The sequence below is a fragment of the Glycine max genome, chromosome 6 (genome assembly GCF_000004515.6).
Source record: "Glycine max cultivar Williams 82 chromosome 6, Glycine_max_v4.0, whole genome shotgun sequence".
NCBI lineage: Eukaryota > Viridiplantae > Streptophyta > Magnoliopsida > Fabales > Fabaceae > Glycine > Glycine max.
Genome location: NC_038242.2, coordinates 30,404,303 through 30,476,391, shown reverse-complemented (window position 1 = coordinate 30,476,391; position 72,089 = coordinate 30,404,303). Strand labels below are relative to the sequence as shown.

Genomic DNA, 72,089 nt, shown 5'->3' with positions numbered 1-72,089 from the left:
TGTTAGGGATTTCTAAGGAACAGCTGATGTAATTACTTTAATATCTAATTAATTGTGTTTTATGTGTTCAATGCTTCTTTCAATGCTTAATTTCTGCATGCTCTTGGTCTGATCACCCAGTTGTGTGTACAATTAGGTGACCTTAGCATTGGGAAATGTACTGTTGCCTTAGAACTTGATGGAAGCGAGACTGAATAACCACATTACCAGGAATGGATTGTGGGATTTTGGTTTTCTGAATATGCTGTGATGATAATGCTGTTTAAGTTAAGCCTAGTCTTACAAGAGGGATCTATGGACGAAGCTTAGGTTAAATTAGTCTAAACTTACGAGGGATCGAGGTTTAGTATTTTAGGCTACAACATAGAACACAAAAGCATGATTGATTAGAGAAATATCTTCATATGCATCAGCTTGTTTGTTAGAAAGACCCAATGCTTTTTACCTATTATTGTCAATTTTACTTATTTGCATTTACTGTTTTTACCATACAAGTAGTTTATTTTTGTTTTTAACCATCGTTTATCAATGTTATTCCAACAATGCCTGATTTCTAAATAAAACTCTGTCTAATAAGCAAGTTCCCTGAGTTCGATACTCGGATCACTCCATTTTAATTTTAAATACTTGACAACCCGGTGCGCTTTCCGGCAAATCAGATTTCCCTTGAACATATTTGCATAAAGGAAAATGGACCAAAAAGTAACTGCAGGGGAAATCCAACACCTTTCTCAATACATTTGAAGCACTTGATGTTACTAGTTATATCTTGTGAACTAGCCTTTGGAGTGATTTCCTCTATGTTTTTACCCTTATCATCCTTTGGCTTCGAAGGTGTTACTCCTAACACACTTGGAGCTTGGTCCTTTTTTGTATAAGAGTAAGAGCTACAGTTTTTAGAAGATGACTTTCTCTTTAATTGCTTCTCTACCCTTATACAAAGTTGAACTAGCTCATCTAGGTCCCTGTATGGAAAGGATTCAACCTTGTCTCTTACTTCCATATTTAAACTCCTTAGGAACCTAGCAATGTTTGTTCCTTCCTCCTCCCTAAGTCCACCTATCAAAAGGAGTAGTTTCATTTGTTGCCTGTATTCTTTGACACTCATACTCCCTTGTCTAAGCCTTTGGAGCTTTTCCATAAGCTCCCTTTCATAGTAGGAGGGAATGTGTCATTTCCTAAGGGCACTCTTAATATCATTCCAATACTCTACTGGAGGATCCCCATGAATCTTTATTTCCCTAACAAGGGAAGTCCACAAATAGAGGGCATACCCTTGGAAGCTAAGGGTAGCCAATGGAACTTTTCTCTCTTCACTAATATGATGGCAAACAAAGAGTTGTTCAACCTTCATTTCCCAATCCAGGTAGGCCTCAACATTATCTTTTCCATTCAAATATAGGAGGCTAATGTTAATCTCTTGAGGCCTTCTATCCTTTTCTCTTCTTTAGGAGTGATGTTTAGTATGTGACCTATGCCGCCCTCCATAATAGTCGTTAAGTTCTTCACTTAAACTCTTGCAAGAGTCATGACTACTATAGGAGGTATGTTCTTCTCTTTTCATTTCTTTCATTATTTTTATTCTTTCATCCTCTCTTATTTTCTCTCTGATCGAGGCCGTACCCAAATCAAATAAACATGAAAATGCAGTAACTAGGAAGTGATCCTAGGTCGTTTCCCAACGAGCAATGATAAACCAAATGTTCATAATATACTTGCAGTAACAATTATGATTGGGGGGGGGGGGGGGTTTGTTTGTTTTGTGATTTAAAGAACAGAACAAGTAAACAGGAATGCGAAACTAATAATATTGAAAATGGGTTGTTTCTTCTGATTTAGAAGCCATTCTCTTGTCCTGGGTTATGGAGAATTCGTCCCTAACAGTTAACCACTTAATCCAACCCTATTTCAATTTACTAAGCGAAAATCAACTTAGGGTTGTCAATACGTGATTAGGCAACACATACACCAGTTAACCCTTCGTCCATTAAGCATGAACGCAAGTTAGGCTCAGAGGCAATTAATCGAACACGAAGCGTGCACAGATTAGTATTAACGAATGTGGGTTAACTGGTGAAGGGAAAACTGCCAGGAAGTCACATTATAAACAAAACCTCGAAGGGAGTTGGGCTTCGTCCTCAAAAGGAACAACACCAAAATATTTAGTCTTCCATAGATTCAAACAGAAAACGTAAATGAAACTAAAAGCAGAAACGTAAATGAAGCAGAAACGTAAATGAAATAGAAATGTAAATGAAACAGAAAGGTAAATGAAAGCAGAAGAAGAAACAAGAACGAAATTGTAATTAGAAGCAGAAAATAGAAAATTGCATTACGTGAACAATAGCATTAGAACATAAAAACTTTAAACCCTAAACAATGCTCTGAATACTGAATAGCCTAACAGAATCACTTTGCACGAATCCCAAGGTTGCTATTTAAAAAGAGTCACTCAAAGTAACTGGGCCCTATTACATTATTCTAGCCCAAAACGAAATAAATACTGAACCTCATAAAATAAAATTGCAATCTCCTAATTAGAAATTAACTAAAGTAAGCGCTGCTTTATTTGCCCTCTTCAAGTCCACAACCAAAATCCGGATTAAGCCCAATGTTTCATTAATTCCTGAAATTAGATTAAAAACATCAAATTATTTGAATGAGCCCAAATAATAAAACTGCCTAATTAATTTGACAATTAAGACTAATCAATAATTAAAATGGTGCAAAAAGGGTTTAAGAAATAGAAGAAAATGATGGCACATCACTCTCTTTCATCTTGACTTATTTCTTCCACTATTTTTTTCCTTTTTCTTTTCTCTCTTGTTTTCTTTCCACAATTTAAGGGATCTCAACTCATCTAATATCTTATACAAGGGGTTTTATTAGTAGAACCCTCACCATTAACACTAGATGAAGAATGAAGACTCGTGTTGGTTCCTAAGTTGTGGTTCTTTCTTGTTGGGGGTTTGAAAACAAAAGGTAAAAGAAACTATAGTTGAAACTAGCCAAAATAAACACTAAAAGAGGTGTGAAAGGTAAGGTAACAACTAATTGGTAAAAAGCAAGCTATCTAGGCGGTTTGACAACAGAAGGTAAAGGAAAATTAAAGCAAGCTAGACAATTTTCCTATAGGCTTGGATGACCATTTGGAGGTCCCAACTGGCTCTTCACTTAGTCTACATTGATGAAATCCTATCCCCTAAAGGCATTGGATAGAAGACTCCAAGAAGATTGGGCCACAAATGCAGGAAAAGGCCCTAGGGTTCTCAAGAGCCTTAGGGTAGATATTTGGCCCATGGGGTAAGCATGAGCCCACATATCTTTGCACATTAGATTAAGGTTTCATTATTTTTTATCCTTGTATTTAGGGCTCCATAGTGTAGGGAAGGGATTAGTGGGCTGAACCATAGCTGAAATTCACTAATCATAATTAGTGAAATTTTGACTCCAAATTTGGCTCCACAAATTCAAATTCAAGTGAAATTTGAATAGAAATTCAAATTTCCCTCCAATTTTGTGTGACACTTAGGCTATAAATAGAGGCCTTGTGTATGCATTTTTTCAAATTTGATCATTTGAGAAATTACACTTCAAAGTTCAAAACTCATTTGAGGCATAAATTTCGTGACCTTTCTCTCTCCCTCCCTCCACTCATCTTCTCCTACCTTCAAGCTCTTATTTGTGGCTTCCTATGGTGGTGAGCTTGTTCTTGACTCATCTTCTCCTTGAAGTGGGATCTCCAATCACATTTCATCCTTCTCGATTCTGCATCCATTGATCTTCAAGAAGCAAAAAACTCCATTGATGAAGAAGATCCAAGGCCTACAAGCTCTACATGGAGCTACATCATGTGGTATCAGAGCATCTTCCTCTAGGTGATGTTTTGTTGCTTGCTCTACCATTTTGTTCAGTCAATTCACTTTAATTCCTTATTCTTCATCTTCTTCTCCATGTATCTCCTCCATTGTCTTGTGTTTTGGTTTTGTTTAAAGTAGATTAAAAAAAATAAACTGATTTAATCTTAGATCTACACTTGTTCTTGCATTTCTATGGTTCAAATTTTATAGATCTACTCTTGAATCATGTTTTTGTGTTGATTTTAGGTTCTATCTTTTTTCAGTGATAATCTTCTTGTGCTGAACCTTTAGATCTCAATTTCCTTGTAAAATATTGATTAGAAAAGGAAACACAAAGATCTAAGTGTAAATCACTTCATTCATGTTGTCTTAGACTCGTGTTTAGTCATAATAATTGTCACATTATGTTCTAAGTTTGTGTTGAATTTTGATTTTGTTGATTGAATTCTAGATACATTTGTTCATGTATTCTTGCAATTCTTAGCCTATCATCTGAATTTTGAGTCTAATGTTGGACAAGTGACCTCAATAACTTAAAAGGGGGGGTGAATTAAGTTTTAAAAATTTTCCATTAACAAATTTTCACCCCCTTTTAAATGATATATGATAGGCTCAAAATGCAGAAGAAGAAGAAGCAATCAATTTTATAATGTTCTTATACATGTGCAAGACAAAGTAAACTGCAATAAAATAACTGAGATAAGGGAAGAGAGAAATGCCAACTCAATTTATACAGGTTTGGCCACTTCCTGTGCCTACATTTAGTCCTCAAGCAACCCACTTGAGATTTTCCACTATCTCTGTAAATCCTTTACAGTCTTTGTACTCACCTTGGGATCCCTCACCCTTGTGTTCAAGATTCTCACAAGCCAAGAGACAAATAGTCTCTTGATTACAACTGAGTTTATGAGATGTATAGATTGATTTCTCTCATTTAGAGTAGATGATACAAATTGAAGATCTTAGATGAATTCCCAATAGATTTGCAAGTTTTTGGCCAATAGTTGTTTAGAGAGCATTTGACAATTAAGTTCTCTTAGAACATCTCTCTCTTACTTTTTGAAGTTAGATACACATATATATAGGCTCATTGTGCCTTTTCAAAATGGTTTGAAAAGATGTGTCTTTTCAAAAAGTTTTTCTGAAGTTTTCTCACTGGTAATCGATTACACAGTTATACTTCTGAAGAGTCATGTCTTTTCAAAGCTTTTCTGAAATCTCTTCTCTATTAACCAATTACAAGATTATGGTAATCGATTACACATATCAAAATGCAAATAGTTTTGTGTCGTTAGTCAAAAATATCTTCACAAACTCTCTAGTAATCGATTACACAATCTGGTAATCGATTACCAGTTCAAAAATATATTTTTGAATTGATTTAGCCTTTGATAGAAGCGTGTTTGATGCTAAAGATGTTGAGGCCAAACTAAAGCAATCAAATTGAGATTCTTTAAAAAAATTTACTAAGTTCTTATCTTAGATTTACTTGATCTTGTTCTTTTGACTTGATTCAATACATGCTCATTAAATAACCTTTTTGGCATCATCAAAACCTGCATGATATTCATTCACATCTAATTCATGCATGTTATTTAGTTCATAACATGTTCTAAATAAATTCCTAGAAGTAGTCTTGTTGTGGAACTTTTTTTTTTTTTGTTTTCTAAGTTTCCTATATGATGCCTATGAAGAAATTGAGTTGTGGTGTTGAGTTGTGGATGGATTTGGGAATCAAAATAAGTCTTAACCTGTTGAATTGTGTTATCCAAGACAATTGAGCATAAGAAAACACAAATTGTAACTATCTAGGCATTAAGCAATATAAACACTACTCTTGATTTCTAGGTTGAAATTCTGGTTGCTGTCAGTTTTGGCACACTGTCTTCTTAACATAACTAGAACTTTTCTTTGAATCTTGTTTTTAATTTGTCAATCTAATCTAGTGTCATTCTAGGACTTCCTTTGTGTTCCACCTTGGCTTGTGGTGTTGTCCTTTTGATTTATTTTTCCTTGGATCTCATTGAATTAATGTCATGTTAAATTTCATTTTGGTTTAGCTTTCATTTCATATTTTGGTTTCTTGCTTGTCTTCTTCTTTTTTGTGTGTGTGTTGCCTATAATAAGGATTGGAAGAGGAAATTGGTGCATTGCATGAAGGAAGATTTTTGAGTCTTGGAGGTTAACCATCCTAGGAGCACCATTGGATTTGAATCAACCAAAGCCTCACCAAATTTTGAGTGAAACACTTGACAAAACAAACAAGCATTGAAGACCTTAATTGCTTTGTTAAATTTGTTGTAATAGAACAATTGAGTGCTGAATTTTTTCTATTGTAATTCCTTGTATTTGGACATTCTTCAGGGGTGTATTGGGAGTCTCCAAGAGACCACCCAAACCTCTATTTGTGTGTAATAGCTTAGTGTAAACCGTGTAGACTAAATGAAGAGCCAGTTGGGACCTCCAAAGGGTCATCCAAGCCTTCACATAGGAAACCGTCTAGCTTGCTTCAAATTTCCTTTACCTTCCATTGTCAAATCGCCTAGATAGCTTGCTTTTTACCGATTAGTTTTTACCTTATCTTTCACACCTCTTTTAGTGTTTATTTTGGCTAGTTTCAACCATAGTTTATTTTACCTTTTGTTTTCGAACCCTCAACAAGAAAGAACCACAACTTAGGAACCAACATGAGTCTTCATTCTTCATCTAGTGTTAATGGTGAGGATTCTACTCCTAAGGACCCCTTTTATAAGATATTAGATGAGTTGAGATCCCTTAAATTTTGGAAAGAAAAACAAGAGAGAAAAGAAAAAGAAAAAAAAAGAGTGGAAGAAATAAGTCAAGATGAAAGAGAGAAAATAAGAGAGGAAGAAAGAAGAAAAATAATAAAAGAAATGAAAAGAGAAGAACATGTATCCTATAGTAGTCATGACTCTTGCAAGAGTTTAAGTGAAGAACTTAGTGACTATTATGGAGGGCGGCATAGGTCACATACTAAACATCACTCCTAAAGAAGAGAAAAGGATAGAAGGCCTCAAGAGATTAACATTAGCCTCTCATATTTCCATGGAGCAGATAATTTTGAGGCCTACCTAGATTGGGAAATGAAGGTAGAACAACTTTTTGCTTGCCATCATATTAGTGAAGAGAGAAAAGTTCCATTGGCTACCCTTAGCTTTCAAGGGTATGTGATGTGCCATTATTTTCTCCTATTTCTTAACCCTTTTTGCACCATTTTAAATACTGATTAGTCTTAATTGTCAAATTTATTAGGCAGTTTTATTATTTGGACCCATTCAGCTAATTTGATGTTTTTAATCTAATTTCAGGAATTAATGAAGCATTGGGCTTGAATCTAGAATTGGGCTTCGGCTTGAATCCAGCATTGGGCTTGGACTTGAAGAGGACAGACTAATTTATTCTACAAAATTAGATCTTATCTTATCTTTATCTTATCTAGATATTATTTAGATTTGATCTCATCTAGATATTATTTAGATTTGATCTCATCTAGATATTATTTAATCTAGATCTTATCTTATCTTATCTAGATTTGAATTTAATTTATTTATGGGCTTGGATTTAAAAGATATTTGTAAGCTTTGGGGCTGAAAAACTAGATAATAGCACCAAGGTTCTAGTTTATCTCTCTCTCTCTCTCTCTCTCTCTTCTATTTTTCATTTTTTTACAATTCCAGTTTAGACTTTTATTTTATCAATAAAATTTCGTTCTCTATCTGATTAATGGAAGGCTAAGTCCCCAGCATTGTTTTCTCTTGAGGATCAAGCACAGTTCTCTTTGAGGTTTTATTATTATTGTTAAATTATGTTCAATTCTTTTTCCTCTTCACTAATTACTCTGAATTTGTTGTTATTAATTCATGCATGCTTAGTGCTTAATTAATTGTCTCTGCGCTTAATTTACGTTCATGCTTAATGATCGTTTATGAGTAATTGGTGTATGTGATGCTTAATCACATAATGAATGCCTTATGTTGAATTTCACTTAGTAATTTAATTTAGGGTTGGATTAAGTGGTTGAACTGAATAAGGATAAATTCTTGCAACCTAGGTTAAGAGACTTGCTTGTGAATCAAGGGGAAGCAACGTATTTTAATTCTGATATTTTCTAATTAAATTTTACTCGCTGTTTAATTTACAAAAGCAAACAACCCCCCTCCCCCCAATTTGTTACTATTTCCTACTATCTGTTATGAACATTTGGTTTATCATTGCTCGTTGGAAAACGACCTAGGATCACTTCCTAGTTACTACATTTTAATATTTATTTGATTCGGGTACGGCCTCGATCAAATTTGGCGCCGTTGCCTGGGAGCAGTGTCCAAAGGTTCATAATAGCTAGTGTAGTGTTAGTGTTTAATTCTTGTGTTAGTGTGTGTGTTAGTTAGTGTTATTTAGTGTCTTGGTATTTTGTTTAGTGTGTATTCTGTTTTAGTTTTTCTGTTAAGCGCTTCCCCTATTTCAGTTTTGGGTGTTTTGCTGTGAATGGTATTTTGCGACAGATTTAGCGACCACTTTTGCTTGCGGCAAAACAGAGTAGTGGTGGAAATCATGTAGCGACGGATTTTAGCGACCACCCTTGCTAAATTATTTGGGATTTTTTGTTTTAGTAGCTAGAGTTGTTATTTTTGGCTGATTTTTTTGTGGTAATTTCTTTTAATCTATATTTTGTGGGAAAAATAGCTAGAGCCTTTAGTTTGGTCAGATTTGAAAGTTCCAAAAAAGTAGCAAATTTGATTTTTGTCAAAACTTCAAACGGCCATAACTTTTGCTCCGGTTATCAGAATCGCAATTATTATATATGTATTTGGGGTAGAAAAAACTTTCCTACGCCATGGCAGCCTACTATAGGCTGGCTGGGGTCTCCATCGTCCAAAAAAAGTGATTCTGTCAAAAGTTTTTTATTTTTCAAGTATTATTCTCTTATTTTTCTTAACTTATCATTTTTAGCTTATATAGTTAGACTTCAAATTTTCATTTGAAATTTTTTTTGCTATCTTCTCATCATTTTATAAGGTTGCTTACAAAATTTCAAGTCATTTGGATATCATTTAATGGTAGCTGTAGTTCAAACCTACATTGTTACTTGCATAAGAAGGCAACTAGTTGTGCATGCTGAATATAGTCTATGACTATAGACAATCCATCTGACTTACAACCCTTTGATCCTGAGATAGATAGGACATTTCATAGATTAGTTAGACAACATTTAGTACCTTTTGAGCATCCTGAGCATTCTGTTATTGGTGATTTTGAGCATTATAGTTTTGAGCATTCTGATTTTGAATATTCTGAGAACATGGCACACCCTCCACCCCGTGAGAGGACTCTAAGGGAATTGGTTGCACCTGATTTCACCTACGAAAGCTTGTGCATCCAATACCCTGATGAGGATGTCCCATATGTTCTTAAAACTGGACTGATCCATTTGCTTCCAAAGTTTCATGGCCTTGCAGGTGAAGACCCACACAAGCATCTGAAAGAATTCCATATTGTCTGCTCCACCATGAAACCACCAGATGTCTAGGAGGATCGCATATTTCTGAAGGCGTTTCCTCATTCTTTAGAGGGAGTGGCAAAGGATTGGCTATATTACCTTGCTCCAAGGTCCATCATGAGCTGGGATGACCTCAAGAGAGTATTCTTAGAAAAAAAATTTCCCTGCTTCCAGGACCACAGCCATCAGAAAGGATATTTCAGGTATTAGACAACTCAGTGGAGAGAGCCTATATGAATACTGGGAGAGATTTAAAAAATTATGTGCCAATTGCCCTCACCACCAGATTTCAAAGCAGCTTCTTCTCCAATATTTTTATGAAGGACTCAGCAACATGGAGAGAAGTATGATAGATGCTGCTAGTGGTGGAGCCCTTGGAGACATGACCCCTGCTGAAGCAAGAAATTTAATTAAGAAGATGGCTTCAAACTCCCACACATTTAGTGCCAGAAGTGATGCTATTGTCATTAGAGGAGTGCATGAAGTAGCCACGAATTCATCAGGTGAGACTAAGAAGCTTGAAGGTAAACTAGATGCATTGGTTAACCTGGTAACCCAACTGGCCATGAATAAAAAATCTGCACCTGTCGCCAGACTCTGTGGTTTGTGCTCCTCTGCCGACCACCACACAGACCTTTGCCCTTCTATGCAACAATTTAAAGCAATTGAACAGCCTGAAGCTTATGCTGCAAACATCTACAATAGACCTCCTCAACCTTAACAGCAAAATCGGCCACAACAGAATAATTATGACCTCTCCAGCAACAGGTACAATCCCGGATGGAGGAATCATCCCAACCTTAGATGGTCGAATCCTTCACAACAGCAGCAGCAACAACAACAACAGACTTATTTTAAAAATGTTGTTGGCCCAAGCAGACCATACGTTCCTCCACCAATCCAGCAGCAACAACAGCAACAGCCCCAGAAACAACAAACAGTTAAGGCCCCTCCGCAACCTTCCCTTGAAGAACTTGTGAGGAAAATGACTATGCAAAACATGCAGTTTCAACAAGAGACCAAAGCCTCCATTTAGAGCTTAACTAATTAGATGGGATAGTTGGCTACACAGTTAAATCAACAACAGTCCCAGAATTCTGATAGATTACCTTCTCAATCTGTCCAAAATCCCAAAAATGTGAGTGCCATTACATTAAGGTCAGGAAAGCAGTGTCAAGGACCTCAACCAGTAGCATCTTCCTCATCCGCAAATGAACCTGCCCAACCTCACTCTACTCCAGAAAAAGATGATGACAAAAATTTAAAGAGTAAGTTACCTAACAATTTCTATGCAGGTGAATCTAAAGAGAAGCAGCATATCCCTCTTCCATTCCCTCCAAGAGCAATTTCCAACAACAAAATGGATGAGGCAGAGAAGGAGATCTTGGAAACATTTAGGAAAGTAGAGGTAAACATACCTCTGCTGGATGCAATAAAGCAAATTCCAAGATATGCTAAATTCTTGAAGGAGCTGTGCACTAATAAGTGGAAGCTTAAAGAAAGTGAGAGAATTAGTATGGGCAGAAATGTCTCTGCATTGATTGGTAAATCTGTTCCCCAAATCCCTGAAAAATGTAAAGATCCAGGTACATTCAGCATACCTTGTATTATACGGAACAATAAGTTTGACAATGCCATGCTAGATTTAGGAGCTTCTGTTAGTGTTATGCCTCTATCTATTTTTAATTCTCTATCTCTAGGTCCTTTGCAGTCAACTGATGTGGTAATTCATTTAGCTAATAGAAGTGTTGCTTATCCTGCTGGTTTCATAGAGGATGTCTTAGTTAGAGTTGGTGAGCTGATTTTCCCTGTTGATTTTTATATTTTAAATATGGAGGAGGGATTTTCTAAAGGATCAGTTCTCGTCATTCTAGGCAGACCTTTTATGAAAACTGCTAGAACTAAGATAGATGTATATGCAGGCACACTATCTATGGAGTTTGGTGATATAACTGTTCATTTTAATATTCTTGATGCTATGAAACACCCATCTGAAGATCTTTCTATATTTCGTGTTGAAATAATTGACCATATTATTGATGAATACATGACTGATCTTCATTCTAATCTGCATGCCTGTCACTCTTCATGCATTGAATCTGAATTTGCACTTGATCATATGTTTGAATTTGATGTTGAGAGTGAATATGAATTTGATATTGATTACATGTCTGGTGATGTCTTACCTCTTGAGATTGATTTTATAGAGTCAGATCAAACTAACCATGTTTCAGTAAGTACACATACCTCGACTTTCTTTATGAGGTGTAGGCTGAGAAACCATCTCTTTCTACCACTATCCAGCCGCCCACACCAGAATTGAAGCCTCTACCATCTAATTTAAAATATGCTTACTTGGATGATGGCAAAAGTTTTCCAGTAATTATATCTGCCTCCCTTGCTGATGAGCAAGAGGAGAAGTTGTTATTTGTTCTCAAGAAGCATAAGAAAGCTATAGGCTGGACCCTGGCAGATATTCCTGGTATTAGCCCATCCACATGTATGCATCGAATAAATTTAGAAGATGAGGCTAAACCAGTAAGACAACCACAGAGAAGACTCAACCCGGTGATTCTTGATGTATAGTGAAGAAAGAGGTAACCAAGCTTTTGCAAGCTGGAATCATTTATCCTATCTCCGACAGCCAATGGGTGGGTCCCGTCCAGGTAGTCCCAAAGAAAATCGACCTCACCGTGATAAAAAATGAGAAGAATGAGTTGATTCCTACTCGAGTGCAGAACAATTGGAGAGTATGCATCGACTATAGGAGGCTGAACCAGGTTACCAAAAAGGACCATTTTCCACTACCATTCATTGACCAGATGCTTGAACGCCTAGCAGGTAAATCTCACTACTGTTTCCTTGATGGCTTTTCTAGTTATATGCAAATCACTATTGCTCTTGAGGATTAGGAAAAGACCATATTCACCTGCCCCTTCGGCACTTTTGCCTATAGGAGGATGCCTTTCGGCCTGTGCAATGCCCCTGGTACCTTTTAGCGGTGCATGATTAGTATTTTTAGTGATTTTTTAGAAAATTGCTTAGAGGTGTTTATGGATGATTTCACTGTATATGGATCCTCTTTTGATGTTTGTTTGGATAGTCTGGAAAAGGTTTTGAATAGATGCACTGAAACTAACCTTGTTCTAAATTTTGAAAAATGTCATTTTATGGTTGAGCAAGGTATAGTTTTAGGCCACATTATTTCCAATAAGGGCATTGAAGTAGATCCTGCAAAAATTTCTGTTATTTCACAATTGCTTTACCCCTCTTGCGTGCGAGAGGTGCGATCTTTTCTTGGTCAAGCAGGATTCTACAGGCGCTTTATAAGAGATTTTAGCAAAGTATCCCTTCCACTATCCAACTTGTTGCAAAAGGAGGTGGAGTTTGACTTTAATGATAAATGCAAAGAGGCTTTTGATTGCCGCAAAAGAGCACTGACTACCACCCCCATCATCCAGGCACTCGACTGGACAGCCCCTTTTAAGCTTATGTGTGATGCATCAAATGATGAATTGGGGGCTGTCCTTGCTCAGAAAATTGATAAATTGCCTAGGGGGATATATTATGCTTCTAGGACTTTAGATGTTGCCCAAGCGAATTATTCTACTACTGAGAAAGAGCTACTAGCCATAGTTTTTGCTCTTGAAAAATTTCGTTCTTATTTGCTTGGTACTCGCATTATTGTTTATACTGACCATGCAGCTTTAAAGTACTTGTTGCAGAAGGCTGATTCAAAGCCTAGGTTGATCCGATGGATGCTCTGGCTCCAAGAGTTTGACTTGGAGATCCGTGATAGGAGTGGAGCACAAAATTTAGTTGTTGATCATTTGAGTCGGATCGAACATGTGTCTGATGAGGACTCACCCATTCAGGATGATTTCCCGGATGATCATTTATATATATTGTATAGTATTTATGATTCTCTTTCTACTCCCTGGTTTGCTAACATTGTCAATTATTTAGTTGCTTCTGTTTTTCCTCCCTTAGCATCTAAGGCCCAAAAAGATAAAATTAAAAGTGATGCTAAGCATTTTTTTTGGGATGACCCCTACTTGTGGAAATTGTGCAGTGATCAGGTCATTAGACGATGCATTCCAGATCATGAGACTGACTCAGTCCTGTAGTTTTGTCATTCTTCCGCATCGGGGGGTCATCTGGGTGTTCAAAGGACAGCTTGCAAAGTGCTTGACTGTGGCTTTTACTGGCCCACCATCTTTAAAGATGCGTGGAAGATTTGTAGCACTTGTGAGCAGTGTTAGAGAGCAGGAAGTGCACTTACATGGCGACAACAAATGCCTCAGCAAGCTATGCTATTTTGTGAGGTGTTTGATGTCTGGGGGATAGATTTCATGGGCCCTTTTCCTGTATCTTTTGGTTATGTTTACATTCTCCTTGCAGTTGATTATGTTTCAAAATGGGTGGAAGCCAAGCCCACTAGAACTAATAATGCTAAGGTTGTTGTAGATTTTGTCAAATCTAATATGTTTTGCAGGTTTGGAGTACCTAAAGCAATCGTTAGTGATCAAGGAACCCATTTTTGCTACAAATCAATGCATGCCTTGCTTAAAAAGTATGGGGTTGTCCACAGGGTATCCACACCATACCACCCCCAAACTAATGAACAAGCAGAAATTTCTAACAGGGAGATCAAGATAATTTTAGAGAAGATTGTGCAGCCAAGCAGGAAAGATTGGAGTACCAGGCTAGATGATGCTCTTTGGGCACATAGGACTGCCTACAAAGCACCCATAGGAATGTCTCCTTATCGGGTTGTCTTTGGAAAGGCATGTCATCTTCCAGTGGAGATTGAGCACAAAGCATACTGGGCAGTGAAGACCTGCAACTTCTCTATGGATCATGCTGGTGAGGAAAGAAAGTTGCAACTGAGTGAGTTAGATGAGATCCGCCTAGAAGCGTATGAGAATGCCAAGTTCTACAAGTAAAAGACCAAGAAGTTCCATGATAGCATGATAATTAAGAAGGACTTCATGGTTGGGCAAAAAGTGTTATTGTATAATTCTAAGCTCGGACTCATGAGTGGTAAGTTGAGGTCTAAGTGGATTGGTCCTTTTGTTGTATAATTCTAATGTTTTTCCTTATGGTAAAGTTGAGATCAAAAGAGACTCCACAAACAAGAGCTTCAAGGTCAATGGACACCGACTTAAGCCATTCCTCACAAACCCTTCTTTAGTGGATGTAGTGGTGGAAGAGACTTCCTTACTCCACCCTACTCTTCCTCTACCATGACTTAGGGAGTTTTTATTTCTTATCTCCTTCTTTACTTTTATTACATTTGTCTGATTCTATTTGATGGTTTAATTGATTTTAATCTTTTAATTGTGTCACAATGAGGACAATGTGTTGTTTAAGTATGGGGGGAGTGTGTTCTTTGGTTTTGGTTTTGTTAGTCATGTTAAATTAGTTTAATTTTGTTAGTTTTGTTGGGTTCTAATATAATTTTGTTAGTTTTGTTGTGTTAAATTTGCATGTTTGTCTTTAAATTATAGGATATGTTCAAGTAATGGGTAATTGCTCTGAAAATAAAAGTCTCTTGACATTTTGTGACTTGAAATCCTTGTTTTTCCTTTACATGTCATGATAGTTTTGAAAGCTCAATTTGAAAGTGATAAGTTTACCTTTGTGAGAATTCGAGCCATCCATCATCATAATCTTTTGGTGTGTTTTGCCCCATTGATTGCTTGCACAATAGCCTTGGCTTGATTCTTGTTGATGCTTCCTAATTCACATGCATATTTGGAAATGATTTAGGCAATTTCGTTCTTATAAGCTTCTAGCCAAATGGACTTACCTTGAATTAATTCCTTTGATAGCCCCTTTGAGCCTATTTTCCCCTTTCTTTGTTTTGAAGCACATTACAAGCCTTAAGTGAAAAACTATGATATCACCTTACCCTTAAGGAATTTTGGAGCTTTGGAATTGTTTTGGGAATAAGCTGGGAATAAGTGTGGGGGGGTATGTTTCATTGGAAGATATGATTTTTGGCCATGCTTAATGTTTTATTTTGGCCATGCTTGATGTATATATATATTGCCTAGTTCTTTCTTTAATCTTCAATTTCGTACTGTTCAATAAAAAAAATGAAAAATGAAAAAAAAAATCAAAAAAATTCAATTGTTCAAATTCTGCAATTTCGTACTCTTCAAAAAAAAAAAAGAGAGAAGAAGAAGAAAAGCAGTGAAGTTGAATAAATAAGGTCTTGATATGAGAACTTGATTTGGGAGCCTTGGTTGATTTTGTTGATATTAGAGGGTTTGGGTTTACTACTTGTGCTTAATTTCCACTTATTCCCCATTGTTCCTCTATTCCTTTGGGATTTAGCTACTTATTCCATATTTTTCTTCCCTACCTTGTCCTTGGCCCCATTACAACCTTTAAAGACCTTTTGATCCTCATATGCATGTGTTGTCAAGTCGTTTGTCAATTTTAGAATTTTGCCAAGTCTATGTGGTGTTTGTTTTCATGGGTGCTTCGAGAGTAAACATTAGCCTAGACACTTGAGAGATGGAGTGTATATCTTGTGAGGCTTAATCATTTTTCATTATTGAGCTGATTAACTATTTTGCCATGATTGGGTTGCTTGGATGATTTTCACGAATGTCTTGACTCTTCGAATCTCTTCATGTTAGATGTTACCCATTCCTTGATGTTCATTGAGAAATATGTAAATGTTTTTGTTTGTCTCTCTTTGATATCCTTGGATTTTGTTCTTTATTTCATTTTGCCCAAGAGTGCAAAAGGCTAAGTATGGGGGGTTTTGATGTGCCATTATTTTCTCCTATTTTTTAACCCTTTTTGCACCATTTTAAATACTGATTAGTCTTAATTGTCAAATTTATTAGGCAGTTTTATTATTTGGGCCCATTAAGCTAATTTGATGTTTTTAATCTAATTTCAGGAATTAATGAAGCATTGGGCTTGAATCCAGAATTGGGCTTGGGCTTGAATCCAGCATTGGGCTTGGACTTGAAAAGGCAGACTAATTTATTCTACAAAATTAGATCTTATCTTATCTTTATCTTATCTAGATATTATTTAGATTTGATCTCATCTAGATATTATTTAATCTAGATCTTATCTTATCTAGATTTGAATTTAATTTATTTATGTGCTTGGATTTATAAGAGATTTGTAAGCTTTGGGGCTGAAAAACTAGATAACAGCACCAAGGTTCTAGTTTAGCTCTCTCTCTCTCTCTCCTTTCTCTCTTCTATTTTTCGTTTTTTTTTACAATTCCAATTCAGACTTTTAGTTTTATCAATAAAATTTCGTTCTCTATCTGATTAATGGAAGGCTAAGTCCCCAGCGTTGTTTTCTCTTGAGGATCAAGCACAGTTCTCTTTGAGGTTCTATTATTATTGTTAAATTTTGTTCAATTCTTTTTCCTCTTCACTAATTACTCTGAATTTGTTGCTATTAATTCATGCATGCTTAGTGCTTGATTAATTGTCTCTGCGCTTAATTTACATTTATGCTTAATGATCGTTTATGAGTAATTGGTGTATGTGATGCTTAATCACATAATGAATGCCTTATGTTGAATTTCGCTTAGTAATTTAATTTAGGGTTGGATTAAGTGGTTGAACAGAATAAGGATAAATTCCCGCAACCTAGGATAACAGACTTGCTTGTGAATCAAGGGGAAGCAACGTATTTTAATTCTGATATTTTCTAATTAAATTTTACTCGCTGTTTAATTTACAAAACCAAACAACCCCCCGCCCCCAATTTGTTACTATTTCCTACTATTTGTTATGAACATTTGGTTTATCATTGCTCGTTGGGAAATGACCTAGGATCACTTCCTAGTTACTACATTTTAATATTTATTTGATTCGGGTATGGCCTCAATCAATGCCCTCTATTGGTGGACTTCCCTTGTTAGGGAAAGAAGGATTCATGGGGATCCTCCAGTAGAGTATTAGAATGATCTTAATTGTGTCCTTAGGAAGAGGCACATTTCCTCCTACTATGAAAGGGAGCTTATGGAAAAGCTCCAAAGGCTTAGACAAGGGAGTATGAGTGTTGAAGAATATAGACAACAAATGAAACTACTCCTTTTAAGAGCTGGACTTAGGGAGGAGGAAAGAACAAGCATAGCTAGGTTCCTTAGTTGGCTTAATATGGAAGTGAGGGACAAGGTTGAAGTGAGTCCATCTTTGTATAAGAGTGGAGCAACAACTTAAAAGAAAGCCTTCTTCAAAATCTTATGGCTTTCACTATTATCCAAGGAAGGACCAAGTCGAAGAAATTTTGGGGGCTGCACCTTCAAAACCCAAGGAAGATAAGGGTAGGACCATAGAGAAATCCACCCCTAAGACTAGTTCCCAAGCAAGGACTAGCAACAATAAATTATTCAAATGTCTTGGGAGAGGTCACATTGCCTCTCAATGCCCCATAAAGAAAACCATGATTATGAGGGGTCAAGACATTTTTAGTAGTCAAGAGGAGACTACTTTTTTCCCTTCCTCTAGTGGAAGTGAAGATGAAGTAAGGGGTGAAGAGTCTAATGAGGAAGCCTACCCTCATGAAGAAGGTGACCTCCTAATGGTTAGAAGGATCCTTGGAGGCCAATCTTGTGATCTATCCCAATCCCAAAGAGAGAACATGTTTCATACAAGATGCAAAGTTTTAGATAAAACTTGTTCTCTCATTGTGGATAGTGGATCTTGTTGCAATTGTTGTAGCACAAGATTAGTTTCCAAGTTGAACCCCACTATCATTCCCCACCCAAAACCTTATAAACTTCAATGGCTCAATGAGCAAGGGGAAATTATAGTTAACCAACAAGTGAAGGTACCTTTCTCCATTGGGACATATAAGGATGGAGTTAATTGTGATATAGTTCCCATGGAGGTAGGGCATATTCTCTTAGAAAAGCCATGGCAATTTGATAGGAAGATCATTTACAATGGCCTAACTAATGAGATTACCCTCACCCATCTTGGCACTATATTCGTGTTGCATCCTCAAATGGGATGAGGAAAATAATAGAAAAAGAAAAGAAGAACAACCTTTAATGGTTAAGGAGGTAAGTGTCTCCTCCAAGAGGTTAGCTAAGAAGGAAAGTTATTTTGCAATAAAGACAAACATTAAAGAAGTTTTCCTTATTAGACAACCTCCACATCTTCTCCTTTGTAAAAGAACACTTGTTAGCACTGTCATACCTCTTAAGCTTAAGATTATTCCTCAAGTAAAGGAGTTGTTGGATGAGGGTTTAGTTCGTAAGAGCTTAAATCTTTGTGTTTTGTTGGTGCCCAAAATATGTATTATGAGGCACCAAATCCCTATGATAGGTGGTGTGATGAATGTGTTGAATGGTGCAACCTTCTTTTGTAAGATCACCCATGCATCCAACATCTTCATGATTCACATGCATAAGGACTCATTAGGTAGGTTTGTTCTTATTTTTGGTTTCAATACAAACCTAGGTGCTCATATGGGACACCTTAGGTTTGTTGTACTTTTTGGTAGGAGTAATCAAAATGAAAATACAGAAAAAAGTATATTTTATTGCATTACTTTCCTTAATTTTTTAAATAGTGATCAAGGGGTTCCCACGGGCCATAAGAGAATAAAGGTCATTCTTGAGTGGCCCACTCCACTAAGCATAAGGGAAATTTGGGGCTTCCATGACTTAACAAACTTTTACAAAAGGTTTGTTCCATATTTTTCTATACTTGTAGCACCACTCATTGAGTTGATGAGGAACCATGTTCCCTCATGGGAAGATGCCCAGGAAATAGGTTTTGAGACCTTACCCTGCTCTAACATACCCAATACCACTAATTTATATGTTTTTATTCTTTTTACAGATGTTGAGGGAAGAAGCCCAGAGTTTCAAGAACCTTTGGATTTGAGATCAAATCCTTTTCAAGGGGGAGGGGATGATGCAATCCTACCCCTAAGGGTGGATAGAAGACTCCAAGAAGATTGGGTCATATATGCATGAGAAGGCCCTAGGGTTCTCATGAGCCTTAGGATAGATTTTGGGCCCATGGGCTAAGTATGAGCCCACTTATCTTTGTACATACTAGATTGAGGTTTCATTATTTTTTAGCCTTTTACTTAGGGCTCCATAGTGTAGGGAAGGTACCCTATTAATGTAGGATTTTTCAGCCCTTGTATTTTAGGGCACCTAGACTAGTTTTTGTACTAGGGGTAGTTTTGTAATTTTACATGCATTAAGTGCTCTATTTGACGTGTGTGTTGGGAGATAAATTTAATCAAATTGGGAGAAGCTCAATTCAATTAAATTTTGGACCAACCTAAGGGGGAGGTGAGCATTTGCTTGCTACACCCCATTGTCACATCATATAGTCACACTTTGTGCATGTCTTTCATACTTTACATGCCTCATGACACCTAAGCACACTTAGTGGAGAATCTTGGACTTGATCTTGGATTAGTGGGCTAAACCATAGCTTAAATTCACTAATCATAATTAGTGAAATTTTGGCTCCAAATTTGGCTCCACAAATTCAAATTCAAATTCACGTGAAATTTGAATAGAAATTCAAATTTCCTTCCAATTTTGTGTGACACTTAGGCTATAAATAGAGGCCTTGTGTGTGGATTTTTCCAACTTTGATCATTTAAGAAATTACACTTCAAAGTCCAGACCTCATTTGAGGCATAAATTTCGTGCCCCTTCTCTCCCTCTCCCTCCCCCTCCATTTATCTTCTCCTACCTTCAAGTTCTTATCCATGGCTTCCTATGGTGGTGAACTTGTTCTTGACTCATCTTCTCCCTGAAGTGGCATCTCCAATCACCTTTCCTCCTTCTCTATTCCACTTCCATTAATCTTTAAGAAGCAAAGGGCTCCATTGATGAAGAAGATCCAAGGCCTACAAGCTCTACATGGAGCTACATCATACACAATTTACACTAAGCTATTACACACAAATAGAGGTTTGGGTGGTCTCTTGGAGACTCCCAATACACCCCTGAAGAATGTCCAAATACAAGGAATTGCAATAGAAAAAATTCAGCTCTCAATTGTTCTATTACAACAAATTTAACAAAGCAATTAAGCTCTTCAAATTTGTCATCAATGCTTGTTTGTTTTCTCAAGTGTTTCACTCAAAATTTAGTGAGGCTTTGGTTGCTTCAAATCCAATGGTGCTCCTAGGATGGTTAACCTCCAAGACTCAAAAATCTTCCTTCAAACAATGCACCAATTTACTCTTCCAATCCTTATTGTAGGCAGCACACTTATGTTGGATCAAGTGGCCTTGGAATAATTAAGAAGGGGGGTTGAATTAATTATTAATAAAACTTTAATAATTAAAAATCTACCCTTCTTAGGCTTTTACTATGTTGTTAAGAAAATAAAGAATAGAAATAAAAACTTAGCCAAAAGTAAAAGCGATAATTAAAGTGCACAGCGGAAAATAAAGAGTGAAGGGAAGAAGAAAACCAACACAAGAGTTTTATACTGGTTCGGCAACAACCCGTGCCTACATCCAGTCCCCAAGCGGCCTGCGGTCCTTGAGATTTCTTTTCAACCTTGTAAAAATCCTTTTACAAGAAAAGATCCACAAGGGATGTACCCTCCCTTGTTCTCTTAGAACAACCTAGTGGATGTACCCTCCACTAGAACTGATCCACAAGAGATGTACCCTCTCTTATTCTCAGTCACAACAACCCAAGTAGATATACCCTCCAATGTGTTAAGACAAAGTTCTCAGGCGGTTAGTCCTTTGAAACTATGTGAAGGGGGAAACAAAAGAATTCTCAGGCGGTTAGTCCTTTGAAATCCTTTGTTTATGGGAAAGGGAAGAATCAAAAGAATTCTCAGACTGTGTCATTTTGAATTCTTTGACATGGGAGAAGGGAGACACAAAAGAATTCAGGCGGTTAGTCCTTCGTTCTTTTGGAAAAGGGAGAAGAGAGACACAAAAAGAATTCAGGCGATTAGTCCTTGGCGAATTCTTTTTGGCAAAGGGAGAAGGGATTGAAAAAGACGAATAACACACTTTTGTTTTCAAGGTTTAGAAAACCATAAAACTTTAGAAAACTTTTTGCAAAGGAAGAAGAAGAAGAAGATGTTCAAAGAGATTCAAAGGTTATAAAGGATTGTAATAATTGTTATGAATGAATTCTTAAAATGCAAGTCAAGGTCTTGCTTTTATAGACTCTTCATATCTGGTCAAGAAAACCATTAGAAGAGTTATAACCTTTAGAAAAACTTGAAAACCATTGGAAGAGTTACATCTTTTGATTTTTATTCAAAATTTATCACTGGTAATTGATTACCAAATCATTGTAATCGATTACACAAAGCATTTTTGTGAAAGGATGTGACTCTTCACATTTGAATTTGAATTTCAACGTTCAAACACACTGGTAATCGATTACCAATATATTGTAATTGATTACACCATTTTGAAATTGATTGGAACATTGTAAATTCAGTTGAAAGCTTTTTGAAAACAAAACTTGCCACTGGTAATCGATTACCAGAGAGTAAAAACTCTTTGATAAAAGCTTTTGTGAAAACTTCATGTGCTACTCATTGTTTTGAAAAACATTTTAGTACTTATCTTGATTGAGTCTTTTCTTGATTCTTGAATCTTGAGTCTTGAATCTTGATCTTGATTATTCTTGATTCTTGATTCTTGAAAACTTGAAACTTCTCTTGAATCTTTCTATTAATTCTTGAATTGTTCTTGACTCAATCTTGAAATCATTCTCATGGGCTTTTTTTCATCATCTTTGTTATCATCAAAACACCTTGAATCAATCTTGATACATCATCATGAATCAATCTTGATTCATCATCTTGAAGCAATGAAGCTTGCTTCTACAACTTAAACACACAAAAAAAAAAGACAAGCCCAAAACCAAAAGATGAAATGAAAGTTAAACCAAAAGGAAATTTAACATGACATTAATTCAATGAGATTCAAGGAGAAATAAAGCGGAAGGACATCACCACAAGCCAAGGTGGAGCACAAAGGAAGTCCTAGAATGACACTAGATTAGATTGACAAATTAAAAACAAGCCTCACAACAAAATTCTAGTTATGTCAATTTGACAACACATCTAAAAGATGAACAACTCCAAGAAGTCAAATAGGCTTGTAATACAACTCAAAATAACGAACAATTTTCAAGCAAATCAAGCATACACATTTTTTTTTATATTTTTGTTGTTGTTTTGGACGTGTATTTTGATGTTAATCTTGATCACCTTTTGTGGCGTCCCCAAAATAATGACTGGTTTAATAGTAATGATTTAAATAACAAAAACCATGGTAAATTTTTTTTTCCCTCCTTTTTCTTTTTCATTTCTTTCTCTTTTCATAATAATTAGGTCCAGAAGGAAAATCCTCACTATAGAGTCCTGAATGGCCAGTTCACAACTCTTTTCGGAGTCATTTCTTTCTTACCACTCGTAATCTCTAAACTATTTTGTTGTTCCAAAAGGAAGAGTATACCAGCCATTACTTTAGGTCGTCACATGAAAATAATAAAATAAAATACAGTCGGTAAACTCTTTTGCAAATAAAGTTTGCTAATGCTTTCTTTTCAAATAACAAGGCTAAACATAAGTACATTCATCATTTAAAAGCTGTCCAAAATATGGGAGTTTTACAAAATACATAGTGTCATCCAAAGCAAAAGTATCCACTGAAGTAGCTTCAGCCACATGTGTACAATCATCAAATTCCTATACAATAGGTCTACCCATACAAAAACAAAAGAGTAAACCTAACAGTCAGTCCTAGATACACCCACCCTCAAAAAGTATATAAAACTAGTCCATAGAACTGCCTACTACGATGAAGAGCCTCCACTGATCGCTATCTCTCCAGGGCCACTATCCTCCGTAGAGTCTGCCTCGGATGCCGACATGACGTCCTCGGGAGAATCCACCTCAGGGAGTGGGTCCTCATCACCCTCTAGAAAGTCAAGAGCATCCACAGCAGGCTCAGGAGGTAGCTCCTCGAGATCCTCCTCAGGGTCTTCCTCGGATGACGTTACCTCAATCACTTGGACTGGCTCCACTAGACGGTATGGTGAAGGCGTGGGTAGTATCCACTCCACAGTACGCTGAAGCGTGCGCGCGGGTTCATCTGGATGCACCAATGAAGTAGCTGTAAATCGAATCGTGCCCCGAAATCGGCACCTCGTGTTGCCTTCGAGGGTCTCCCAAGCTCCCTCTAGGCACTCCATCTCCACTCGATCATGGATTAGCTGCGCCGCTGATCGAGGCCGTACCCGAATCAAATAAACATGAAAATGCAGTAACTAGGAAGTGATCCTAGGTCGTTTCCCAACGAGCAGTGACAAGCCAAATGTTCATAATATACTTGCAGTAACAGTAACGATGGGGGGGGGGGGGTTTGGTTGTTTGGTAATTAAAGAGCAGACAAATAAAATGGAATACGAAACTACTAATATTAAGAAAGGGTTGTTTCCTCTGATTCAGAAGCCACTCTCTTATCCTGGGTTATGGAGAATTCGTCCCTAACAGTCAACCACTTAATCCAACCCTATTTCAATTTACTAAGCGAAAATCAACTTAGGGTTTTCAATACGTGATTAGGCACCACATACACCAGTTAGCCCTTCGTCCATTAAGCATGAACGCAAGTTAGGCTCAAAGGCAATTAATCGAACACGAAGCGTGCACTGATTAATATTCACGAAATTGGGATAACTGGTGAAGGGAAAACTGGCAGGAAACCACATTACAAACGAAACCTCAAAGAGAGTTGGGCTTCGTCCTCAAAAGGAAACAACACCAGAAAATCTAGCCTTCCATGGATTCAAACAGAGAACACAATTGAAACATGAAGCAGAAACGTAAATGAACGGAAACGTAAATGAACAGAAACGTAAACAAACAGAAATGTAAAATGGAACAGAAACGTAAATGAGAGTAGAAGAAGAAACAAGAACGAAATTGTAATTAGAAGCAGAAAACGTAAAATTGCATTACGAACTCAGAAACGTCAAAACAGAAAAACGAAAACCCTAAAACCAAGCTCTGAATAATGAATAGCATACCCTCACGAATCCCAAGGCAGCTATTTAAAAAGAGTCACTCAAAGTCACTGGGCCCTATTACAATACTCTGGCCCAAAATGAAATAAACACTGAACAACATAAAATAAAATTGTGAAATTTCCTAATTAGAAATTAACTAAGGTAAGCGCTTCTTTATTTGCCCTCTTCAAGTCCACAACCAAAATCCGGATTAAGCCCAATGTTTCATTAATTCCTGAAATTAGATTAAAAACATCAAATTAGCTAAATGAGCCCAAATAATAAAACTGCCTAATTAATTGACAATTAAGACCAATCAATAATTAAAATGGTGCAAAAAGGGTTTAGGAAATAGAAGAAAATGATGGCACATCAAAACCCCCCATACTTAGCCTTTTGCACTCCTGGGCAAAATGAAACAAAGAACAAAATCCAAGGATATGAAAGGGAGACAAACAAAAACATTCACATATTTCTCAATGAACATCAAGGAATGAAAGGAATGGGTAACATCTAACATAAGGAGATCCAAAAAGTCAAGACATTCATGAAAATCATCCAAGTAACCCAATCATGGCAAAATAGTTAATCAGCTCAAGAATGAAAAGTGATAAAGCCTCACAAGATATACACTCTATCTCTCAAGTGTCTAGGCTACTATTTACCCTCAAAGCACCCATGAAAGCAAACACCACATAAACTTGGCAAGATTCTAAAATTGACAATCAACCCATAAACACAAGCACATGAGGATCAAAAGGTCTTTTAAGGTTGTAATGGGGCCAAGGACAAGGTATGGAGAAATATGGAATAAGTGGCTAAATCCCAAAGGAATAGAGGAGCAAAGGGGAATAAGTGCATATTAAAAAAAAAAAGAAAATATAAAGAAGTAAAGATAAAAATTAAACATGAAGAGTAGAACCAAGAGTTTCATCATTCTTGTGCCATTTAAGATCTTATTCACTCAACTTTATTTCTTTTCTTTTTCTTTTTTTTTTTTCGAATTTTTTTTTTTTTTTTTTTTTTTTTACTCTTTGGCCTTTGAGAAACAACATTTCATTCAGCATGTCCAACATTTAACCAATATACAATGTACATCAAGTATGGCCCAAAATACATCATGAAGCATAGCCAACAAAACAAGTTGTCCAATGAAACAAAAACCCCCCACACTTATTCCCAAAACAATTCCAAAGCTCCAAAATTCCTTAAGGATATGGTAATATCATGGTTTTTCACTTAAGGCTTGTAGTGAGCTTCAAAACAAGGAAAGGGAAACAAGGCTCAAAAGGGCTATCAAAGGAATTAATTCAAGGTAAGTCCATTTGGCTAGAAGCTTATAAGAACAAAATTGCCTTAATCATTTCCAAATATGCATGTGAATTAGGACGCATCAACAAGAATCAAGCCAAGGCTATTGTGCAAGCAATCAATGGGGCAAAACACACCAAATGATTATAATGATGGATGGCTCAAATTCTCACAAAGGTAAAATCATCACTTTCAAATTGAGCTTTCAAAACTATCATGACATGTAGAGAAGAATCAAGGATTTCAAGTCACAAAATGTCAAGAACTTTTATTTTCAAAACAATTACCCATTTCTTGAACATATCCTATAATTCAAAGAAAAACATGCAAAGTCGTACGTGCACATGAAATTGACCCAAAATATTAAACTGAAAATCCGACGAAACTAACAACATTAACAAATTAACACAACTAACAAATTAACAAAACCAACAAAACTAGCAAAACCAAAGAACACTCCCCCCCCCCCCCCCCCATACTTAAACAACACATTGTCCTCAATGTAGCACAATTAAAAGATTAAAAACAATTAAATCATCAAAGAGAATCGGACAAGTGTAATAAAAGCAAAGAAGGAGATAGGAAAAGAAAAACTCCCTAAGTCATGGTGGAGGAAGAGTAGGGTGGAGTAAGGAAGTCTCTTCCACCACTACGTCCACTAAAGAAGGGTTCGTGAGGAATGGCTTAAGTCGATGTCCGTTGACCTTGAAGCTCTTGTTTGTGGAGTCGCTTTTGATCTCAACTGTACCATAAGGAAAAACATTAGTAACAACAAAAGGACCAATCCACTTAGACCTCAACTTACCACTCATGAGTCCAAGCCTAGAATTATACAATAACACTTTTTGTCCAACCACGAAGTCTTTTTTAACTATCATGCTATCATGGAACTTCTTGGTCTTTTCTTTGTAGAACTTGGCATTCTCGTAGGCTTCTAGGCGGATTTCATCTAACTCACTCAGTTGCAGCTTCCTTTCCTTGCCAGCTTGATCCATAGAGAAGTTGCAAGTCTTCACTGCCCAGTATGCTTTGTGCTCAATTTCCACTGGAAGATGACATGCCTTTCCAAAGACAACCCGATAAGGAGACATTCCTATGGGTGCTTTGTAGGCAGTCCGATGTGCCCAGAGAGCATCATCAAGCCTGGTACTCCAATCTTTCCTGCTTGGCTGCACAATCTTCTCTAGAATTCTCTTGATTTCCCTGTTAGAAATTTCTGCCTGTCCATTAGTCTGGGGGTGGTATGGTGTGGATACTCTGTGTACCACCCCGTACTTTTTAAGCAGGGCATGCATTGTCCTGTTGCAAAAATGGGTTCCTTGATCACTAACAATTGCTTTAGGTACTCCAAACCTGCAAAATAGATTAGACCTGACAAAGTCTGCGACAACTTTAGCATCATTAGTTCTAGTGGGCTTGGCTTCCACCCATTTTGAAACATAATCAACTGCAAGGAGAATATAAATATAACCAAAAGAGACAGGAAAAGGACCCATGAAATCTATACCCCAGACATCAAACACCTCACAGAATAGCATAGGTTGCTGAGGCATTTGTTGTCGCCATGTAAGTGTATTTCCTGCTCTCTGACACTGCTCACAAGTGTTGCAGATCTTCCACGCATCTTTAAAGATGGTGGGCCAATAAAAACCACAGTCAAGAACTTTGCGAGCTGTCCTTTGAACACCCAGATGACCTCCCGGTGCGGAAGAATGACAGAACTGCAGAACTGAGTCAGTCTCATGATCTGGAATGCACCGTCTAATGACCTGATCACTGCACAATTTCCACAAGTAGGGGTCATCCCAAATAAAATGCTTAGCATCACTTTTAATCTTATCTTTTTGGGCCTTAGATGCTAAGGGAGGAAAAACAGAGGCAACTAAATAATTGACAATGTTAGCAAACCAGGGAGTAGAAAGAGAGTCAGAAATACTATACAATATATACAAATGATCATCCGGGAAATCATCCCGAATAGGTGAATCTGCATCAAAGACATGTTCGATCCGACTCAAATGATCAGCAACTAGATTTTATGCTCCGCTCCTATCACGGATCTCCAAGTCAAACTCTTGGAGCCAGAGCATCCATCGGATCAACCTAGGCTTAGAATCAGCCTTCTTCAACAAGTACTTTAGAGCTGCATGGTCAGTATAAACAATAATGCGAGTACCAAGCAAATAAGATCGAAATTTTTCAAGAGCAAAAACTATGGCTAGAAGCTCTTTCTCAGTAGTAGTATAATTTGCTTGGGCAGCATCTAAAGTCCTAGAAGCATAATATATCACCCTGGGCAATTTATCAATTTTCTGAGCAAGGACAGCCCCCAATGCATAATTTGATGCATCACACATAAGCTCAAAAGGGGCTGTCCAATCGGGTGCCTGGATGATGGGGGTGGTAGTCAACGCTCTTTTGAGGCAATCAAAAGCCTCTTTGCATCTATCATTAAAGTCAAACTCCACCTCCTTTTGCAACAAGTTGGACAATGGAAGGGCTACTTTGCTAAAATCCCTTATAAAGCGCCTATAGAATCCTGCATGACCAAGAAAAGATCGCACCTCTCGCACACAAGAGGGGTAAGGCAATTGTGAAATAACAGAAATTTTTGCAGGATCTACTTCAATGCCCTTATTGGAAATAATGTGGCCTAAAACTATACCTTGCTCAACCATAAAATGACATTTTTCAAAATTTAGAACAAGGTTAGTTTCAATGCATCTATTCAAAACTTTTTCCAAACTATTCAAACAACCATCAAAAGAGGATCCATATACAGTGAAATCATCCATAAACACCTCTATGCAATTTTCTAAAAAATCACTGAAAATACTAATCATGCACCGCTGGAAGGTACCAGGGGCATTGCACAGGCCGAAAGGCATCCTCCTATAAGCAAAAGTGCCGAAGGGGCAGGTGAATGTGGTCTTTTCCTGATCCTCAGGAGCAATAGTAATTTGCATATAACCAGAAAGACCATCAAGGAAACAGTAGTGGGATTTACCTGCCAGGCGTTCAAGCATCTGGTCAATGAATGGCAGGGGAAAATGGTCCTTTTTGGTAACCTGGTTCAGCCTCCTATAGTCAATGCAGACTCTCCAACTGTTCTGCACCCGAGTAGGAATCAGCTCCCCCTTCTCATTTCTGATCACTGTGAGGCCAGTCTTTTTCGGGACTACCTGGACGGGACTCACCCATTGGCTGTCGGAGATAGGATAAATGATTCCAGCTTGCAAAAGCTTGGTTATCTCCTTCTTCACTACATCAAGAATCACCGGGTTGAGTCTTCTCTGTGGCTGTCTTACTGGTTTAGCTCCATCCTCTAAATTTATTCGATGCATACATGTGGATGGGCTAATACCAGGAATGTCCGCCAGGGTCCAGCCTATAGCCTTCTTATGCTTCTTGAGAACTGACAACAACTTCTCCTCTTGCTCATCAGCAAGGGAGGCAGATATAATCACTGGAAAACTCTTGCTATCATCCAAGTAAGCGTATTTTAAATTTGATGGCAGAGGCTTCAATTCTGGTGTGGTCGGCTGGACAGTGGTAGAAGGAGATGGTTTCTCAGCCTTGACCTCATAAAGAAAGTCAGAGGTATGTGTACTTCCTGAAACATGGTTAGTCCTATCTGACTCTATAAAATCAATCTCAAGAGGTAAAACACCACCACCAGGCATGCAATCAATATCACTCTCAGATTCACTCTCAGCATCAAATTCAGACATATGATCAAGTACAATTTCAGACTCAATGCATGAAGAGTGAGAGGCATGCAGATTAGAATAAAGATCAGTCATGTATTCATCAACAACATGGTCAATTATTTCAGCACGAAATACAGAAAGATCTTCAGATGGGTATTTCATAGCATCCAGAATATTAAAATGAACAGTTATATCACCAAACTCCATGGACAGTGTGCTTGCATAAACATCTATCTTAGTTCTAGCAGTTTTCATAAAGGGTCTGCCTAGAATGATGGGAACTAATCCTTGAGAAAATCCATCTTCCATATTCAAGATATAAAAATCAACAGGGAAAATCAGTTCACCAACTCTAACTAAGACATCTTCTATGAAACCAACAGGATAGGCAACACTTCTGTTAGCTAAATGAATTACCACATCAGTTGACTGCAAGGGACCTAGAGATAGAGAATTAAAAATAGACAGAGGCATAACACTAACAGAAGCTCCTAAATCTAGCATGGCATTGTCAAACTTACTATTCCCTATGATACAAGGTATGCTGAATGTACCTGGATCTTTGCATTTTTCAGGAATTTGAGGAACAGATTTACCAATCAATGCGGAGACATTTCTGCCCATGCTAATCCGTTCACTTCCTTTAAGCTTCCGCTTATTAGTGCACAGCTCCTTCAAGAATTTGGCATATCTTGGAATTTGCTTTATTGCATCCAACAGAGGTATGTTTACCTCTACCTTTCTAAACGTTTCCAAGATCTCTTTCTCTGCCTCTTCCATTTTTTTGTTGGAAACTGCTCTTGGAGGGAATGGAAGAGGGGGAATGTGATGCTTCTGCAAATCCGAATTACCTGTGGAAGAAGATTCACCTGCACAGAAATTGTTAGGTAAATTTTTGTCATCACCTTTTTCTGGAATAGAGTGAAGTTTGGCAGGTTCATTTGCAGATGAGGAAGGTGCTACGGGTTGAGGTCCTTGACATTGCTTTCCCGACCTCAATGAAATGGCACTGACATTTTTGGGATTTTGGACAGCTTGAGAAGGCAGCTTGTCAGAATTCTGGGACTGTTGTTGATTCAATTGGGTAGCCAATTGTCCCATCTGATTGGTTAAGCTCTGAATGGAGGCTCTGGTCTCTTGCTGAAACTGCATGTTCTGCATAGTCATTTGCCTCACAAGTTCTTCGAGGGAAGGTTGTGGAGGGGCCTCAACTGTTGGCTGTTTCTGGGGTTGTTGCTGTTGTTGGATTGGTGGAGGAATGTATGGTCTGCTTGGGCCAGCAGCATTTTGGAAGGAAGGAGCAGGCTGCTGTTGTTGCTGAGGGCTAGACCATCTGAGGTTAGGGTGATTCCTCCATCCAGGGTTGTATCTGTTGCTGGAAAGGTCATAATTGTTCTGCTGTGGTTGATTTTGCTGCTGAGGTTGAGGAGGTCTATTGTAAATATTTGCAGCATAAGCTTCAGGCTGCTCAATTGCTCCAGGTTGCTGCATGGAAGGGCAAAGGTCTGTATGGTGGTCAGCAGAGGAGCACAAACCACAAACCCTTGCGACAGGTGCAGATCTCTGATTCAAGGCCAGCTGGGTTACCAAGTTGACCAACGCATCCAGTTTGCCTTCAAGCTTCTTAGTTTCAGATGATGCAGATGGGTTTGTAGCTACCTCATGCACTCCTCTAATGACTATGGCATCATTTCTGGCACTAAACTGCTGGGAGTTGGAGGCCATCTTCTCAATTAAATTTCTGGCTTCAGCAGGAGTCATGTCTCCAAGGGCTCCACCACTGGCAGCATCTATCATACTTCTCTCCATATTACTGAGTCCTTCATAAAAATATTGGAGAAGAAGTTGTTCTGAAATCTGATGGTGAGGGCAACTGGCACATAGTTTCTTAAATCTCTCCCAGTACTCATACAGGCTCTCTCCACTGAGTTGTCTAATACCTGAGATATCCTTCCTGATGGCTGTGGTCCTGGAAGCAGGGAAAAATTTTTCTAAAGAATACTCTCTTAAGGTCATCCCAGCTCGTGATGGACCTTGGAGCAAGGTAATACAGCCAGTCCTTTGCCACTCCCTCTAATGAATGAGGAAAAGCCTTCAGAAATATGTGATCCTCTTGGACATCTGGGGGTTTCATGGTGGAGCAGACAATATGAAATTCCTTCAAATGTTTGTGCGGGTCTTCACCTGCAAGGCCATGAAACTTTGGAAGCAAATGAATTAGTCCAGTTTTAAGAACATATGGGACATCCTCATCAGGGTATTGGATGCACAAGCTTTCATAGGTGAAATCAGGTGCAGCCATTTCTCTTAGAGTCCTCTCACGAGGTGGAGGTTGTGCCATGTTCTCAGAATGTGCAAAATCAGAATGCTCAGAATCAGAATGCTCAAAATTATATTGCTCAAGATCAGGATGTTCAAAATCACCAATAACAGAATGCACAGATTCACCAGTTATGGAATGCTCAGAATGATCAAAAGGTATAAAATGATGCCTAACTGATCTATGAAATGTCCTATCTATCTCAGGATCAAAGGGTTGTAAGTCAGATGGATTGCCTCTAGTCATACACTACATTCAGCATGCACACAACTAGTTGCCTTGTCATGTAAATAAAGGTGTAGGTTTGAACTACAGCTACCCTCAAATGATATCCAAATGACTTGAAATTTTGTGAGCAACCCTATAAAATGATGAGAAGATAGCCCAAAAAATTTCAGACAAAAATTCAAAGTCTAACTATGAAAGCTAAAAATGGTAGGTTAAGAAAAATAAGTGAATAAAACTTGAAAAATAAAAAACTTTTGACAGAATCGCTTTTTTTGGACGATGGAGACCTCAGCCAGCCTATGGCTGGCTACCACGGCGTAGGAAATTTTTTTCTACCCCAAATGCATATATAATAATTGCGATTCTGATAACCGGAGCAAAAGTTATGGTCGTTTGAAGTTTTGACAAACACAAAATTTGCTAGTTTTTTGGAACTTTCAAATCTAACCAAACTAAAGGCTCTAGCTATTTTTCCCACAAAATATGGATTAAAAGAAGTTACCACAAAAAAATTCAGCCAAAAATAACAACCCTAGTTACTAAAACAAAAAATCCCAATTAATTCAGCATGGGTGGTCGCTAAAATCCGTCTCTAATTGATTTCTACTACTACTCTGTTTTTGCCGCAAGCTGATTTCTACTACTACTCTGTTTTCTAGCACAATCTTCACAGCAAAACACACAAGACTGAAACAGGGGAAACGCTTAATGGGAAACTGAAACAGAACACACATTAAACAAAATACCAGGACACTAAACAACACTAACACACATACTAACACAATACTAACAATTAAACATAAAACACGAAAGGATTAAACGCACAGCACTAGCTAGCTATTATGAACCTTTGGACACTGCTCCCCGGCAACGGCGCCAAATTTGATCGAGGCCGTACCCGAATCAAATAAACATGAAAATGCAGTAACTAGGAAGTGATCCTAGGTCGTTTCCCAACGAGCAGTGACAAGCCAAATGTTCATAATATACTTGCAGTAACAGTAACGATGGGGGGGGGGGGTTGGTTGTTTGGTAATTAAAGAGCAGACAAATAAAATGTAATACGAAACTACTAATATTAAGAACGGGTTGTTTCCTCTGATTCAGAAGCCACTCTCTTATCCTGGGTTATGGAGAATTCGTCCCTAACAATCAACCACTTAATCCAACCCTATTTCAATTTACTAAGCGAAAATCAACTTAGGGTTTTCATTACGTGATTAGGCACCACATACACCAGTTAGCCCTTCGTCCATTAAGCATGAACGCAAGTTAGGCTCAGAGGCAATTAATCGAACACGAAGCGTGCACTGATTAATATTCACGAAATTGGGATAACTGGTGAAGGGAAAACTGGCAGGAAACCACATTACAAACGAAACCTCAAAGAGAGTTGGGCTTCGTCCTCAAAAGGAAACAACACCAGAAAATCTAGCCTTCCATGGATTCAAACAGAGAACGCAATTGAAACATGAAGCAGAAACGTAAATGAACGGAAACGTAAATGAACAGAAACGTAAACAAATAGAAATGTAAAATGGAACAGAAACGTAAATGAGAGTAGAAGAAGAAACAAGAACGAAATTGTAATTAGAAGCAGAAAACGTAAAATTGCATTACGAACTCAGAAACGTCAAAACAGAAAAACGAAAACCCTAAAACCAAGCTCTGAATAATGAATAGCATAACAGAATAGAATACCCTCACGAATCCCAAGGCAGCTATTTAAAAAGAGTCACTCAAAGTCACTGGGCCCTATTACAATACTCTGGCCCAAAACGAAATAAACACTGAACAACATAAAATAAAATTGCGAAATTTCCTAATTAGAAATTAACTAAGGTAAGCGCTTCTTTATTTGCCCTCTTCAAGTCCACAACCAAAATCCGGATTAAGCCCAATGTTTCATTAATTCCTGAAATTAGATTAAAAACATCAAATTAGCTAAATGAGCCCAAATAATAAAACTGCCTAATTAATTGACAATTAAGACCAATCAATAATTAAAATGGTGCAAAAAGGGTTTAGGAAATAGAAGAAAATGATGGCACATCAGCCGCCATCACGATCTACAGGAAAGAAAAGAAAGGGGTAGACTCTTTCACGAGAATCTAACTACGCCGCAACACAATACGTCTCATAACCACTACATGCAAGTAAAAGGGGTATCTTTAGGCTTTTCATCTCTAGTAATCGATTACACAACCTTGGTAATCAATTACCAGAGGCCAAACTCGAATTACACAGCTTCAGGACATGAAAACCTGAAAAAGGCACTGTGTAATCGATTACACATACCTTGTAATCGATTACCAGTGGCCTGTTCCTCTGTGTAATCGATTACATAGGCTGGTAATCGATTACCAGAGGCCTCCACAATCTTCCAGTCCCATTTTAAGTCTGGTAATCGATTACACCCCTTGGTAATCGATTACCAGAGGCCATCTTAGCCTCATGTCTTCATTTTTAAGCCTTGTAATCGATTACCCACCCTTGGTAATCGATTACCAGAGGCCATATCCCATATATCAATCAAAGTTCACAGCTGGCCAGCCACCACACAAGCCTCCTTGCTTTGTGGTCTTAGTTCCTTTTATCTGTTGACTGTCAGGAGCTCGCCTGCTTAGGTACATCACAGGTTCTCACTGACTGACTATGCCCGGGTTGGGTCGGGATTGGTCAAGCTTGGTTTTGGGCAATAGCACCCCACCTGACGTCCCCAAGGTCTCCTGACCCCCGCGACATATCTCCAGGTACCACTCTGTGGTCAACGAATAAAAGCAGGAAGTTTCACCCTTCTACACTTCCTCATTTCAAGCTTGTCGGATTATGGGGTACCCATCACATGTGGTACTAGGTGGCGGTCGGGCGATGGTGAAAAACGATTCTCCACATCAACAAATCACGTATAACCCACCATCCCTTGTTGCCCACCTCCAACTGAGCTCACGTACTCCCACGTAGCCCTTATCCTCGTTCCTCTCAACGCCGGGTCCCCATCAAACCTCCCAAGCTTCCACAACATCCAAGTAATTCCACATCCAATCATCATGGACTAACAAAATCAAGCAAAACAGGGCAAAGGCAGAAAACTCTTCCCAAAACACAACTCAAAATCACAGCTTTTCACATACAAATACCCCAATAACATTTCCTTCGTTCCAATTTGTTAACCGTTGGATTGACTCGAAAATTTTACTGGAAGTCTCTAGTACATAAGTCTACATTTTGACCGTTGGGATCTGCTAGCAAATGTCCACAACCCCATATGTACTACCCTTTTCACAACCAGCCATGCACAAGTATTTTTCTGCACTTATACAAAATTCTGCTGCACATTTCAACAGCAAAATTCTGCATAAAGTGCAGATTTCGAAAACCACTCTTTCCCTCATCCAATTTTGCCCAAATTGAATCCTACAAGTCCCAAATCATGTACCAATCATGTCTAAACCAAGGGCAAGCTTCAGACCAAGGCAACACAAAATCTAGGTATCCAAAACCCCTCAATTTAATGGATTTTCAAGGTTTGAGAAGTGAAATTGAGAATGAGGTAAATTTGGAGCAAACTCTCACCTCACACAAGTCTATAACATCAATTCAAACTTGCTCAAACTGGATTTACACCTAAAATTCCACCGAATCAAAATTTGACTCCTCAACATCCAATTTTACCCTAAAAATGGCTCTTTGTTCACTTTAGTCATTTGTTTTTCTCTCTAGCACGGCCCAAACTTTCTCATAAGTCCTAAATGACATTTCAAGCTAGGATTAACTCACTTTAACCTCCAAATTCCACTAAATCCAGATTTGGCCTTCCAACTCTCAAAACCTCACTCTTTTTCCACTCATAACACCATATTCTCACTTTCTAACCCTAGGTTAACTCTACCCTTCATCTCTAACAGTTTTCCATAAGCAATTTCAGCACATAAACATCACAAGCATCATCATAAAAACCCTAAAACTGAATGGGTAAGCTTAACTCATCCAAACATGGCAAGTTCAACATGCTTTCAACAAATTTCTTCACAAATAACTATCAAGAAGCAGAAACCTAGCAAAACTACCCATCATATCTCCCAAAACCCAATACCCATGAAAATCAAGTGAGAAAGAAGTCTACCCAAACCTGAAATTTCGAGGTCCCACACGTAGAGATGCGCTTCACGACTCCGAAAATGCCTTCCTTTCGCGATTTGGAGCAGAAATGGGCACCAAAGGTTGGAGCTTTAATGAAGTTTCAATGGAGGATGAAGAAGAAAGAAAAAGCAACGTGAGGGAGAGGGAGAAAGCTTCTGAAATGTGGGTTGAGTGAGGAGAGAGAGAGTGTTGCTTTTTGGTTTAAAAAGGTTTTTCTCTTTTCTATTATTTTATTTTAAGCTATGCCACATGTCTCCATTTGAGTGAAGCAAAAGGGCCCACTTTTTCTCTTGATGTGACTCATGCTCAGCCACATGAAGAGAAAAATCTGACCTTTTGAAATGCCAAAATCCTGCCTCGGTTTGCGTGTCGTTCCTCTGGTTCCAGTCCCTCGCGTTTCTCTGCGCTCATCGGGACCAGTTTTCGAAAGTAGGCAATATATATCAAAACGCTCAGAATAAAACCCCGAGCGTGGTTCAGAGGTTGGTTTTGTTAAATTCTAAGTCGCATGCAAAACGATGATTTTTAGACTAATTAATTAAGAATTAACCTATAACCTTTCAGTTATGGATTTCTCTTCCTTAATTAGCCTAACCCGCGTATCTTGCCCCCACTATTCCTACTTCTACCAGGAACATATATGCATATACACTGAATAATACTTATATATATATATATATATATATATATATATATATATATAATCATTCAAAATACACCGTTTACAAAAATTCCGGGTAGAAATTTCCAGGATGTCACACCTTTTCTTGCTCATTTTTTTCGTTTTGTTCATTCTTTTTCCATTGCTTTTGTCCAGATGTCTATTTTATCCAGTTAAAATTTCAGCTCAAAACTTGAAGTATTCAAGCGATAGCATAGTTGAGAAGACAATGTGCCATAACTGACAGCAACCACAATTTCAACCTAGAAATCAAGAGTAGTGTTTATGTTGCTTAAGACCTGGATAGTTACAATTTGTGTTTGCTTATGCTCAATTGTCTTGGATAAAATAATTCAAGAGATCTTAAGACTTATTTTGATTCACAAATCCAGCCACAACTCAGCACCACAACTCAATTTCTTCATAGGCATCATATAGGAAACTTAGAAAACAAGAAAAGTTCAACAACAAGACTACTTCTAGACATTGATTTAGAGCATGTTATGAACTAAATAACATGCATGAATTAGACCCAAAATTCAAATGATAGGATAAAAATTGCAAGAATACATGGACAAATGTATCTAGAATTCAATCAACAAAATCAAAATTTAGCACAAACTTAAAACATAATGTGAAAATTATTATGACTAAACATGACTCTAAGACAACATGAATGAAGTGTTTTACACTTATATTTTTGTGTTTTCTTTTCTAATCAATATTTTGCAAGAAAATTGAGATCTAAAGGTTCAACACAACAAGATTATGGCTAAAAAATGATAGAACCTAAAATCAACACAAAAACATGATTCAAGAGTAGATCTATAAAATTTGAACCATAGAAATGCAAGAACAAGTGTAGATCTAAGATTTAATTAGTTTTTTTTTAATCTACTCTAAACAGCACCAAACCACAAGAAAATGGAGGAAATACATGGAGAAGACAATGAAGAACAAGGAATTAAAGTGAATTGACCGAATAAAAGATAGAGGAAGCAAAAGAACATCATCTAGATTAAGATGCTTTGATAACACATAATGTAGCTTCATGTAGAGCTTGTAGGCATTGGATCTTCTTCATAAATGGAGTTCTTTGCTTCTTAAAGATCAATGGTAGCGGAATGGAGAAGGAGGAAAGGTGATTGGAGACGCCACTTCAAGGAGAAGATGAGTCAAGAACAAGCTCACCACCATAGGAAGCCATGGATAAGAGCTTGAAGGTAGGAGAAGATGAATGGGGAGAGAGAAAGAAAGGGGAATGAAATTTTGAGAGAGAGAGAGAGAGAAGAGGGAGAACTAAGTTTGAACTTTGAAGTCTAATTTCTCAAAATCAAAGATGAAAAAATCCACACACAAGACCTCTATTTATAGCCTAAGTGTCACACAAAATTGGAGAGAAATTTGAATTTTTATTCAAATTTCACTTAAATTTGAATTTGAATTTGTGGAGCCAAATTTGGAGCCAAAATTTTACTAATTATGATTAGTGAATTTCAGTTATGGTTCAACCCACTAATCCAAGATAAAGTCCAACATTCTCCACTAAGTGTGCATAGGTGTCATGAGACATATAAAACATGAAGGACATGATCTTGGATTGAGCTTGCACTTAATGGGGCAAGAAAATACTCACCTCTCCCTTAGGTTGGTCCAAAATTTAATTGGATTGAGCTTCTCCCAATTCAATTAAATTTCTCTTCCAACACATATATCAAATAGTGCACTTAATGTATGTGAAATTACAAAACTACCCCTAATACAAAAATTAGTCTCTGTGTTCTAAAATATAAGGGCTGAAAAAACCTACATTACTAGGGTGCCCTCTCTATACTATGGAGCCCTAAATACAAGGTCCAAAAATAATGAAATCTTAATCTAAGTTGTACAAAGATAAGTGGACTCATACTTAGTCCATGGACTCAAAATCTACCCTAAGGCTCATGAGAACCTTAGGGCCTTCTCCTGCATCTCTAGCCTAATCTTCTTGAGGTCTTTTATCCAATGCCCTTGGGGGGTAGGATTGCATCAATTGGCCAAAGCTTATTTATGACAAAATTGAAGATCTTTTTCTTAGCTATCTAGGGGCTACTCACACTCTCCATTTGGAGTTCTGTAGTATCCTCTAGGCCCTGCACAAGGCAGATATGTCAAGTAGAAAATAAGAGTCAAAGAGATGTCAATTGAGTTGAGAAGAATAGAAAAATATTAAACTACAAATGCTCAATTAAGGTTCTATTGGCTTGGGGAGTTTTAACGGGAAAAGGTAAGTGGGGATAGGAAGGTATTTTCACTAGATTGGGAGGTTTAAATAACAATTGATGGGATTTTCAATAGTAGGTCATAAACTTTATTGGTTATGCAACTAAATGCTGAATCACTTATAGAGCTTTAGCACTTATTAATACTTCATTCATCTTTAATTATAAGATCATTTTAACTAATTTATATTTCTTAAGACAAGTAATTAATTTATTTAATCACATTAAATTTGTCAAATAATTTTTGTACTATAATTCTAAAATTATTTTTTCCTTATCTCTCTATGTACTTAATTGTTTCTCGTTAATTTTTAGAGAAAAAATAATTAAGTAAAAATATGTAAAAAAAAATAATTAATGTATTTAAAAATTTGAAAGGGTCTTATAAAAAATGATAAAGAAATTTTTAAAAAGAGTTTTATAATTAGAACAAGATGCAGTAATTAATAAATAATCTAAAAGAAATTATTAATTCTATATTAATTGCAATATACATGTGCCTGAAAGGGTAGTTTACTAGGATGTGCTGACGAGTGCCTATTCATTGTGTATATTTAATATATTTGAATTTAATGCATCGCATTGTCTTTTCCAATGATGTTTAAAGTTAATAACATATACTACATATTAAGAAATATTTAATAAATGTAAAATATTATTATATTCAGTGTAAATATTATTATAATAAATGTAATGTATTGTTTATTGAAGTACCTTTTTTTATAAGTTTAAAGTACTTTTAAATAGACTATCAGTATTCCTTGTAAAAAAAAATCTAATCATTTTCAAATAAGGATATATGGGAAAAAATTAATAAATTGGACTTGAAATTTATAAAATATCAACAGCTTTAAAAAAAAAAAAAAAAAAAAGCTAAAGCAGCATCAAACTTTTAATAGAGGTAGTATATTACTTTATCTTGTTTTTTACGTTCTTACTTGGATGTGGTCATACCATTGATAATTACGATTTTTAACGTCTTCATTAACTTCATATATGTTAGTATTTCTATTGTTATAAAATATTTCTTGTCTTGAAAATTTTATATTTTTCTTCCCAATTTTAATTATTTTATATCTGAAAAGATGAAGATAATAAACTCATTTTAATTATTTTTAAAAATAAGAATTTACACAAATCAAATTATTTGATACACAATTACTCTTACACACCTTTAATCTATCCATCGTATGGGTTCATGATCTAAATAATATTAAATAATACTTTTCATAAATTTTTATCCATTAACCACAATAACTATTCTTTTTAAGATATTAATTAGTATTTTAAAGTTTAATATATAGTATGTCAGGGTGAAAAAATGTTATGGTTCTCGGGACTTCTATGCAATATTATTCAGTTCACTTGCAATAAGCCAGTTTGTATAATATATAACCTCAGCCATGCTGGGAAACTTCTGCTATCAAATTACAAAGCTGTTGATAAATATGATAATAGCAAAACGTAATTTTGGATGAAAGCTCACTGCTTTTCTTTTTCTTTTTCTTTTTCTTTGCCTGATACAAAATTACAAGTGGAAACCTACAGCCTAGTATTGGGGGGAAAAGATGAAGAAAAAAACAAAGGGTAATAAAACAATATCAATTCCAGCATATTTTACCGGAAAATAAAAAAAGAAAAACCTATTCGAAAATTTACAAGGTAAAGAACCTGAAAGATATTAGATACTGATGGATACTTTAGCCACAAGAGATACGTTATTACTTGTTAGCTTGGCAGCAGGTGTGGTTCGTGCTTGTTTAAATTTCCGAAACTGATTACTTGCTCATCCCCAAAGCTTGCTTGATTTGCATAAGATGCGTCCGAAGGCTACTTTCCTCAACCTGGTTTTGGCATAATCAATCAGAAACTAACATCAGGGTGATGCACCAATGAGTTCGACTCTATTTATGCATCAATTGGAAAATAAATTCAAAGACATTGTCCGGCTTTATTAGACTGATCAAGTGCGTGATCAAAGGGATGCCCCGTCATTATAAACATATATTACAATATCTCCAAACATAAATGAAAATGAAATATTCGGCTTTCCCTAAGTACCCTCTCAAAAACTAATCATATGTCAAATTGGAAACCTTATCAGCTACCTCACAGTATATGTTCCTGAAATGAAAAGGTCTTTGTCCTAAATTTTATCAGATAAATAGATGAAATGCGGCTCAGTGGAACAAAGGGGAAAACGAGTAGAACATCATGTGGTCATGATGTAAGGAACAAAGGAGTGCAATGTATAAAGATAATAAAGGCATACAGACTGTAGTTGTACTTATATATTGAGCCGGTCTGAATACAGACAGGGTAAGTTGGATAAAGTTAAAAGCTTGATTACACTGAGTCCCTCATGTTGGGACAATGTGTAATTTTGGTCTTCCAAGTTAATTTTCACAAATTAAATCCTCTACTTTTGAAACGGTTTAATGTCTATGCACAGATAGTGTAAAACAATTTTACATTATCATCCAATCACAAATCACCGTTTGAATTATTTTAAGATAATTATTTTAAAAGTCAACAAACTTACCTTACATGGTGCGTTGTAATAGGATAACTATATAAAACTTTTTACATTATCAGTATACAATTTTTTTTTTCTCTTTTTAAAATTATGCAAACTTGGTCTCCTTGCAAAATTTTCAAATTATTATTGTAGGGGTTTATGTTAGATTTGGAATATGAAATAATTGTACAAGTTCAGAAGTAAAAAAGATTAGTGAAAATTTGATAACATTTTTTAAGATGTAGATTATGGTTTAAGAGAAGAGAAATTTTGAGATTTTTTTTTGGGTAGAATTTGATGTTTTAGTTGGTTACTTTTGGGCAAATGACAGTTCAATTGATTCAATTTGTGAAGAATTTTGCTTAAATTTAAAAACAGGAACTTAATTGGCTCAAAAAAAACTTGAGGCGATCAAATGCTTACAATCCAAACTATAGGGACCAAAAATTTAATTAAACTAGGAGCAAACTTGTTAAAACTCATCATAATTTAAGAAACAAAGACAAACAATATGAGTACCAATGATAGAAAAATAAGGTGAGGGAAAGGAGAGATAGACTCCAGCCAGCCACCAAATCCCTAAAACAGCTAAACACTTTCAAAAGGTATCTTCATCAAACCCATGATGCTAATTTACATATTATCAACATTTTGGGGCATGTTTACATTTTGTAAAGAATGAGGTACGTAGTGTATCTCAAGAGGAAGAAAACTCCATAATCTGAAATTTCACTGTCCTTAAAATATGCTTCTGACTCGATCAAAGAAAGACAGACCAGAAAGAAAGATACTAATTAAAAACTTCGTACCCCATTGCCCGGAGGCTCTTCGCTATGCGAAGGTATGGGGGAGGGATATTGTACGCAGCCTTACCCTTACATATGCAAAGAGGCTGTTTCCGGATTCGAACCCATGACCAACAAGTCACCAAGGCACAACTTTACCGCTGCACCAGGGCTCGCCCTCAGAAAGAAAGATACTAATTAATATATCAAAAAATTAGCATAGTAAGGAAATCAGAAATGACACTAGTTTACAATTAAACTAGGATCTTGATGATCTAGATCTACAATACATTATTTTGATTCTTTAATCCATTATGACTTAAAATTTGAATCCCTACATTGTGTAATACAAATCAAATCAGGTTTCAATGATTTAATGCGCACTCTGATAACTGATACATAAAAATTACATTTATTTCCTACTAATTTATGGCTTTATGCAATATATGTTGAAATATAAACTTGATTTGGGCCTAAATTAATTATTTGGTTCCTTGGACTTAGTTATTTTGGGCTTAAGTAATTATGGGTCATGTTTCTAGATAATTCTTGTAGTGTTTGGAGTGTCTAGATATTTCTTATGGTTTTAATATTCTCTAGAATACTCTTTGGATCTCTAAAGTTGAGAACTCTCTAGAATTAGTGTGTCTAGAGTTCTCCTTAGAGTAGTATAAATAGAGATGTAATCCTACACATTTGTATCAAGCAAAAATACAAAGTTCTCTCCTCCATAAAGAATTCTCCTTTCTATCAAGTTTCTATTCAAAGTCTCCAATATTCCTAAACACTTTTCCTAAACATAAAAAGCCTTATTTCCAACAAAGTGGTATCAGAGCTTCAAGATCCTCAAAAGATGGCGAATGGAGGTTTTCCTTTCCAAATGCCGATGCTCACAAAGAACAACTATGATAATTGGAGTATCAAGGAGCTCAAGATGTGTAGGATATCGTAGAGAATGGCTTCGAGGAGCAAGATGAAGCCTTGCTAAGCCAAGGTGTAAAGGAGACGTTGAAGGAGTCAAGAAAGAGAGACAAGAAAGCTCTCTTTCTCATTTATCAATCGGTGGATGAAGATACATTTGAGAAGATATCCAACGCAACGACAGCCAAAGAAGCATGGGATAAGCTTCAAACTTGCAACAAAGGAGTTGAGCAGGTAACAAAAATTCGTCTTCAAATTCTTAGAGGTGACTTTGAGCGTTTGTTTATGGAGGAGTCCGAGTCAATTTCTGATTATTTTTCTCGAGTATTGGCCGTAGTCAATCAACTTAAAAGAAATGGTGAAGATGTTGATGAGGTGAAGGTCATGGAAAAAATACTTCGAACTTTAAATCCAAGTTTTGACTTCATTGTTACCAACATTGAAGAAAACAAGGATTTAAAGACCATGACTATTGAGCAACTCATAGGTTCCTTACAAGCATACGAAGAAAAACAAAAGAGAAAAATTAAACAAAAGGAGGCTACGGAGCAACTACTACAACTCAACGTAAAGGAAGCAAACTATGCAAATTACAAGAGCCAAAGAGGACGAGGTCGCGGCCAAGATCGTGGACGTGGACGAGGACATGGAGGAGAAGGAAAAGGTGGTTACAACAACCACTCCAACAAATTCAACAATGGAGAAAGAAGTTGGAATCCACAAGTAACAAGAGGTCGTGGAAGAGGAAATTCATGGTCGAGGTATGACAAATCACAAATCAAGTGCTTCAATTGCAACAAGATTGGTCACTATGCATCCGAGTGTAGATTCTCGAAGAAGGTTGAAGAGAAAGCTAACTTTGTAGAAGAAAAAGGCGGAGAAGAAGAAACTTTGCTACTCGCGTGCCAAAACAAATTTGAAGAGAAAAGAAACAAGTGGTACCTCGACACCGGCGCAAGCAACCACATGTGCGGCGATAAAAGCATGTTCGTGGAGATCAATGAAGCGGCAACCGGCGATGTCTCATTTGGAGACGACTCAAAGATACCAGTCAAAGGCAAAGGTAAAATTCTCATACGTTTGAAGAATGGGAGTCATCAATTCATATCCAATGTCTACTATGTGCCTAACATGAATAATATTTTGAGCTTGGGACAATTATTAGAGAAAGGCTATGACATCCATTTGAAAGAACATAGTCTTTTCTTAAGAGATTGTAGACATAACTTGATTGCTAAGGTGCCTATGTCAAAGAATAGAATGTTCCTCTTGAACATTCAAAATGATGTGGCAAAGTGTCTCAAGGCTTGCTATACCGACTCTTCGTGGCTATCTATGGTTCGGGCACCTCAACTTCGACGGTCTAGAACGTTTAGCGAAGAAGGAGATGGTGAGAGGCTTGCCTAGCATCAACCACCCAGACCAACTTTGCGAAGGATGTCTAATTGGGAAGCAATTTCGTAAAAGTTTTCCAAAGGAATCAACAACAAGAGCAACAAAGCCGCTAGAGCTCATACACACCGATGTCTGTGGACCAATCAAACCCAATTCATTTGGTAAGAATAAGTACTTTCTCCTCTTTATTGATGATTATTCCAGAAAAACCTGGGTTTATTTCTTGAAGGAGAAATCAGAAGTGTTTGAAAACTTTAAGAAGTTCAAAGCCCTCGTGGAGAAAGAAAGTGGTCTTTCCATCAAGGCCATGAGATCTGATCGAGGAGGAGAGCTCACTTCAAATAAGTTCAACAAATATTGTGAAGACCATGGAATCCGTCGCCCACTGACAGTGCCAAGATCGCCACAACAAAATGGAGTAGCAGAGAGAAAGAACCGGACCATACTTAACATGGTGCGAAGCATGCTCAAGAGCAAGAAGATGCCGAAGGAGTTTTGGGCTGAAGCAGTGGCATGTGCAGTTTACCTAACAAACCGTTCCCCAACAAGAAGCGTGCATGAGAAGACACCACAAGAAGCATGGAGTGGAAGGAAGCCCGGGATCTCTCACCTCAAAGTGTTTGGAAGCATTGCCTATACCCATGTTCCAGACGAAAAGAGGACAAAGCTCGATGATAAAAGCGAGAAGTACGTGTTTGTGGGTTACGACTCAAGATCCAAGGGGTACAAGCTCTATAATCCAAATAGTAGAAAGATCGTCATAAGTCGCGACGTGGAGTTCGACGAAGAAGATTGTTGGGATTGGAGTGTTCAAGAAGATAAGTATGATTTTCTTCCTTATTTTGAAGAAGATGATGAAATTGAACAACCAATCATAGAGGAACATATTACATCACCGACACCAAGGCTGGATGAAACAAGTTCAAGTGAGAGGACACCGCGACTAAGGAGCATTGAAGAGATTTATGAGGTAACCAAAAACCTAAACGACATTAACCTCTTTTGTCTTTTTGGTGATTGTGAGCCTCTAAGTTATCAAGAAGCGACGGAAAACATAAAGTGGAAAGACGCCATGGACGAAGAAATCAAGTCAATCACGAAGAATGATACGTGGGAACTTACTACACTTCCACGAGGACACAAAGCAATTGGAGTAAGATGGGTGTACAAGGCAAAGAAGAATGCTAAAGGAGAAGTGGAGAGATACAAAGCAAGATTGGTGGCTAAAGGCTATAGTCAAAGACAAGGAATTGACTATGATGAGGTATTTGCTCCTGTTGCTCGTCTTGAAACTATTAGACTGATCATTTCTTTGGGAGCCCAAAATAAATGGAAGATCTATCAAATGGATGTGAAGTCAGCTTTCTTGAATGGTTTTCTCGAAGAAGAAGTCTATATTGAGCTACCACTGGGCTATGAAGTAAAAGGGCAAGAAGAAAAAGTCTTGAAGTTGAAGAAGGCGTTGTACGGTCTCAAGCAAGCACCGAGAGCTTGGAATGTTCGAATCGACAAGTACTTTCAAGACAAGAACTTCATCAAGTGTCCATATGAGCATGCACTCTATATCAAAGCGCAAAGTGGAGATATTTTGATTGTGTGTTTGTATGTAGATGACTTGATCTTTACAGGGAACAATCCAAGCATGTTCGAAGAGTTCAAGAAAGATATGTCAAATGAATTTGAGATGACGGATATGGGGCTCATGGCATATTATCTCGGCATCGAAGTAAATCAAGAAGACAAAGGAATTATCATCACCCAAGAAGGCTATGCCAAAGAAGTCCTTAAGAAGTTCAAGATGGAAGACGCCAATCCAGTTGGCACCCCGATGGAATATGGCAGCAAGTTGAGCAAGCATGAAAAAGGAGAGAATGTGGATCCAACTCTTTACAAAAGTTTGGTTGGAAGTTTACGTTACTTGACATGTACAAGGCCGGATATTCTCTATGCTGTAGGAGTAGTAAGTCACTACATGGAAGCTCCAACCACAACTCACTTCAAGGCGGCAAAGAGAATCCTTCGATACATCAAAGGTACAACAAACTTTGGCTTGCACTATTACTCTTCTGACAATTATAACATTGTTGGCTATAGTGATAGCGATTGGAGTGGAGACTTGGATGATAGAAAGAACACTACTGGTTTTGTGTTCTTTATGGGAGATACTGCTTTCACTTGGATGTCAAAGAAGCAACCAATAGTCACACTATCAACTTGTGAAGCCGAGTATGTCGCTGCCACATCATGCGTTTGTCATGCAATTTGGCTAAGGAACTTGTTGAAAGAGAGAAAAATGCCACAAGAAGAACCTATGGAAATATGTGTTGACAATAAATCAGCACTCGCTTTGGCAAAGAATCCAGTCTTTCATGAAAGAAGTAAGCACATTGACACCCGTTACCACTTCATAAGAGAATGCATTGAGAAGAAGGAGGTAAAGTTGAAGTATGTGATGTCTCAAGATCAAGCTGCCGACATTTTCACAAAGCCACTCAAGTTGGAAACTTTCGTGAAGCTAAGGAGTATGCTTGGAGTCACAAATCAAGTTTAAGGGGGGATGTTGAAATATAAACTTGATTTGGGCCTAAATTAATTATTTGGTTCCTTGGACTTAGTTATTTTGGGCTTAAGTAATTATGGGTCATGTTTCTAGAGAATTCTTGTAGTGTTTGGAGTGTCTAGATATTTCTTATGGTTTTAATATTCTCTAGAATACTCTTTGGATCTCTAGAGTTGAGAACTCTCTAGAATTAGTGTGTCTAGAGTTCTCCTTAGAGTAGTATAAATAGAGATGTAATCCTACACATTTGTATCAAGCAAAAATACAAAGTTCTCTCCTCCATAAAGAATTCTCCTTCCTATCAAGTTTCTATTCAAAGTCTCCAATATTCCTAAACACTTTTCCTAAACATAAAAAGCCTTATTTCCAACAATATAAGCTCGAGATATTTGCAGTATATAATTCATGTTCTATAAAACATATATCATGACTTTCACCTGCATAGCTGCTACTGAAGCCAGTAGCACTTCACATTCATCAAGCATGGTCTTTTCCTGCACTGCTATGACAGCAACTTCAGAAATTAAATAGTTCATGCCCTCAACCTAGCACAGACAAATATGACATGGTGTCAGAACCAAGGATAGATCGTGTGATCTGATGATAATTTTGAGCCCTTTACCAATGAATTCAAACTTTTAATTTTACAAAATATGAGATCAAAGGAAGAAAAAGTTGAATATGCAAGTTGCAAACAGTGAAAATAACAGAGCAATGATAGATACGTCCAAGGCAATGATGCAAATTATTGAAAAACTTAATTTTCTATATTTATACCCGTCACTGTTAATATAAATCCTGTAGAAAACAGTCAACTCACCTGTGAGAGCAAAGAGCAGATTGCAGATCCCATTGCTTGCATGACATCAACTGCTTGACAGATAGCAACCTTCAAATGCTCAATATCTGCCTGTAAAAGTGTAAAACATAGCAATGAAGTCATTGCCTTTTGAGTTATCAAAGAGAGGAAAAAAAAGACCTACCAGCAACACATACCATTGCTCCCCCAGTTACAGGAAGACGAAGAGTGCTGGCCTCCAAGTCTTCCACAGCCCCAGATACAGCATCAATATGATCTCTTTCGAGTACAGCCCAATCATCAAGGAAAGTAATCTGCTTCAGTCATTGCAAAAGGCCCACATTTAAAAATGCATCACTAAGTCTTGAAATTGGAAACAATTAAAGGAGAAAAATAGCACCACACACTAACGGCAAGCGAAATTTGAACCTCAACATTGTATGAGATTTCAGTATTTCACACAATACCATTTCAGATCACAAAGCTAACCCCTCCAAAATTATTTCAGATGTTCTATCCATACTCCTTCCAATACTCCAACTTAAACAAACAAAATCAAAAGCTTGCACAGTTCATAAAAATTTAAATTCATTTAAAAAATAAACTATAATATGAATAACCTATAATTAGAGAGTATAAGAATTTTTTTTAAAAAAAATATAATGGTGTTTCTCCTTCTGTGTAGATTTGCATCACTTATGTTTTCATTAAGCTGGAATATAATTACTATATTTCAGAAAAAAGAGAAACATTACTTGATCATTAAAAACAGAATTCAGCTTAAGTTCGAGCTTCAGCTGCTGAAGATTGATCCTCTTCCTAATAACAGACTCCCACAGGGACAAAGTAGTAATCCATACATTATATAGAGTTTTCTGCACCATTGAATAAGGTTTTTGTAAATACAATTTAGCCAAATTATTTGATATATTCCATCATATGTGAAGCAGAAGAACTACTTTAAAAAGATAACGCAGGTCATCAAAGATAGTCAGTATTACCTCCACAATTGCATTTTGGATATAGAGGACAGCCTCAGCTCTTGCATTGGCAAACCTCCATTGCAAGTATCTATTGTGGAGAAGACGTAATTTATGAGCATCTTCTATGTTGGCTGCACCCTTCTTCCCTTTTTTAAAATCAGCAATAAAGCGAAGCACTGAAATTGAATTGTTCGATTGAATGGATGAATTGGTTGGTCTAATTCGAGATGGACTAACCCCCCTAGAAGGAGGAGTTGATGGTCTTAACCTAGATGGACTGACACCTCTTGAACTAGAAGAGGATAGCACTGAGGTCCTACTAGGTGAGGGCAGTCGTGATCCTGGAGCTGACAAGGACTGAGATCTGACTCCCGCAAATGCAAGTCCTGCTTTATCCGTTGGCTTTGCAGTAACAGATTTGTGAGGTCTTAATTCTGGTGGCAAACAGTCATCAACTGATTTCACCTCACTTCCTATTCGGCCACTTCCAACAAGCGACAATAGCCTTACAGCATCACTAGATGCCCTTTGCAAGGGTTTACTGGATTCATCTGATATAGACAACGAAAATCTTCTCAGTGAAGAAGAAACACCAGTTCCCGAAACCGAAGTGTTTGACGTTCTGATATCAGCACAATCAACACTTCTGTTCAATACATTAGAAGATACCTTCCCACCTATTCTACTTGGCCACCGATGCTGATCTATTAACCGAGAAGACAAGCTGCTATCAACTGGTTTGGAATTCTCAGACTGATCAGAAGCATTCTTCCCTTTAAGGGGACTTCTCTTTCTCTCTAGCGTAGGCTTTCTTATGGTTGGAATTTCAGGCTGCTTGTGTGCCACATTTGAAGCCGGCCGCAGAGAGCGGTCGGAAGCACTAACAACCGGCTTCTCTTTCTTGCTAACAGGTATGGATATGGTATCTGACTGGAAAGAAACACTTAGGCTTCGCATTGTGGAAGGCCATAGACCGTCCGGCAAACGCCTTCTGGACAACAACTTCCCATCAACAGATACAGGCGTAGAAGGTCTTTGTGGCGTTGGGGAAGGAGGAGTTGAAGGCCTCTTCCTTTCTGTGGAGAGAGACCTCTTTGGAAACAAGTGGGAGGATGACGATGATGATGATGCAGGCGTTGTTCTTGTAAGATTTGGTGAAGGGCATCTACGAGGAGGAGCAGAAGGGCTAGCAGGAGGAGTAGGTGACTTATATCTAGAACTAATTTCCCTTGTTCTTGAGCGTCTTGTGGTGGTGATGGTGACTGCATTCTTTTCTGCCAGAACCGAGGGTGGTCTTACTCTTGGGGTCTCTGGAGCTTTGTTCTTCCCTGATTCACATACATCCATTCACCCTACCTAACACAGACCACATTGATTGAAAATTTCATCAAGCTAAACAGATTCAACGGAAATACCCACCAAATTATCTAGAAAGGAGATCCTTTTCCGTGCTGTAAATCTGCTGCCACAAAAGAAAAAGAAAAAGAGTTAAACGCGTCAAAAAAGGGAAAGTGAGGAAAATAAATAAATGCAAAAGGCGCACATCTTTATTGAGACTCAGATCTGCGGGAGAAGGAATTTTGCAATCACACCCAAGTGGGTGTGTTTTTATCATCAAATCATCAAATAAAATAAAAATAAAGCCCAAATCCAAGCAGATCAGGACGTGGCACCAACATTTGGGGTAATGGGTGAGAGAAACTCGCAGAAACTGCCTCGACGTGCAGCATTTAACATTAGACGTTGGTTATCGTTTAACTGCACAATAAAGTTGCAGAGGAAGGAGGGGTTCCCTTGGAAATCGGGGATACTGGTAAGTGGACTAAGATAATGGATGGTGTAGGATAAGAGAGAGGAATTGCGTAAGGTAAGTAATGTACAAGCTACAAAAAAATTTCCCCTTTTGTTTCCCTCACGAGAGTACCATGGTCTGGTCTGGTCTTGTGTGTGTGCTGGCAAATGGGTTCACTCCACTTAAAAACGCACTATCCTCTTCACCACTTCAACAACCCCTTTTCATCAAATCTATTGCATAACTATTCTCCCCCAAAACAAACAAAACACTTGTTCACTGAAACCAATGTTGTACTTTTTCCTAATATGAACCACCCCGAATACTTGACATTATTATTTAGTAGTAATTAATTACCGTTGTGATTTTCCTTTCTAAATTACGTCTCTTGTTTTGTTTGTACGCTGTGCCCAATTATTATAATTTTCTTAATTTAATCGAAGGTAGGAGTCGCAGGTGGTAATGTTCTCGGGGAAATGGGTAAAGACATGCAGGTCCACGTGCAGGGACCATCATTGTCCATCCCTATATAACTAACTTGATTCCCAAATACTACAATTAAAATTAAAATTTGCTTGGTTAAAACCAAGCAAAACAGTTCACACCCATCTTTTCCTGCAACTGCAAGGATAAATAAACCGATCAATAAAAAATAAAAAATAATAAAAATAGTAATTCGCTTTTGACCATCCCGCATATTTTGCAGAACGAATATTGATGAAATACAAGAGAGAAAAAAAAAACTTTGGGGAAAAATGTAGAAAGAAACAAAGGCTTCCAAGAGGGATCCATGACAGATGTCTGGATGGACGGGCAAGTTCGTGTCTCTCTTACAGAATACACACGTTTAGTGTTTCATTGTTAATGTGATGAATCTAGCACAAACGGTACAACACAAACGCATGTAATCATATTCACCACACAAAATTGAAAAATAAAAACTTAACGATTGAGTAAAACAAGAAATTAACCAGAGCTAGAAGAAGCCAAAGTAATTCCCGCATAAAGTGACGGTAAACGAAGCGATCTAGACCGAAAGAATCAAACAGAGCAAAATCGGAATCCGGAAATTATCCGCAACAAAAAAATTTCTCTATTACGAGAAATATCGCGCATCTAACCGACTCTAAACACAAAACTTAAATGAAAGAGTGATTAAATTAATTAACCAGAGCCTTACGATTCTGCCGAAATCAAAGGAGGAAAACCGGTCACCAGAGGTGGAGGGAGGAGAGGAAGAACTGCCGGTCGCTGGAGAATAGTTTTCCGGCTAGGGGTGTTTTTATTATTTTGATGGAGAGGCAATGGCGATGAAAGAGGGAAAGAGTCTCGGGCTCGGTGATTTCGTACTGCACAAAAGTTTTCTTTAGAAAAAAACAATTAAAATGAGAAAATAACAAATTAAACGGAGATATGAGAAAACGGTTACAGTTAGGAATGGAGGGAGCAGTAGACCAAGTTGTTTTCGCGCCACCTACTTTTAATTAGTCTTTGTCTCTAAGGCTTAAGCAGTAATTATCCGTCCTAGTATTAATTATTGGGTCTTGTTAACAACTACCCTTACATTGGTTAAGAAATTAAAATAATAAAGGATTTATTTTGTATATCATATAAAAATATAAAAAAATCATAAATAATGTAATTTTATACATTTTAATATTTTTTTCATTTGAACTCCTTAATCAATGTTTTTAGAACATTGGTTAACATGTTTTAGTTTAGCTAACTTTTCATTTATTTTAACTTAAAATGTAACTATCTCATTAACGATTATATTTTATATTTGTTAAGTCTAATTGCGTCCAAGTCACATTAAACTACACCAAACAATTAAATCTATAAGATTTAATATTAATAAAGTATAAATTTTATGTATTAATCTTTGATGTTTAAGCTGCACGTTCATATTTATCTCTATGAGATACAAGCAAAAAAGCATGAACAAAAAGGCTATGGACAATAGACAAAGTATCAGTCACCAGACGATACTGCTTCTACGTCCAACCCAGAGAAGACAAGTGTTTTTGCACCTGGCTCACAATACAAAAGTAATGGAACAGTTGCTTAATCCTCAAGAACTAAAAACAATCAAAAGAAAGTAATGTCCACAGAGTAAGAACTTGTCATAGCGCACAAAAGGGAAGATTTAAATTGTCTTGTTTTGACATTCTTAATTCCTTTTGTCTTATGTTGTTAATGTTTCCTTTAATTCATACGATGAAAGTCAGTTCTGAGCACTAGGTGATACTAACAAACTATACTTATCTGAAGATATGCTGCAGAAAGTGTTTGTGACCCCCACACTCTCTCTCTGTGCATAGTAGCGGTCTCGTGTCAAGCGCCAAAGCTATTATTAGACAACAACTAGTTGGGATCTCTTAACAGATTGAAACTCTAAAGTCTATATAAAGCTTGAAGGTGTTCGTATTAAGGTGGTCAAATAATAAGAAAAATATTCTGAAACAAAACGAACAAGTATTGTAACATTGTCAGTCCATTGAACAAAAGAAACTTGATCGAATTAAGTGAATCTTAGCTTTGCTAAGTTAGCGAGTTTCATTGTATTTAAGTTTACTGTGTAAACACTCTTTGAGTGATTAGAATACATTTTCTATCAAACATACTTGGGTATTAATCTCAGAGGAGTGGCTTAGTGACAAAGAATAATTGGGTGTTAATCTCAGGGGGAGATTAAGTGTAGTGCCAGGAGTGGCCTAAAGAGTACTTGTTGTAGCCTGAAGTGGCGTAAAGAATGCGTGGTTGTAATCAAAGAATTCATTAGTGGAACCCTTCAAGGTTTAATGGAGAACTAGACGTAGCCCAAGAGTTGGGGTGAACCAGAATAAAATCTGTGTTTTCTTTAATGCTTCTATGTAATTAGTTCTTTTCTAAGTTAATCCTACACTACTATATCCAAGTTTTGTGAACTGTTTTTCTAAGCACAAAGTGATATTTGTTTGAGAAAAGCCTTTAAAAGTTTACAAAAGACTAGGTTTTATCTATCATACTATTCAACCTCTTTTCAATTGTGTTTCGACTACTTCAGTTGATATCAAAGCTTAGCCTCTAGTTTGAGCTCTTGATAGAGTATAGGAAAGAAAACTCCTTAAACGATGGAAGAAGGATTTGATGTGGACAAGCCTCCTAAGTTGGATCAAGTGGCCTCAGAATAATTAAGAAGGGGGGGTTGAATTAATTTTTACCGACCTTTACTAATTAAAATTTACCCTTCTTAGGCTTTTACTATGTTGTTAAGAAAGTACATAACAAAAATATAAAATTAACCAAAAGTAAAAGCGGTAATTAAAGTGCACAGTGGAAATTAAAAGAGTAGGGAAGAAGAAAACAAACACAAGAGTTTTATACTGGTTCGACAACAACCCGTGCCTACATCCAGTCCCCAAGCGACCTGCGGTCCTTTAGATTTCTTTTCAACCTTGTAAAAATCCTTTTACAAGAAAAGATCCACAAGGGATGTACCCTCCCTTGTTCTCTTAGAACAACCTAGTGGATGTACCCTCCACTAGAACTGATCCACAAGAGATGTATCCTCTCTTATTCTCAGTCACAATAACCCAAGTAGATGTACCCTCTACTTGTACCACAAAGGATGTACCCTCCAATGTGTTAAGACAAAGTTCTCAGGCGGTTAGTCCTTTGAAACTTTGTGAATGGGGAAACTGATATGAACCCTCATGGCACAAGGGCTGACTTAGGATCGTCTAGGATTAAACCTTGATGGAAAATGCGGAAATTGATTAAGGAAAGGATGAAGAATAAGGTGGTTAATTTCGTGGGTCTTAATAAGGTGGTTCTTGGCATAAAATGGAATAATGAGATGAGAAAATGTAGGTTAAGTGGTGGCTGGACAGAAATATAGAAATGGCAAAAACTCAAGATACAAGGCTCCAAATGAGGTGATTCCAAAACGAGGTGAAAGGTCTCATCTTGAAATTCAATTTAGGCTCAAGAATCACTTAATTTGAGTGCGTAAAACGTGAGTTATGACCATGAGATAATTCTGGGCATAAGTGGATTTTCTGGAATTGTGGTTTGAAAGAACAAGGTTGAAGATGAAAGGAAGGAAATAATCACTCTTTCCGGCGAGGGCAACACACAAAGGTTGTGAAAGTCCTTTGATACAGTCAGGGTGTTCTTGAATCACTCAAGAATTTAGGAGAATCACTCTCACTAAGATAAAAGAGATAAACTCTAATTTTCTGAATAAAACTCAACTTGTGTTTATTGATAAAATGATTCACCTTATATAGAAGCTTTACAACAAATTTTAGTAATGACCCACTAACCTAGAATTAAAATAACTTAATGCCATTAAACAAGGGAATTAAAAAAAAACTTAATGGCTGAGTGTAACTGAAATTGTGGCAACCAAAAGTCACCCCCAACAGCCAACAAGTCAGCCACCATTTGGTCTCCCAAAAGGCTGATGCCTAGGTTGCCAATTGGGCCCTTATTACAACTTTAACTAAACCTACTAAAGCCCTTTTAGTTGATTAACCCAAAACATATTTTTGGTCAGCCAACTTTACAAGGATTGGGCTATTATTTAGACAAACTAAACACTCTAAAATTGAGACAAAGTGGTGCCATTTAGTCCTCCTCCATTTGGGCCATGATACAACTCACAACCTTGGACTTTTCTCCTTGAAACTTGGGCTTGTATTCAAATAGTATGGACAACACTTGTTGAAGAGCTTCCTTGGCTTTCCTTGCTCTAGCCCTTGTCATAGGCCCTCCAAGTCCTTCAAGTGGATCCTTGCCTTTGCTCTTGGTCATGTCTTCATCATTCTCTCCCTCTTGAGAAGGATTTGTCCTCAAATCGGATTCTCCATCTGCATCAAAAAGAGATAAATCAGAGACATTAAAGATGGAACTAACATTATACTCACCGAGCAGCTCAACTTTGTAAGCATTGTCATTGATTCTTTCAAGCACTAGAAATGGTCCATCTCCCCTTGGTTAAAGCTTTGATTTCCTTTGTTCCGGAAACCTTTCTTTTCTCATGTGCATCCAAACCCAATCTCTGGGTTCGAAGACAACCTTCTTTCTCCCTTTGTTGGCTTGTTTAGCATAGCTTTTATTTTTCCTCTCAATTTGATCTTTGACTCTCTCATGAAGCTTCTTCACATAGTCCGCCTTTGCTTGACCTTCTTTATGCTTAAAAACAGAAACATTAGGCATAGGCAAAAGATCAAGAGGAGTTAGTGGGTTAAAACCATAAACAACTTCAAAAGGAGAACAATTAGTGGTGCTATGAACAACTTTATTGTAAGCAAATTCAACATGGGGTAAACAAGCTTCCCAAGTTTATAAGTTCTTCCTCAAAACTGTCCTAAGCAAAGTTCCCAAAGTCCTATTAACAACTTCCGTTTGCCCATCGGTTTGTGGGTGACAAGTGGTTGAAAATAAAAATTTAGTGCCCAACTTGCTCCACAAAGTCCTCCAAAAATGACTTAGGAACTTAGAGTCCCTATCACTAACAATGCTCCTTGGCAAACCATGGAGTCTCACAATCTCCTTGAAAAACAAATAAGCCACATGGGAAGCATCATCAACTTTTTTACATGGAATAAAATGAGCCATTTTAGAAAACCTATCAACAACCACAAAAATGGAATCTCTATCATTGCTTGTTTTTGGCAGCCCCATAACAAAATCCATGGATAAATCAATCCAAGGATACTCCGGAATTGGCAATGGAGTATACAATCCATGAGGCTTTACCTTAGACTTTGCCTTTTTACATACAATGCAATGTTCACAAAATTTCTGCACATCCTTTTTCATATGAGGCTAATAAAAATGTTCTTGTAATGTTTCTAGAGTCTTTTGGACCCCAAAATGCCCCATTAAACCTCCTTCATGTGCTTCACAAACAAGCAAATTTCTAGTAGAACATTTAGGCACACACAATTTGTTTTCTTTGAAAAGAAAGCCTTCATGTCTAAAGAAACCATTTTCTGAAAATTTTTCACAATTTTTAAAAATTTCTCCAAAAGTTTCATCATTTTCATACATGCTTTTCAAACATTCAAGACCAATCAATTTTGTTTCAAGCATAGAATGTAATGCATGACGCTGAGAAAGAGCATCAGCTACAATATTAGCTTTTCCCTTTTTATGTTTGATAACATAAGGGAATTGCTTTAGGAATTCCACCCACTTCGCATGCCTTTTGTTAAGCTTGCCTTGCCCCTTGATATATTTGAGGGACTCATGGTCACTATGAATGACAAATTCCTTGGGATAAAGGTAGTGTTGCCATGTTTTCAAAGCCCGTACTAAGGCATACAACTCCTTATCATAAGTTGAATAGTTAAGGGTATGACCACTTAACTTTTCACTAAAATAAGAAATTGGATGGCCTTCTTGCATCAACACAACCCAAATCCCAACATTTGAAGCATCACACTCAATTTCAAAAGATTTTTGAAAGTTTGGCAACGCAAGTATGGGGGCATTAGTTAGCTTTTGCTTAAGAACATTGAAAGCTTCTTCTTGTTTCTCTCCCCATTTGAAACCAACATTTTTCTTGAGCACTTCATTGAGAGGTGCTGCCAATGTGCTAAAATCCTTCACAAATTGTCTATAAAAACTTGCTAAGCCATGAAAACTCCTCACCTCGGTCACGGACTTAGGTGTAGGCCATTCTTGAATAGCCCTAACCTTCTCCTCATCAACTTGCACTCCTTTTGAACTCACAACAAAACCAAGAAACACAACATGGTTAGTACAAAAGATGCATTTTTCAAGATTGGCATACAATTGTTCTTCTCTAAGCACAGTCAAGACAGATTTTAAATGATCAATATGCAAATCAAGTGAAGTGTTATAGATAAGAATATCATCAAAGTACACCACAACGAACTTTCCTATGAACTCTCTCAAGATATGGTTCATTAGTCTCATGAAAGTGCTAGGAGCGTTAGTTAGGCCAAAAGGCATAACCAACCATTCATACAAACCATATTTTGTTTTAAAAGCAGTTTTCCATTCATCCCCTTCTCTAATCCTAATTTGATTGTATCCATTTTTTAAATCGATTTTAGAGAAGTAACATGCACCATGCAATTCATCAAGCAAATCATCAAGCCTAGGTATAGGATGCCTATATTTAATGGTGATGTTATTAAGGGCTCTACAATCGGAACACATGCGCCATGTCCCATCCTTTTTAGGGACCAAAATCACTGGGACAACACAAGGACTCATACTATCTCTTACCCAACCTTTGCTAATGAGTTCATCCACTTGTCTTTGAATCTCTTTGGTTTCTTGTGGATTACTTCTATAGGCTGGCCTATTGGGCAAAGAAGCTCCCGGAATGAGATCAATTTGATGCTCAATTCCCCTCAAAGGTGGTAGTCCACTTGGCACATTTTGTGGAAACATGTCTTGAAAATCCTGCCAAAGAGTTTTAACACTAGAAGGCACTTCAAAATCATCAAAAGTGTTAGTGGTCAAAATCTGATTTTTGCAAAACAAGATATATAGTGACTGTTTAGCACGAAACAACCTCTTGACCTCACTTTTTGTGGCTAAATAGCTCTCCCTCACTTCAAGTGTTTCACTCTTCTTTTGTTCACTCTTTTTCCTCTCAAGTGTTTCCCTCTTTTTCTCACTCTCAAGTGTTTTGCTCACTTTTTCTTTTTCTCTTTTCTCTTGAAGAAGTTTTTCTCTCATTTTCTTTTGATCCTCACACACTTCTTGTGGACTCAATGGCTTGAGCACAATCTTTTTGTCTTGGTGCATGAAAGAGATCTTGTTGGTGTAACCGTCATGATTGGCTCTTTTATCAAATTGACATGGTCTCCCCAAAAGTAAGTGATTGGCCTCCATAGGAACAACATCACAAAGTACCTTATCATTGTATTTCCCAATGGAAACGTCCACTTCCACTTGCTGCCTCACTTGCACCTCCCCATCCTTACTAAGCCATTGAAGTTTGTATGGCCTAGGATGTGGTTTAGTAGCTAAATTTAGCTTTGACACTAATCTAGAACTAGCCACATTGGTGCAACTACCTCCATCAATGATCACCATGCACACCTTGCCATTGATTAAACATTTAGTGTGAAAGATGTTTTCTCTTTGGCTCTCCTCCTCATGCTTCAATTGACCACCAAGTAACCACCTAATCATCAAAAAATCTCCCTCCGGAGTCTCCTCTTCCTCTACGTACTCACTCTCCTCTTCCTCTTCAACATCAGATTCACTTATATCCACTTATATATTCTCCATCTCTAAGAACCATGGACCTTTTGTTAGGGCACTCATAAGCATATTGTCCTAGGCCTTGGCACTTGAAACACTTCACATCTCTACTCCTTTTAGAGGGTTCCTCTGGGGACTTTGAGCGAGTTTTTGATGGGATAGGTGTGGAACTACTAGAAGTAGCAGCCCCATCTTTCTTACCTTTGTCTTTCCAACTAGAAGAACCAAAGTTGGTAAAACTCCTCTTAGCCACTCCCTTCCTTTTTAATTGTTGATCTACTTGGATTTCTTTGTGAAGCAAACCATCCATTTCAACAAACTCCTGCAGCTCAACAATATCACGAATATCATTATTCAAACCATTAAGAAATCGAGCCATAGTTACCTCCTCATCTTCTTCAATCTTTGCTTGAATCATGAGCACATCCATTTCCTTGAAATACTCCTTAACCCCCTTGTTGCCTTGGGTTAGTTTTTGGAGCTTGAATTTCAAGTCCCTTGAGTAACTAGCCGGCACATACCGCTTCCTCATGATCTTTTTCATCTTCGTCCATGTATCAACCATTGGCTCTTCATTTCTTGCTCTCTCCTTTTGTAGCTTGTTCCACCACACAAGAGCATAGTCGGAAAACTCAGTGGCGGCAAGCTTCACCTTTTGGTCCTCCTCATAGTTGTTGCATGAGAAAACATGCTCTATTTTCATCTCCCACTCCAAGTAGGCCTCCGGATCATTCTTTCCTTTAAATGGAGGAATGTTGAGTTTAATACCATCAATTCGGTTTTGTCTAGGAACACCATCATTCCCTCTTCTCCTCCTTTCTTCTTCATTATGATCTCTATTCTCCATTTGATCCAACCTCTCATGGAGCGCATCATCTCGTTGTTTCATTAACCTCTCCAAATGTTGCATCAAAGCTTGCATTTGGAATTGCGAAAGCCCCACTCCATCATTAGGATTAGTACCTGACATCTCAAACAAACAAATCAAACGTAACAAGACAATTATAGTTGTTGTTTGAATACCTCACCCACTCAAGTGTATCACACAATTATGGCTTTTCTCTAATGAAACACTCTTGCCTTTTACCACTCTAATTCCCCTTGAGTTCTTAGGCAATTCAAGAGATTATGGCCACAACAAAGAACAATTCACCAATATGTGTAAGGTAAGGCTAGAGAGACAAGGAAAAGGTTAACCAAGAAAAAGGCTAACAATGTTTTTAGGCACAAATGAAGGAAATAAAATTCAGAATTTAGGAATTCAAGTAACAATCCTTCATGCAACCAATATATTACCTTAAAGAGAATTTTTTTTTTAAAGTTCTTCAAGCATGAACCATTCAGCCTAATTTTATTTTTTTTAATTTTGCTTATACGAAATTCTACTTCTTCTTTTTTTATAACAAAGAGATCAAAAGGCTTAACTTTTGCAATGGTTCAGCCTAAAAAATATATATATGAATAAGAAGGTAATATAAATGGCAAAGAGGATAAAGAAGGATGTTACCCAATATTTCCAGCAAAGGAAGTGTTGATCCTAGAACCGGAGCTCTGATTACCAAATGATATGAACCCTCATGGCACAAGGGCTGACTTAGGATCGTCTAGGATTAAACCTTGATGGAAAATGCGGAAATTGATTAAGGAAAGGATGAAGAATAAGGCGGTTAATTTCGTGGGTCTTAATAAGGTGGTTCTTGGCACAAAATGGAATAATGAGATGAGAAAACGTAGGTTAAGTGGTGGCTGGACAGAAATATAGAAATGGCAAAAACTCAAGATACAGGGCTCCAAATGAGGTGATTCCAAAACGAGGAGAAAGGTCTCGTCTTGAAATTCAATTTAGGCTCAAGAATCACTTAATTTGAGTGCGTAAAACGTGAGTTATGGCCACGAGATAATTCTGGGCAGAAGTGGATTTTCTGGAATTGTGGTTTGAAAGAACAAGGTTGAAGATGAAAGGAATGAAAGAATCACTCTTTTCGGCGAGGGCAACACACAAAGGTTGTGAAAGTCCTTTGATACAGTCAGGGTGTTCTTGAATCACTCAAGAATTTAGGAGAATCACTCTCACTAAGATAAAAGAGATAAACTCTAATTTTCTGAATAAACCTCAACTTGTGTTTATTGATAAAATGGTTCAGCTTATATAGAAGCTTTACAGCAGATTTTAGTAATGACCCACTAACCTAGAATTAAAATAACTTAATGCCATTAACCTAGGGAATTAAAAAAAAAACTTAATGGCTGAGTGTAACTGAAATTGTGGCAACCAAAAGTCACCCCCAACAGCCAACAAGTCAGCCACCATTTGGTCTCCCAAAAGGCTGATGCCTAGTGATGCAATCCTACCTTGCAAGGGCATTGGATATAAAACTTGAAGTAGATTGGGCCAGAGATGCAAGAGAAGGCCCTAGGGTTCTTATGAGCCTTAGGGTAGATTTCGGGCCCATGGGCTAAGTACGAGCCCACTTATCTTTGTAAATATTAGATTAAGGTTTCATTATTTTTGGGCCTTGTATTTAGGGCTCCATAATTTAGGTAGGGTACCCTAGAAATATAGGATTTTCAGCCCTTGTATTTTAGGGCACCTAGACTAGTTTTTGTATTAGGGGTAGTTTTGTAATTTCACATGCACTAAGTGGATATTTGATGTGTGTGGTTGGAAATAAATTTAATTGAATTGGTAGAAGCCCAATCCAATTAAATTTTAGAGGCGGAGGTGAGCATTTACTTACTACACCCCATTGCCACATCATATAGTCACACTTTGTGCATGTCCTTCATGCTTTTCATGCCTCATGACACCTAAGCACACTTAGTGGAGAATCTTGGAATTGATCTTGGATTAGTGGGCTGAACCATAACTAAAATTCACTAATCATAATTAGTGAAATTTTGGCTCCAAAGTTTGGCTCCACAAATTCAATTTCAAATTCAAGTGAAATTTGAATTTCCCTTCCAATTTTGTGTGACACTTAAGCTATAAATAGAGGTCATGTATGTGCATTTTTTGGAACTTTGATCATTTGAATATTAAACTTCAGATTTCAAAGCTCATTTGGAGCACAAAATTTCGTGCTCTTCTCTCCCTCTCCCTTCATTCATCTCCTTCTTCCTCCAAGCTTTTATCCATGGCCTCCTATGGTGGTGAGCTTCTTCTAGACTCATCTTCTCCTTGAAGTGGCATCTCCTCTCTCTCTTCCTTCTCTATTCCGCTGCCATTCATCTTCCAAGGAGCAAAGGAATCCATTGATGAAGAAGATCCTAGGCCTACAAGCTCCAATGGAGCTTACATCACCTAGGTTGCCAATTGGGCCCTTATTACAACTTGAACTAAACCTACTAAAGCCCTTTTAGTTGATTAACCCAAAACATATTTTTGGTCAGCCAACTTTACAAGGATTGGGCCATTATTTAGACAAACTAAACACTCTAAAATTGAGACAAAGTGGTGTCATTTAGTCCTCCTCCATTTGGGCCATGATACAACTCACAACCTTGGACTTTTCTCCTTGAAACTTGGGCTTGTATTCAAATAGTATGGACAACACTTGTTGAAGAGCTTCCTTGGCTTTCCTTGCTCTAGCCCTTGTCATAGGCCCTCCAAGTCCTTCAAGTGGATCCTTGCCTTTGCTCTTGGTCATGTCCTCATCAGAAACAAAAGAATTCTTAGGCGGTTAGTCCTTTGAAATATTTTGTTTATGGGAAAGGGAAGAATCAAAAGAATTCTCAGACTATGTCATTTTGAATTCTTTGACAAGGGAGAAGGGAGACACGAAAGAATTCAGGCGGTTAGTCCTTTGTTCTTTTGGAAAAGGGAGAAGAGAGACACAAAAAGAATTCAGGCGGTTAGTCCTTGGCGAATTCTTTTTGGCAAAGGGAGAAGGGAATGAAAAAGATGATTAGCACAAGTTTTGTTTTCAAGGTTTGGAAAACCAGAAAACTTAAGAAAGCTTTTGCAAAGGAAGAAGAAGAGGAAGAAGAAGGGGAAGAAGAAGAAGAAGAAGAAGTTCAAAGAGATTCAAAGGTTGTAAAAGAATATGTGAAAAGTTGTTTGTGAAGGTTGTAAGTGTTATTAAAATGCAAATCAAGATCTTGCTTTTATAGACTCTTCATATCTGGTCAAGAAAACCATTAGAAGAGTTATAACCTTTAGAAAAGCTTAAAAACCATTGGAAGAGTTATCAAATCATTCTTGTGAAAGGATGTGACTCTTCACAATTGAATTTGAATTTCAATGTTCAAACACATTGGTAATCGATTACCAATATATTGTAATCGATTACACCATTTTGAAATTGATTGGAACGTTGTAAATTCAGTTGAAAGCTTTTTAAAAACAAAACTTGCCACTGATAATCGATTACCAGAGAGTAAAAACTCTATGGTAAAAGCTTTTGTGAAAACATCATGTGCTACTCGGTGTTTTGAAAAACTTTTTTGTACTTATCTTGATTGAGTCTTTTCTTGATTCTTAAATCTTGAGTCTTAAATCTTGATCTTGATTATTCTTGATTCTTGATTCTTGAAAACTTGAATCTTTCTCTTGATTCTTGAATTGTTCTTGACTCAACTTGAAATCATTCTCTTGGGCTTTTTGTCATCATCTTTGTTATCATCAAATTGAAACTTGAAACTTCTCTTGAATCTTTCTCTTAATTCTTGAATTGTTCTTGACTCAATCTTGAAATCATTCTCTTGGGCTTTTTGTCATCATCTTTGTTATCATCATAACACCTTGAATCAATCTTGATTCATCATCATAAAGCAATGAAGCTTGCTTCTACATCCCATGCTCAAGGGAGCCAACTATGACTACTGGAAGGAAAGAATGATTGTTTTCTTTGAATCCACTCACATCGATATGTGGAACGTTGTAGAAAAAGGAAATCACATTCCTTTAGGCGCTTAGAGAAATGAGATCCCATGGGATAGATGGACAGATGAACATAAGTCCAAATTTCTTCTCAACTCTCGCACAAGAAATGCTATGTATGCGCTCTATCCCAAGAAGAGTATTCCAAAGTTCACAACTTCAAAAGCACTAAAAAGATGTGAGACACCTTAGCCATTACCTACGAAGGGTCCTCTAAGGTAAAATGTAACAAGTTGAGCCTTTTGACACACATGTATGAACTCTTCAATATGGAAAGGGGAAAAGATATCCAAACCATGTTTGGACGCTTCCAAACAATTCTAAAGGAGTTTTGCTCTCTAAGTAGACATTGATTAAGCATCTTTAGTGTAATATTTTCCTATAATTCTTAGGTTATTTGACCTCTTTTTGGCTCTTAGGAAAATAATTGAGCTTAATTGATAGTTCTTGGTTATATTCAAATTTTTGTGCTTACTTGACCTATTCGCCTTGTACAAGACCTATATGACATTAAAGAACTTCAAATGGAGCATCCGGGTAGTCCCTAGAAAGCTAAGAAAAGAGGTACAATTTTGTCATAAATGAGCTTGAGCTACTTCTGCCATTTTAAGGGTCATTTTAGGCTTGGAAGTCAGAGTCTTTGTACTTGGATTTTGGGCTACGAATTTTAGGCCTGTATTAAGCTTGAAGCAATGCTTACCCTTTGAAGCAACCTTGTTTGATTCTTCTTTGGCATCATCAAAATCATGTATCATACATTCACATTCTTTAGGTACCAATTCACCATTTACAGGGTGAATTGGTTTTCAAAACAAAACAAAATTTTAAAACCATAGTTGCAAAAACTTTTTTTTTGTACAGATCGTATCACAAAAATTTCATAAACTGTACTCAATCAATACTGAATCAATCCTCCCTTTACAAAATATCCTTGTTAAAGTTCTTTCTTTCAAAAGGATGTTTTCTTGAACCTTTAGAAAACTGATCAAGACTAGAATGAGAAAGAAAGATAAGATCAAGAGAAGAAGTACACAACATTTTTATATTGGTTCACTCTCTATCACTAGAGAAGCTAATCCAGTTATCTAATCCAAAACCTAAATTAGATTTTCACTATGCATATAGAATCCTTACAAGCAATCTATGTTTCCTACCCTGGAAAAAGAGACTTAGGCACCCAACACTAGGGTCCTTAATGAATAAGAGCCTAAAAGAAACCTACCCTTAGTCCAAACTAGAAACACTTATTCTAGCATGCCTTCAACAATTCATGCACAAACAAAAGATGTGTAAAACCATACATGAAAAACCAAGAGTAAAGATAGACACAATTTGATCAATCCTTTACGCAAAACCCTTGCTTGACTGAATAAGGTGGCGTCTTGTACTCAAGAAAGTAACACAACTCACTGATGAGGGCATTTTGCTTCATTCTCTTATCATGCAATCAGTAAATTTTGTTGCATACACCTTTGTACATAGTCACTGTATGTTATTGTCACTTGTGGACCAGTCAACTGTTCTTTATTTGCTTGAGGACAAGCAAAACTGTTAATTTAGGGGAGTTGTTAATCGATGAATACGACTAAATTTTGTGTATAAAACCTATGTAAATTGTATCAAACTCCTCCAATTTATGGTTATTTTGTAGTGTAGCAATTACTTTTTGTTAAAGATAGGTAATAAATATTTAGTACTTCCATTTTTTGTGTTTAATAATCATTTTCTCTCAATTTCAGGATAATTAGGCAAGTTTTGAAGTGCTGATTTTCACCCTCTTGCTAAGCCAATCTTCTCGCTTAGCGAGCTATCCGCTGAGCATATCATTCCTCGGCTAAGCGCGAGGAAGAATTTGGAAGAAGGATGAGTTGTGCATATTCGCTGAGCGAAGGGCCATCCCGCTAAGCGCACCACTTCGGTCCATCCGCTGAGCGAGAAAAGCTACGCTAAGCCAAAATTCACTAATGCGCGCTAAGCGGTTCAGAATTGCGCTAAGCGCATAAGCACGAACAAAGCCACCTATTTAAGCCTAAAATCAGATTTTGGAATGGAGTTTGGGCCTTTTCTTGAAGCTTCTGCATGTCTAGAGAGTTCTAGAGAGAGAAAGGTCCAAGTTTCAGAGAGTTTGACAAAATTTGTTGTGTGAAGATCTGCAGAGACCAGAGCTGGAAGAGGAAGCCGTCCTGAGAGCTTTAGATGAGTTTATGAGTGATTGTGAGGTTCTAGAGGTGGAGGAGACATCCCCACTACTTGTATTTTTGCAATCTTTCATCTTTCTCTTCTCTTTGTTGTAAAGGAAGCTTCCCAATTATGGAAAGCTAAATCCTCTGTTGGATCTTCCTTGTAGGTACTTGATGTAAATATCTTTTTATCTATTTAATGATGTTTTGTGTGTTCACTGTGCTATCAGAACTTCATTCTACCATGCTTTTGCCTTGATCACGTAGATGTATGTGTTTTTAGGATCATTCAACAGTGGAAACTGGTCTGATTCTTAGAACTTGATAGGACAGGGCTAGTTTGTCGTATTTTCACGAGGAATCGGGGTACGGTAACCTAGTTGTTGTATGTTTATCTTAATGCAGTCCTGGCCAAGTTTAGTCCAACAAGAGGAATCTGCGGACGATGCTTGATCAGGATTAGGCTAGACTATCATGAGGAATCGGGGTTTAGCCTTTCAGGAGACACCATAGAACGCATGAGCTTTGTTAAGTAGAGAATATCCTTCTAACATCAGGCACCTATTAGGAAGACCAACGTGTCGTCTACTTGTTTTTATGGATCATTTCTCACGTGATTTTCCCTTTTAATAGTTAGCTTACACACCTGTTCATAGTAAATGCATCTCTTTTCACACTAGAAACTTATTCACTGAAATAGTTTTACCAAGTAACACAAGTTCCCCGAGAGTTCGATACTCGTTTATTACCATTTTATACTACTTGCGCGATCCGGTGCACCTTCCAGAAGCGAACAATGATCAGCCTGAGTCTCAAGGGAGTTCCAAACTGAGTGACATGCCCCCAAGTACAAGTATTCCTCCTCATGAGAAACTACAAGTACTTACTGACAAAGTTTATACTATTTCCATGTCATATGAAGTATGAAACATGGGCACCATCAATGCACTGACCGTGGATAATTAAAGATTCTAAGTCATCCCCCTCCAAAGGTGCTTAAAACTATTTAACCACTCTATTTCCCCCACCAAGGATATCCAACAAGGTCACTGCACCCCCCATGTACAAACACAACATACAACGTATGAAACATGGGCACCATCAATGCATTGACCAAGGATAATTAAAGATTCTAAGCCATCCCCCTCCAGAGATGCTTAAAACTCTTTAACCACTCTATTTCCCCCACCAGGGATATCCAACAAGGTCACTGCACCCCCATGTACATACACAACACACAATGTATGAAACATGGGCATCATCAATGCACTGACCGTGGATAATTAAAGATTCTGAGCCATCCCCCTTCAGAGATGCTTAAAACTCTTTAACCACTCTATTTCCCCCACCAGGGATATCCAACAAGGTCACTGCACCCCCCATGTACATACACAACATAACACCATCATAGTGCATTTTCAACATCATCAACATTTCATCTCAACATCATTCTCAACAAAAACATCATCTCATATTAACTTAATCATCAATAATAGCATCAACTCATGTTAACATAGTCATCAATAACAACATCATCTCATATCAATATTATCATAAACATCAATGTCACCTTATGTCAATTAATGTGATCAATAGAAATATCATCAGTAAGTCACACTCCGCATATACATATATAGTTCATGCTTGAGATTCACACTCCCCAGGTCTTCAGACAACACAAGTATAATAGAAACAATAATGTTATTCATCAATAATAGATATATCACATCCCATTAGTCAAAAACATTGTTTTCTTGAAAACCAGCATGCAACAGGGACAAGCATACATTCCCCATAGTTAGGTTCCCTGACCCCAACTATGGTATTAAAATCTGTAAACAATAATAAACTCCCCTCACCTATCATGAGTTCTACGTCAATTTCTCTTTGCGTTGCTTAGAGACCACTCTCATTCATGTTCGTCAGTCCATAAGCAAGGTTCTATATACCAAATTGAAGGAAAATTAGTATAGATTTCAGAAACAAGGTTAATGACAACATTCAGAGTCAAATACTCTTGTCAAAATGTTAAGGGCTGAGGGGTGTTTCGGATTCTACTAAAAGGAGACATCATTTTAAAATTCCGATCACGCCAATGTGACTGGGGTTCAATGAAGGTCACGAAAATAACATCAATGTTATAAAAAGATAACTTTTACAATGTCTCATTCTCAAGGGTTTTTCAAAGGAAGTGTAAAAACATCCAATAATGGTTCCCAAGTCAGAAGAGATGCAAAGATAGGATCAAAATAGCAAGGAGAAGGCTTAGAATCATGGTTACCTCGAAAAAACTGCGTGTGGAAGCAAAGCTTCATCATGAATCAACAATGATTCAAAGGTGTTTTGATGATAACAATGATGACAACAAAAGATGATGACAAAGGTGATGAACAAAAAGCTCAAAAGATCAAAGAACAACTCAAGTGAATCAAAGAACATCTCAAGTGAATCAAGAACAAGTCAAGAGTTCAAGAATCAAGAAGAATTCAAGACTCAAGAAGAAAGCCTACAATCAAGAATCAAGACTCAAGATCTCAAGAATCAAGATCAAGATTCAAGACTCAAGATTCAAGAATGAAGAAAAGACTCAATCAAGATAAGTATTAAAAAGTTCTTTTTTCAAAACTTTGAATAGCACATGAGTTTTTGACAAAACCTTTACCAAAGAGTTTTTACTCTCTGGTAATCGATTACCATATTATTGTAATCAATTACCAGTAGTAAAATGAGTTTGAAAAAGTTTTCAAACTCAATTTACAACGTTCCAAATATTTTCAAAAGGCTGTAATCGATTACAATGTTCTGGTAATCGATTACCAGTGTCCTTGAACGTTGAAATTCAAATTTAAAAGTGAAGAGTCACATTGTTTCACTCAAAAGCTTTGTGTAATCGATTACACTTATTTGGTAATCGACTAGTGTTTGTTTCTGAAAAATCTAAAGATGTAACTCTTCAAAAAGGTTTTGACTTTTTCAAATAGGTTTTATGTTTTTCTAAAAAGTTATAACTCTTCTGAATGGCCTTCTTGACCAGACATGAAGAGTCTATAAAAGCAAGGCTTTGTTTTGTATTCTTAATCAATCTTTCTAACAACAATCTTGAATACTTTTGCTTTTCCAATCAATCCTTTACAAGCCTTGAAATCTCTTTGAAGTTCTTCTTCTTCTTCTTTTGTACCAAAAGCTTTCTGAAGTTTTCTGGTTTTCTAAACCTTGAAAACTTGTGCTATTCATCTTTTCATTCTCTTTTCCCTTTGCCAAAAAGAATTCGCCAAGGACTAACCACCTGAATTCTTTTTGTGTCTCTCTTCTCTCTTTTCCAAAAGAACAAGGGACTAACCGCCTGAATTCTTTTGTGTCTCCCTTCTCCCTTGTCAAAGAATTCAAAATGACACAGTCTGAGAATTCTTTTGATTCTTCCCATTCCCTAATACAAAAGCATTCAAAGGTTTAACCGCCTGAGAATTCTTTTGTATCCCCATTCACAAAGTATCATAGGTGTAACAGCCTGAGATCTTTGTCTTAACACATTGGAGGGTACATCCTTTGTGGTACAAGTAGAGGGTACATCTACTTGGGTTTGACTGAGAACAAGAGAGGGTACATCTCTTGTGGATCAGTTCTAGTGGAGGGTACATCCACTAGGGTTTCAAAGAGAACAAGGGAGGGTACATCCCTTGTGGATCTTTGCTTGTAAAAGGTTTTTTACAAGGTTGAAAGAAATCTCAAGGACCGCAGGTCGCTTGGGGACTGGAGGTAGGCACGGGTTGTTGCCGAACCAGTATAAAAACTCTTGTGTGTTTGTTTCCTTCTTCCCTACTCTTTTACTTTCCGCTGTGCATTTAATTTTCGCTTTTACTTTCCGTTAAGTTTCTCTTCTACTCCATATTCTCTTAACAACAAAAGTAAAAGCCTTAAAAGAGTATTTCTTTTTTAATTGGTAAAGTTTTAGGAATAATTAATTCAACCCCCCCTTCTTAATTATTCTGAGGCCACTCGATCCAACAAGTGGTATCAGAGCATGTTTCTTGTAGGATGGCCTCCTCAAATCCCTTGTTTCCTAAAGGAAATTCTATTCACAGACCACCCATTTTCAATGGTGAGGGTTACCATTATTGGAAAACCCGCATGCAAATATTCATTGAAGCCATAGATCTAAATATATGGGAAGCAATAGAATTAGGACCACATATACCCATTATAGTAGATGTAAGCACAAGTACTTCAACCCAAAAACCTTGAGATCAGTGGACAGAAGAAGATAGGAGAAAAATCTAGTATGATCTCAAAGCCAAAAATATCATCACTTCAGCCCTAGGGATAGATGAGTACTTTAGAGTGTCAAATTGTACTAATGCCAAGGATATGTGGGATACTCTCCAGTTAACCCATGAAGGAACCACAGATGTAAAAAGGTCTAGAATAAATACTCTTACCCATGAATATGAGTTATTTAGGATGAATCCAAATGAAAACATTCAGAATTTACAAAAAAGGTTTACACATATTGTAAATCATCTTGCATCATTAGGAAAAGTTTTTCCTAATGAGGATTTAATTAATAAAGTCTTAAGATGTTTAAGTAGGGAATGGCAGCCCAAGGTAACTGCTATTTCTGAAAGCAAAGATCTCTCTTCCATGTCTCTTGCCACTTTATTTGGTAAATTGCAGGAACACGAGATGGAACTTCAACGCCTCAATCAGAATGATGAAAATGACAAAAAGAAGAGAAGCATAGCCCTTAAAGCCTCATCTTCAATAGAAGAAGAAAACGAAGAAGATTCTGATGATGAAGATTTTTCCTTCTTTGTTAAGAAATTTCAGAAATACATCAAGAAAAGAAGAATTGATAGGCGTCAGAATTTCAATAATGGAAGAAAATCACAAGAGGATTCTCAAGTCCTTAGGTGTTACAAATGCAACCAAATTGGTCACATCAAGGCCAACTGTTCGTCAAATGAAGAATGGTCGGAGAAAAGTGAAAAGAAAAGATTTGACGAAAGAAGAACTAAGAAAGCATACATTGCATGGGATGACAATGATTCATCCGATGGTTCAGAAAAGGAGATTAATCTTTTAACCAAAGATTATGAAAGTGACGAGAACATCTCTCAATGATGAAAAATAAGGAGAAAAAGAATTATCCTCATCTTTGAAGATCTAGACACTTCAATCCTGAAAAAGGTAATATCAAAACCATTATCTTATTAAAATTTCTCTTAAAGTTGAAATTTTTATTCAAACAATTTGACTATGATGACTAACAATTCTTTATTTGTTTGTCTTTTGATTGATTCAAATCATGAGTATATTTGATTGATTGATTTCATTCTATTTGCATGAAATATTCATTCATTTATTTAAGTAAAATCAATATTCTTCATACTTGTGTTGTGATTGTTCTTGATAAAATGATTATCTTCATGTTTTTAAATATTTTTGCATGACATGATATGTAAATTACATGATTGAAAATTAGTCATAAAGTATTTTCAAATATAGTATTTTCAAAAATAGTTTTCAAAACTTCTTCTCTCCTAGAAAGCCTTCTATTTTTGTTTTCTGGCTAAAATAACCACTGGTAATCGATTACCATAATAGTGTAATCGATTACAAGCAGTTATTTCTGGCAAAAGTTTCTCTCTGGTAATCGATTACCATATTTGTGTAATCGATTACGATGCGTCCCTGCACCTATCTATTCAAATTTCAAATTCTGAAACCTGCAACCTTTCATTCTCTCGAAAACCCTCGCCCCCAATTTTTCTTTCAACTATATCTCACTCAATTCTTGTCCAAATCACTCCCCGCAAAGCCCAAACTTCATCTTTTTTCAATCTATTTCATTTGAACCAATTGAAATCCTGAAAAAAAACTCTTCAAATGGCGGAAACATCGAAAAAGCGGAAAGGAACTTCGAGTCAGAGTCAGCGGCATTCCGGGTCACATGAAGCACCAATTCCTCCCTCCATTCCCTCTGGATCATTATTCTCATCAGAGGAACAGCGTAT

At 37.1% G+C, this 72,089-nt stretch overlaps 1 protein-coding gene and 2 non-coding genes across 11 annotated transcripts; 1 reads left to right on the top strand and 2 right to left on the bottom strand.

Moving 5' to 3' along the window:
* Positions 1-9,559: 9,559 nt before the first annotated feature.
* On the bottom strand, positions 9,560-9,666 carry LOC113002043 (small nucleolar RNA R71). The gene has a single exon (XR_003267571.1). It is a non-coding gene; the product is annotated as a small nucleolar RNA R71 (small nucleolar RNA).
* A 21,607-nt stretch (positions 9,667-31,273) lies between these two features.
* Positions 31,274-31,380, top strand: LOC113002053 (small nucleolar RNA R71). Its single transcript, XR_003267581.1, has one exon. It is a non-coding gene; the product is annotated as a small nucleolar RNA R71 (small nucleolar RNA).
* A 9,119-nt stretch (positions 31,381-40,499) lies between these two features.
* On the bottom strand, positions 40,500-52,175 carry LOC100802440 (AUGMIN subunit 8). Of its 9 annotated transcripts, none has more exons than XM_006582047.4 (7): positions 51,965-52,175; positions 49,011-50,451; positions 48,765-48,884; positions 48,207-48,323; positions 48,031-48,120; positions 47,648-47,755; positions 40,500-40,875 (listed from the first exon to the last, which is right to left on the bottom strand). In XM_006582047.4, the coding sequence occupies exons 2-7, from the start codon at positions 50,337-50,339 to the stop codon at positions 40,810-40,812; spliced, it is 1,830 nt and encodes a 609-aa protein (XP_006582110.1). In that variant the 5' UTR covers positions 50,340-50,451; positions 51,965-52,175; the 3' UTR covers positions 40,500-40,809. The 9 variants fall into 9 exon arrangements, 7 of the variants coding, with proteins under 7 accessions (XP_006582110.1, XP_006582112.1, XP_006582109.1 ...); XM_006582049.4 differs by having other exon boundaries at positions 49,011-50,454; positions 51,965-52,147; XM_006582046.4 differs by lacking the exon at positions 51,965-52,175 and adding an exon at positions 50,536-51,174 and having other exon boundaries at positions 49,011-50,454.
* Between the last annotated feature and the right edge of the window lie 19,914 nt (positions 52,176-72,089).

Bases quoted from the DNA above. Each gene is read 5' to 3' on its own strand.
- LOC100802440 (XM_006582047.4), bottom strand. From the start codon at position 50,339: ATGGATGTATGTGAATCAGGGAAGAACAAAGCTCCAGAGACCCCAAGA. The intron at 48,121-48,206 runs GTATGTGTTGCT...ACACTTTTACAG, and splicing joins CTGTAACTGGGGGAGCAATG to GCAGATATTGAGCATTTGAA. The intron at 47,756-48,030 runs GTGAGTTGACTG...TGTCTGTGCTAG, and splicing joins TCTGCTCTTTGCTCTCACAG to GTTGAGGGCATGAACTATTT.